The sequence below is a fragment of the Carica papaya genome, chromosome 4 (genome assembly GCF_054855325.1).
Source record: "Carica papaya isolate Zhongbai chromosome 4, ASM5485532v1, whole genome shotgun sequence".
Taxonomy (NCBI): domain Eukaryota; kingdom Viridiplantae; phylum Streptophyta; class Magnoliopsida; order Brassicales; family Caricaceae; genus Carica; species Carica papaya.
In genome coordinates this window covers 27,398,522-27,459,469 of record NC_142312.1, presented here as the reverse complement: position 1 = coordinate 27,459,469, position 60,948 = coordinate 27,398,522, and the positions used below count along the sequence as shown (strand labels likewise).

Below are 60,948 nucleotides of genomic sequence, written 5' to 3'. Positions count from 1 at the left end.
CACATACTATACACGAATGAAAACAATCTAGGACGAACTCAAAACTTATCAACCAGCTCCAACCTGTCACTGCGGAAACATGAAGGTGTGGAATGATTATCAGGAACAAGAGTTTGTCATGACTTTCTTAATGGGATTAAATCCCTCCTATGCTGCTGTTAGAGCCCAAATTTTGATGATGGAATGCTCTCCGTCCATTTTGAAAGTCTTCTCGCTGGTGGTGCAGGAAGAGCGGCACCGTGCAATCAGCTTCGACACACACGCAGAAACGGGTCAGGGGTCTGGATCTTCTGTTGCCCTAACTCAAGGAAGGAGAAGACCCACCTGTTCACACTGTGGACTTGTGGGTCACACTGTGGACAGGTGTTACCGCCTGCATGGCTACCCACCAGGCCTCAAGCCCAAGCCCAAGCCCAAAATACATTTTAATGATGGACCTGTCCAAATCCAAAACCAAACCCGCAATGCTTCAACTATTTTTAATGAGGGGCAAGTCTAAACACAAGCCCAAGCCCGCAACCCCTCAGCTATCTCTCGGCCCACTCCTGGAACCAGGTCTTTCAACCCGACTAGCCCCCAATCTAGGCTCGGGTTCTTCTCTGCCCACCAAGCCTTGGCCCATGAAGTTTTTTTTTCCAGAACACACTTCTTCCTCTTCCTCGGGCACGCACCCGATTGCACGACCAGTGCAGAATTTCACCTCCTCCGTCGACGCCTGCTTACCGGCATCTAATTCCGCTACTTCCGTCGATGACTTAAGCACATCGCAAATTCAGAACATTATTACTCACCTAAGTGCACGTCTCCACCAACCGAACTCCGTCATCTCACCGGATAGTCTATCTCTCTCCACAAATCACGCCACCCCTGATCCTCACACGACAAGTATATCCTACACACCCTTTTGCCTTTCCAACTTCACACACACATTTACCTCTAAATGCTAAATCATTGACTCTGGAGCCACACATCACATTTGTTGCACACCCACCCTTTTCACAAATCTTAAATATATGAAACCCATCCCAGTCACTTTACCAAATGGTAGTTCAGTGTTAGTCAATCAAGTTGGAAGTACACTCCTCACCGACACCCTAAATCTACATGATGCTCTCTTTGTCCCTCATTTTTCCTTTAACATTGTCAGTGTCAGCATATTGACCACTACCCACAACTGCACAATTAATTTTTCTCTTCATTCTTGTGTCATCCAGGACTGCACTTGGGACTTGTTGATTGGGAAGGGTAGATGCATTGGCAACCTCTACTACTTAACTACTACATATTTTCTTTTTCCTGCTGTTCATTATGTTTCCACTAACTCTAAAAGTAGCTTATGGAACTTTAGAATGGGTCATCCTTCCCATGTAAAACTTCAGTATATTAATGAAGACTTACAAACTTTGAATATTTCTCATTGTAAAATTTGTCATTTTGCTAAACAACGTAAATTGTCTTTTGTTTCTAATAATAAATTATCTGACCATCCATTTGATCTAATCCACATCAATATTTGGGGTCCCTTCTCTCCACCCACTATCGAAGGATACAAATATTTTCTTACAATTGTTGATGATTGTACTCGGACTACTTGGGTATATCTCATTCATCAAAAGTCCGACGTTCTTACCATTTTTTCTGAATTTTATACTCTCATGCTTACACAATATAATATTTTTATTAAATCTGTGCGATCTAACAATGCACACGAGTTGAATTTTCATTCATTTTTCAAGTCAAAAGGTATTATTTCTTATCATCTTGTGTTGAGACTCCCCAACAAAACTCTGTTGTCGAACGAAAACATCAACACATTTTAAATGTGGCATGTGCTTTACTGTTTTAATCCCATGTTCCCTTTGTGTATTGGGGCGATTGCATCTTGACTGCTATTTACCTAATCAACCGTATACCTTCCCCCTTGTTATCTAATAAAACTCCATTTGAACTATTAACTAAAAAAAAAACCTTCCTATGATCACTTGCGTACCTTTGGTTGTCTATGCTACTACTCAACTCTTGATAGTCATCGCCATAAATTTTCACATCGTTCTAGGGCTTGTGTCTTCCTTGGTTACCCTTCGGGTTACAAAGGATATAAACTTCTCAACATCGAGAGCAACCAAATTATCATCTCACGTAACGTCATTTTTCATGAACATATCTTTCCATTTCTTTCATCTCACTCACCTGATCCCATTCACAGTGATTTTTTTCATGATCGTGTTTTACCTCTTCCTCTCCATACGTCTACACACTCCTCAGGTTCTCTTGATACACATGTCCACTCACAACATAAGTCTTCCCAAACACTATCATCTCGCCCACTACGTATAATACGACCACTTTCTTATTTGTCTAACTATCACTGCTACCATACAGATACACATGCACTTTATCCCATTTCTTTGTTCCTTACTCATACCAAACTTACACTCTAATATCACAACTTTATTTGTGCCATTTCCTCCCACACTGAGCCTACCAACTTTTATGAGCCTAACCAGTCCGATGTTGGATGAATGCTATGAACGTGGAGCTACGTGCCTTAGAGAACAATAACACTTGGTCCATTATTTCCCTCCCTCCTAGGAAGAAACCCGTTGATTGCAAGTGGGTTTACAAAGTTAAATATCAAGCTGATGGGACCGTAGAAAAACACAAAGTGCGTCTGGTTGCTAAGGGTTACACACAACAATTTGGCAGAGATTTCCTTGATACCTTCTCTCCTGTTGCCAAATTGGTTTTTGTCAAGATTTTGCTTTCACTAGCTGCTATCCATGGTTGGCGCCTGACTCAGTTGGATGTCACCAACGCTTTCCTTCATGGTGACCTTCACGAAAAAGTTTATATGACTATTCCTCTAGGCTATTCTCCTCGAGAGGGGGAGACTCTTCCACATCAATCTGTTTGCCGCCTACACAAGTCAATCTATGGGTTGAGACAGGCTTTCCAACAGTGGTTTCATAAGTTATCACAAGTATTACTTCAAGAAGGCTTCCATCAGTCACAATGTGACCACTCCCTATTTGTCAGGCAACAAGGTAAAGCCTTCCTAGCATTGTTGGTGTATGTCGATAATATTGTTATTGCTAGTAATGACGATCAGATTGTCGAAGAGCTCAAAGCTACACTCAGACAAAAATTCAAAATGAAAGATTTGGGGACTCTCCGATATTTTCTTGAACTTGAAATTACAAGAAATGACACAGGAATCATCTTATGCCAAAGAAAATATGCGTTGGATCTGTTAACTAAAACTGGATATCTTAGTTGTAAACCCTCATCTATTCCCATGGATCCTAATATCAAGATGTCTAAAGATGATGGCGAACTTCTGAGTGATATCACCAGCTATCGGCGACTGATTGGAAAACTGTTGTACTTAACCATTTCTCGCCCTGACATATGTTACTCTGTCAATAAATTGAGTCAGTGCCTGGCTGCTCCTAGGACCAGTCACCTTCAAGCCGCTTTACAGATTCTCCAGTATATCAAGAGGACACCTGGACAAGGTCTTTTCTTTCCTTCATCATTTGCTATTCAGATTAAGGCATTTTCTGATGCTGATTGGAGCACATGTCCTGACACTAAAAAATCTCTCACTGGTTATTATGTTTTTCTTGGGTCTTCATTAGTCTCATGGAAATCAAAGAAACAACAAGTCGTTTCTCGGTCATCTGCTGAAGCCGAGTATCGCTCCATGGCCAACACTACTTGCGTAATCGTTTGGATTCTGAAATTGTTACGAGATTTAAAGGTGCAACACCAAGGTCTTGCATTACTTTACTGTGATAATCAGGCAGCTCTACACATTACTTCAAATCCAATGTATCATGAGGGAACAAAACACATTGAGCTTGACTGTCATTTTATTCGTGAGAAGATTCAAGATAGTACCTTGAAGACGATGCACATATTCACTTGAAATCAACTGGTAGATTTAATAACAAAGGCACTTCATCCTACGCAGTTCGACAATTTGTTGAGCAAGATGGGTACAATAAATTTGTACTCTCCATCTTGAGGGGGAGTATTAAGATTAATTAATAGATATTAAGTATAGTTTGTGTTAAACTCAAAATAAATTAGTTAATTGCATTGTAACCGTTTTTGCTTTCTTCTGCTACAGTACAACACAAAGTGGCAATATATGTATTCCTGTAAGCAGCAAAACAGAATTCAGAAGGAAAATTTTCTTTGTCTTTCTACTCTCTCTTTGTTCCATTTTTGCTCTTCCTTCTTTTTCTATTATTTTCAATCTCTATCTAGTCTGTCCAACCGGTCCGGTCCGAGCTTGAACCCACGCACACCCGAAATACAGTGGATCAACTTACCGAAATGGGGAGCCGAAGTCTTGGACGAATGTTGAGCTCTTGAGATAAACGACGCCGTTTAGAGTCTTCCGGTCCCTAACTGCCTGCCTGCCTGCCTGCCTTTGGTCTTAAAGCCGTCACATTCACTCATACAAATACAGCAGTCCTTGTCTCTTCGTTACAGGGGAAGCTATTGTTGCTGAAGGACCTGCAACAATGGAGGCGGCGCCATTTCCTGCTGCGTCGTCAAACTTATCGCTCAAACGAATGCAATCTCCCTCGTTTTACTCATCATCGTCGTCTCTCTTATCTCTGGGCAAAAACCCTCGAGGAAATTACCTTAAATTCAAGTCACGAAGAAACCTCTCTGTCCGTTCCTCTTCTGCTTCTGATTCCGGTACTCTTTGTTCTACTCACATGTATTTTTTTCATTTCATATCATTTTGACGTATCTCGTTTCTGAATACTTTTGTTTTAATTGCGTCATACACAATTCAGTTGTGACTTTGCTTGATTACGGAGCTGGAAATGTTCGTAGCTTGAGAAACGCGGTTCGACATCTCGGCTTCAACATCAAAGACGTGAGTTTTTTAACCGCCATTATTGTTTTCACCTATTTCTTCTTCGTCATATTCAAATTTATAGAACTGGTTATTGGGTGATACTGGAATTTATAGCTCGTCTAATTACCATTAGTGTCAATAAACTTCCCAGAACTTCTTCAGTTCTTTTTTGTTTTTATGCTAGACTTCAATTCACGTGTCAAAAGATGTCACCTTTTCTGATTCACCAATTATCTTTTTTTTTCACCCTTCTAATTTAATGTGCTCAATGATTATATTTTCTCCTGCAGTTCTGTTAACCTCTTTTCCGCTAGTTCAGTATTCATATATACCACTTCTCCTGAAAAATGGCGTTTCAGTGATCTTTTTCTTTTTCCCTTCTAAATTAATGTGTTCGCTAATTCTATTTTGTCCTGCATGTGCGTCAATTTCTATTAGTTCTGTTTTCAGTTAGCTATCATGTTTGTTTCCATCAGTTCTATTGATGAAAAATGGTGTTTCAAGTATCTAGCTTAGCACATGCTTAGTTAGTAAGTTGATTGATGCAATGAAAATTTAACATGTAGGTCCAAAGACCAGAAGACATACTGAATGCTGATCGCCTTATTTTTCCTGGTGTTGGGGCTTTTGCTCCTGCGATGGATGTGCTTAACAAGACTGGGTATATGTTCTTTCTTCTGTCATATGATATTATTCACAGGTTCATTCTTTTGTTAGCTGTTTCAATGGGAATAATGGTGAAGATTGTAACCATATAGTTGAAATAACATCACCAATGTTTGTTTTACAGGTATTATTTTTGTTCAGGTAAATATTTGTGTCACAGATTTGTTGTTTTATACATGTTCATGATTGTTTATATCCATTAGCAAATGGGTTTTTGTAGAGAGGATGATAAAGTTGGATCTAAGTTGATTGATTTCTTCTAGGGTAGTGGGCCAATTAGACTCAAGGGAGTCAGTTAATTATATTTCATTATTTTCCATATTGTTTACGGTTTCACTGGTTGCAGGATGGCAGAAGCACTATGTACCTATATTGAAAATGATCGTCCTTTTTTAGGCATATGCCTTGGGCTGCAACTACTTTTTGAGTACAGTGAGGAGAATGGACCAGGTGAGCTGTTTTTTCCTCTTGTTGCCAGTAAATACTTTTAGCATTGTTAAGCTTATCACCCTCATTCTGCTGGCTATCATTTGCATAAGCTGGATGGCAAGGAACGAGAGGGTTTCTCTTGGTACTGTGTCTCTTTTTGCTAGCATCGCAGATAAATGGTTCTAGAACTTGAGTATTTTGTTTAATGATTATCCTCTTAATATTGGGGATGATCTAGAGAACCTTATAGATATTTTGTTTTCTTTTTGCAATTTATATTGGCCCTTGGTGCCTTGTTAATAGTATTCCTCTTTTTTCTCTAAAAGAAAGTACATTTATCATTATGTGTTATCTAGTTCCTCTTAATTTTGTTTGTTGAGATCCAAAGCTTATGTTTTTGTTGTATTCTTCTTTTTTTTTTCCATTTCCATGTCTCAGTGGATGGGCTTGGCTTAATACCGGGTATAGTTGGGCGTTTCGACTCATTAAATGGTTTTAGAGTACCCCATATTGGCTGGAATGCATTGCAAATCGTAAAAGAATCTGAAATATTGGATGATGTTGGAGATCGCCATGTCTATTTTGTTCATTCATATCGTGCCATGCCTGTATGTTTCCTTTTACACCCTTCCCTCTTGTTTAGTTTGTGTGTGTGTGGGACTTTTCCACCACATTTGGTCTTTGTTTGCCGGAAATTTCATCCTTTTATGCTTTTGTAGTCAAATGAAAACAAAGATTGGGTCGCATCTACCTGCACTTATGGTGATGAATTTATAGCTTCTATTAGAAGGGGAAATGTGCACGCAGTCCAGTTCCATCCAGAAAAAAGCGGAGGCAGGATAGCTTCCCCTTAGATGTTCTGCTTTATTTTGTTTTATGCAGCTATTCAGGTTTAAGACTTCAGACTTCCTTTGCCTGTACTAAATCATTAAATGAATTTTTCAGATGTTGGTCTTTCTGTGTTGAGAAGGTTCTTGTATAAAAACTCACATGTAACAAAGGTAGATTTTCATCATTTATGTACATGCTATTTGTTTGTTTCATGGTTTTGAGACTTATCTGTCTAATGATCTTCACGTTTCACTTGAAGACAGAAGCCAACGGTGAGGAAGGCTTCAAAACTTGCTAAGCGGGTAATAATTTCTGGCCGACATTATTACACCTGTTGGTTCTTTTTACCATTCATTCTTTTGTGAGCTTGTAGATTTCGTGATTGGCCAACTTGTTATCACTTTTTAATTAAGAGTCATTTTGCATTCAAGAAATCCCTTTGCTTAGTGATATGTAATATATATTATATTACATATTCATAGTTTTGCTTTTTCAGGTCATCGCTTGTCTTGATGTGAGGGCAAATGACAAAGGGGATCTTGTTGTTACTAAAGGTGATCAATATGATGTGAGAGAGCATACAAAAGATAACGAGGTTAGGCAGATAGTACATTTATGCTTAGTCATGTAATTCTATGAGCTTCAGTTAAACATAAGTTAGGATTTCATTTTATCGGGTAGTGCTTGTTTTTGCATTAATGAATTGCTGTCTCAACTAGGAGAGAAATGTATTTTACATTTTGTATCTCCCAATTCATTCTGCTGGCTGGTTTTGTATCAGTCAACGTCTGCATTTTACAGCCATCAGGGAAGTTCCATCTTACTTTGGTGATAACTTGAAATACCTTTTGCAGGTGAGGAACCTTGGCAAGCCTGTGGAGCTTGCTGGGACGTACTACAATGATGGGGCTGATGAGGTATGCTTCCGTTGAGTATTTTCACCTGGACTATGTCATATGATGCTTCGATTTTCGGTTTGATTCTTAAATATGTTATTCACCTCTCTACTTGTTCATTTCAGGTCAGTTTTTTGAATATAACAGGATTCCGCGACTTTCCTTTAGGTGACTTGCCAATGTTGCAGGTTTGTTAGGTTGTAGTTGCAAGAAGTTCCTCAGAGAAAGTTTTTTTTTTTGCAGCACGTATTAATCCCTTTTATTTCCTTATGCATTTTGTCTAATTTAAATGCTTTCTATGCTTCTCAGGTTCTACGATATGCTTCAGAAAATGTTTTTGTCCCATTAACAGTTGGTGGTGGGATAAGAGATTTTACTGATGCAAATGGCAGGTATATTCTAATCTTCAAAGTGGTTCAGTCTCTATATATCCATTTGTTATATTTCAACTTCATTTATAAGGAAGATCAATGGTTCTATAGTTTCACAACTTCTGAGTGATCAAGTGAATGACTAAAATGTATTTAATTTGCTCCATCTTAGGCACTATTCTAGCTTGGAAGTTGCTTCAGAATATTTCAGATCTGGGGCTGATAAGATTTCTATTGGAAGTGATGCAGTCTATGCTGCAGAAGAATACTTGAAAACAGGAGTATGTTTGGCTTCTCTCATCTACTTTCTTTAAGTTCTGAAGCTAATGTTGTTGTGTGTGCATGCAAGTAGGCCCTTAGTGGTAATTCTAAAATTATGCTTGTGTAGGTAAAGACTGGAAAGAGCAGCTTGGAACAAATATCTAGAGTTTATGGAAACCAGGTAATTTTTTGTCTGATATGCGCGTCCCTGCTTCTTGTTTTACATGCATTCTTGTTTATTGGTAACATGCATGCTTTAACTTGTCAATATTCCTTCTACGCTAGTATGTTAAGTGTACTTTTAAGACAAAATAGGGAGAAGTAATTTTATGTTGGCATTTAGTGGGCCCCATTTGAGCGAGTTTCATGACTCATAACATTCACTGATTATCAGTTGGGCTTCTGCATGTATTAGAGTTTTTAACATTTCCTCAGAGTTTGTAGCTTCTATATGTACATTATTACATTATTCTTTTGTCATAACATGCTAATCGGAAAGTGATGATTACAACAGAAACTTTATAATTGTAAAATTTTTAAGTCATCCATTCCTGTAAAATTTTGCGATGGTACTTGTAAAAGTTAATTTACTGGGTAGTTCGTTTATTTAGTTACAACTTTTGGGTAAACTTGATCTTGGACATGTACTGAGCTGATTTTTTATGTACCTGACAGGCAGTGGTTGTAAGCATTGATCCACGGAGGGTTTATATCAGTAGCCCTAATGATGTGGAGTTCAAGTCCATAAGGATGACAAACCCAGGTAAAGAAGCAATGCCCTAACAATGGGATCTTTTATGAAGGAAGCTTAGTTATCCGAGTTTCAAGAACTTGTTTACATAGTTCCCCATGATTGTTGATCGTTGTGTTTCTGTTGGTGATCTCAGGTCCAAATGGGGAAGAATATGTGTGGTATCAGTGTACGGTAGGCATGACTTGCTTTTTTCATTTTTGCATTAATCATAGTTCATTAAACTGGCATAGATTAATATTTGGCTCAGTAACGTTTTCTCGTAGTATTTATCCTTTATTTTTATGTTGTTATGGCCATTGCCAATTTGCCGTAAGGATGTTGTATTCTGCATTATGATTGGCCTTGTTCTTATATATCTTTCCTTCAAAGTTTGTATTTCAAAAGCTCTAATTTATTGCATTTAAATTGAATCTGTTTTGTTGGTTTTATAGGTTAATGGTGGGCGAGAAGGTCGGCCCATTGGAGCTTATGAGCTTGCTAGAGCTGTTGAAGAGCTAGGAGCTGGAGAAATACTCTTAAACTGCATTGATTGTGATGGTATGAAACGTTCAGCCTTCAGGATTTTTTGTAATCCCCACTCATGTTTTTAGTTGAGGCCTGTGGTGAAAATGGTATTGAAATTTGTAATCGTTGTCCATTGGAAATAGTGGTCAAAACTTGACCCAAGGATTTAATATTGTAGTTTTAATTTGCAACATCTAAACAGTCTCTTACAGTAGTGATTATTAAAAATCTTTAAACTCATATTGCATTGAAGGATACTGACGTCTTTTGAGATGCATGCCTCGAGTCATTTTTGGTTCATTCTTTTACTGGTTAATTTACATATTTTTCCATCTTTGTGGTCACAATACCTGCTTGTTTCCTTTTCAGGTCAAGGGAAAGGATTTGATATAGATTTAATAAAGTTGATCTCAGATGCAGTTAGCATCCCTGTAATTGCAAGTAGTGGGGCAGGTGCTGCAGAGCACTTCTCTGAGGTGTTTACAAAAACAAATGCATCTGCAGCCCTTGCTGCTGGTATTTTCCATCGAAAGGAGGTAAATATAGACAATCTTGTCCAAACTTCTGATTGTATCTGAAATGGACATATTTTAAGTATTTCTGGATGCTTAATCTGCACTGCAATACTATATTGTAGGGTTTTCCTAGGCCATTAAATTTCCATGCAGTATTTTTGTTGATTGGCTCTTATCCCATTAGCTCATCTAAAGTGAACGAAACTAGTGCTGATTTTTGTTTTTGACAGATAAATTGAAAATTTTGTAGGATATGATATTCTTCCTCCTAAATTATTTAAATCAAATAGAACGACACCAAATTAAGAACCATTAAAATTATAAGTTCAAGGATTCACCAGATTCTCACTATCCCCGGACTTTGGCTTCAGTAACATAGACTCCTAGGACTCTTGTGTGTAACCCCTGCCAGATATTTACAGCAAGAATGCTTTACTTTAACCTTTTAGACAACATAAAACGGAAGAGATATGCTCGTGATTTGAGATCAAATCTTGCTGATTTTTTAACAATTATAGTTACTCATGCCAGCTATATTACTCATGCCAGCTATCTTAACTTCAACTGTAGTTAGATCAGAATATTGAACTTGCTTACACATGCTTTATTTTGTTAGAAAATACTCTCAAAATTTATTCCAAGTGCTATTACTTAAACTTTTAGATTTTAATATAAAAAAATTTTAATTTTGACGGTTCATCAAACTTATAATAGTACTGTCCCACTTTGTCAAGGCATAGAGAAGATCGGAGTTCATGGTTACCATAATGGAGCTTTCATTTTTCTGAGAGTTAAATGCATATTTGAAACACTCTCTCTTGAATATTCTAAGGGCTGTTTGGTTTTAAACAGCTTAAATTTATACTTGATTTTGTGTGTTGCAGGTCCCTGTTCAATCAGTAAAAGAGCACTTGTTGAAGGAAGGCATAGAAGTCAGGATCTAATAATACAGCCAGTGGCATAGAACTCCGACAATGTTGGCCACACCAATCTGAAATTCATCCTCTTGGAGTTGAGAATTGGATTGGAGCTGTACATCTTTTTCTTTGCAGCTTTCAGAATTATTGGATTTAACTTAAACAGTGTATCAATAATTTATTTTCGGCATGACTAAAATTCTTGCTGCATTTTGTTTGATATGGGTAACTGTTTTACCACTGCGTTGCAGCACAGTGCGGTGCAGGCCCCTTTTCAACCCAAAAAAAGGACTTTCTGGTATTTATTTTTTTAATGAATGAAAAATTAACTGTTATCGAATACTTGTTTTACCACTGCGTTGCAGCACAGTGCGGTGCAGGCCCCTTGCGTGCGTGCCTATCTCCCTGTGTGCCCCCAGCAGCACAGTGAGTGCTGACACGCCCCATGCCACCAGGCCTCGCACACACCCCCTCTGTGCTGCGCACGCGCACTTGGCTGCTTCGTGCTACCAGGCCTCGCACACACCCCCCTCTGGGCTGCGCACGCAGCCATACCCAACCGGCAGTGTGGGCTGCCACACGCGCTGTAGGCTACCATGCTTGCGCTGGACTGCCCCTGCCTGGGCTGCTGCTGTGTGCAACCACTTTCTTATGCTAAAAATGTGATATTTTTGTTAAATAAGGTTCTTTATCATTATGCCTTTTGTCTGGAAACCGCCCTTTGAGATGAGACCTTTTCACCCTTTATGGGGCCATGAGTGTGTGTGCCCATGGGCTACATATGGTAGTACAGACTTCATGGCCTTCTGAAAAATGTGTATGAAGTTTTGAATATTGAAAATTATTTATTATAACAACATATTTTGACATTTTAGCGGTTCTCAAATGATTTTTATTATTAAAAAATTTATTTTTTATTATCAAAATATTTTTTAATAAATTTATCAAAATTTAATTCAATTTAATTACTATAATATAATTAAAATATTAATAAATTAAAATATTTATTTTATTAAATCAAATATTACAAATTAATCCTAATCAACTATATGCTAACTTTTACCTTCATCATCTGATTTAAAATAAAAATTATTCTCGTCATTCTAATGTGCTTGTATATATATATATATATATATATATATAGATACGTAAAAACATACTTGTCCGTGTTAGTATACGTATACGCATGCATACATACATATATATATATATTTAATTTATAGAAATTACATTTTTATTCAATAAAAGGCTTAATAAAAAACAATAAATTTGGAATTGTCAATACTATTTCCAGCACTCTACGTATGACTTAACTATTCAATCTTTTTAATATTTACTTCCATGCGAACTTTACCTCTTACATAACACTATTTGTTTGATTGGACGCATATACCCTAATATATTTCATGTATATATCAATATCTATACATTTATATATACTATAATGCAATCTACAGTATTAATACACACACACACACACACACACATATATATATATATGCACATTCATATATTACTTCTAACGTCCGTCCACGGTCCAATCTTAATTAATTTTGTTTTCCATCACATGATCAGCACAAGATACCAACTAAAACAAAAATTAACACACACAATTTCTTTTTTAATTAAATATAACTGGTAAAAAACACCGTACTTAATTAATTATACCCCATGATACATTTTTCAGAAATGATCATATAAATATAAGTTTCAATACTTTATATTATCATTATAATCTTCAAGGCAGTCCACCACCAAAGCCACCGCCGCCACCAGCTCCACCACCGAACCCACCACCAGCTCCGCCACCAGCTCCACCGCCAAACCCACCACCACCACCAAACCCACCACCACCACCGGCTCCACCACCAAACCCTCCACCTGCACCACCTCCTGCACCACCACCGAACCCTCCTCCTGCACCACCTCCTGCACCACCTCCTGCACCACCACCGAGTCCGCCACCACCTCCGGCACCCCCACCAAACCCAGATCCAGCTCCACCACCTAACCCTCCCCCACCACCTAATCCTCCCCCACCACCACCTCCAAGACCACCACCACCGCGGTGAAATAAATTCTTCTGATCCTCAAATAAACCCTTCTGATATTCATCATTCCCCACCAGCTTCCTGCAATCAATGCAGGTCACAACAAGGCCAAGAAGCAAAATGAGAAGAAGCTTCTTCATTGTGTTGGTTATGTGAGTGGTGTAGTACTGGAAAGAGATGATGAGCAGTGAGTAGTGGGGAGTGAAGAAAGGGGTTTATATAGATGGAGAACAGAGAAGGGATTAATGGCGGGGAAGAAAGGTTAATTAAATTTGGATCATCTTCTCATCTAAAAACCGTGTTGGGAGAGTTAATGCACCCAACTGTCGCTTTTGAAAAAGGAAACACCTTCACCATGCCTCGCCCCTGACCATTCCCAAGTTGGCCTGAAAGACTTTTCTGTAGTTATACATATATGTACAGTATCTATATGTATATAATATGTTTGAATCTGTGGGGTTTCTGTTCATCTTCGTTCCTCAGTAGTTTTTGCATGGATTCTTTATACGGGCCCCACATTCATGTACGTACATTCCCTCTGCGTAAATAATGAGGCATTGTAGTTTCACCGTAAGTCACAAATATATATATATATATATATATATTAAAACTCAAACCACGTCTCTAATTTTTAAAATTAATTATACAATATATAAATTATAGTTAATTAAAAAATAAATTTTATTTTTATATTTGAAAATATTAGATAAATGACTATTATATATTTTATCAAAATTATTGTAATATTTATAAATTATGGAAAATATGATATATAATTAATTCAAAATTGCATTTTATCTTTATATTATAAAATTTTATTGAAATGTAATTCTTGTGAATCAAAAATTAAAATATATTTCTATATTTATAAATTTTAAATAAATAACTATTATATATATATTATTAAAATTGTTTTTATATTTAGAAATTATAAAGTTAAGATTTGTAGTCAATTAAAAAAAATAGTGTTTTTATATTTCAAATTTTAATAAATAATTATTATATATATTATCAAATTAATTTTATTTGAAGCAGATAATATTTAAAATATCTTCTCTCTATATATAACTATAATTATTATATTAATTTTATTTTTATATTTTAAAATTTGAGTGAATAATACTAAAACTTTATCTTTGTATAGTATATATATTTATAATTAATATATCTAACATCTTATTTCAATTAATGGAAAATTCCATGTCGCCTCCGGTATTCCTTATATATACATATATATATATATATTGATTCTATAGATGTTTGAGTGGGTTTTTAAATCGTGGGTGTGGGTGTGGGTGTGGGTGTGGGTGTGGGTAATTTTAACTACAGATGAAAGTTGTTTTAATGGAATTACTTGAGAAATTAAGTGATTGGTCCCGTTTAGGAAAGTAAACAGAAAGAAAATTGATCACGTAGTCGACAATGAATTAAATCAAGACCCTGCAAATGCAAATACATTTAAAAGATTTCTGAATCTGATCATCCGAGAAATTTTCCACCAGCTCCATTAATACCTTCAATACATATATATGTATATATATATGTACATATATGCAAAATGTTATTATCAAGCAGCTGCAAAGCATTTACTACGCCGTCGTTTACAATCTAATTATTTTTAATAGATTGTTGTCCAAAGTCAAGATTGTAGGGCTCACTAGAATAATGAGTAGGTGAGTTGACCCAAAAAGTCTTCATACTTCATTAATGAAGATCCATGATTGTATCTACTCTCTCAATAAAACTACTTGTCAATATATATTATCTCCAACATTTTTAGATAACTACGAATTGACAAACAGGCATTCCACAGGGATTGGGCCCAATAAAATTTGAAGAATTTGAATCTATTATGGGCACCCAGAAAACATAACAAGAATTTGAATCCTCTTTCTGCATATTTAGCATGAATTCTCAAATAGACGAGAAATTTAGAAGGTTGAACTTTAGAGATCATGTAGAATGCAATCCACATGATTCTTGTTTGAAGGACAGTGAATCAAGATTCTAGACCTTGATCACATGGTAGATGTATGTTCTTTGAATCTTTTTGTTATTGGTAAGTTTGATAGACTTTTTATTTAAAATTTGGCCGGTAAAATAGTCTGCTCCTATTTTGGATTTTCAACTTTCATAATAATTTCTAGTTGAATGAAGATTTTTTGAAGGCATTCCCTTCCTTCACTGCATTATGGTTTGTCTCGTAGGCAAATCTAACAGTGTATTGACCTTTACACACTCAGGAAGTCATGCCTTATACTTGTAGAGAGCTTTTTTTAAGGATCTTTTAAATTGTTATCGAGTCAAATTGGCTTGTGATTTTGTTTGGATCCGAATTCATTGTTCGTTGGCAGATGAGCTAGCTAACAAACAAGTAACTGTAATCTTTTTGTCATGACTAGGATTAGAATCCCTTCAGTATGGGAATCCAAGATATGTGAATTATGTTGTCATCCCTTACCATTCTGCAGGTCCCTTCAGCAATTAAAAATCTAGTTTTTAGAACTCCTTTCTGAAATGGAGAGTCTTTCTTCTTAGGTTGCTATGGAATATCAGTTCATAACTGTTCTTCTGTTTGAGTTTCAGGGGAATTGCCCCATTGTCCCTTTGAATTTGTTTCAATCTGTTTTCATACATTAACGTTGCCTCATCGAGAAATTGCTACAAGTTGGTCACTTGGTTTGATACTCATGTTGATTTTGTTAGAGTAGAATTATAATTGAATATCCATGACATGCATATGGGCATTCATTCCATTCATCAAGTTCATGTATATGAGCTGAGATTCTGATGGTAACCTTTTTTTTCTTCGGTTAAGTTTCTTTCCTATGCTTGAAATGGAGGCTACTGATAGGTGTTACTGATCGGTATATATGCAACATCTTAAAATTTGGCTAGTTATATTATTTCCTATGCTCCAACACTAATAAAAACTACAGAGTTCAACATTAATTTCTGGTCTTTTTTGCAATTCAAATTCTAAGTTGCAAACTAAAATGATCTCGGCCAAACAAAACTTAGTAATCATAGACAAGGATCCACACCAGCATGACTGGAATAAAGTATGCCATGAGAACTAACCCCAGATAATTCCACAGGCTTCCTTAAGCATTATCCGACTTCTCCAAGGCTGCAAAAGAAATTGAGTCAACGCAAAGATACGGGAAGGAAAATTGGAGATGAAAGGTTATAAAAGGAGGAACAAAAGTACTGTTGTAGTTCAGAAGCTTCTCAATGAGATCCACATGAGTCATGAGCATTCGCCTACAGCAATAGCGGACCAATCCCAGTGCATCAAGCGCATCTCTGCATGCCAAACAACCATAAGTAATTGTTTGTATCATACTGCCTAATTTAAAACTAATCCACAAAGTAGGTTATGCTTAAGTGATCAGTGCAATATTATGGATATAGAAGCTATCTACCCCTTACTCAGGCTAAAGATTGAAAGAATGCATTTTGCAAATAGCAGCTGAAAATAAGGGTACATGGATGACAGTGTATTAAATTTTATAACATAATGAAAATCACTAGGATGTTAAGGGTTAGAATCCATTGTTCAATGTATTTTTTCACCAGAAACATTAATTGCTGCTAGTCCCATACCTCAAAGGCATGGTGACTACATATTTCCAGCCCTTAGACAACAACAGAGAAAAGAAACTTCAAGGATAAAAGCAATGCAATTAATTAATAAATTATACCTCAGATAACATGTGGAGACACAATGCAAGGCATGGTAGAATTTCCAAACATCAATTTCCCATTACATACATGACACAGAATGAACAGAAAACAAGATAGAAACTCATACCAAAAACTAACATGGCAGATTTAATACATGCTAAATCATGAAACTAGGTTCCCTAGGTAACTGAAAGCTGCTTAAACCTTCTTCAGACAGGAACAAACTTTAGAAATATCTGACAGAGATTCGCCAACATAGTACGTGCCCATGATGATTAATAATTTCAGGGCCTAAATGAGGAGATTTAAGGTCAGTACTATGTAATTCAATTAAGAACTGCAAGTACTACATAACTCAATTAAGAACTGCAAGGTTATTACTACATTTTTTTTATAAAAAAAGTCAGCACCGTATCATAATTCAATTAAGAACTGCAATGTCAAAGACTTCATGCAGTTTGATCCCTAATCTATCATATATTATTTTTGCAATTTAAGAACTGAGCAGCAGTCCATTTATGCCATTATTCCCCATCAGTCAATCATATAGCAAAGTGAATTCTGCAAGGTCCAAACACAACTCACCCTTCGCTGTAGTCAGCCTGGAGAAGGTCAAGATAAGTATCCCACTTGTTACCAATTACCTAGAAAAACAAACAACAATATTCATACCCAAAATCAATGTAATTTAAAAAACAGCAAAACTGTTTTAAATACTTACCTTGCCGCAGGTAAAGCAACGAACTGGAATGATCATCTTTGCTTTTTCCGGACTCTGGTCACTCTTCCTCTTCCTCTCTCGGGTCTTTTCCTGTTATGGAACTCTTTCCCCTTGTAGCTCTGAAAGCATAACATGTGCATTCAGTCCAAATATTTTCTTTTTCCATAATTTTACACATCAGTATCAATAACCAACAAGATCATGTGACAACCAACCGTAACATCTGTCCAATTTCCGAAAAGCATGCATTTCAAGGAAAAGAACTTAAAAAGAAAAAAGAAAAAAGAAAAAACGTTAAATGAATATCTCAACTCACTACACCCAAATAATTCTTCCATATACATGCAGTGACTATCCAGTTAGTTGATAGAACTCGAACAAAGAGTCAAGATGAGAATCAAACATACTGATCATTCTTGCAATTTTTATAAGATATAAAATTAATCTAACACAGGCCTAGCCCACCAAACAACAGATATGGAGAACCAGATGAATTGAAATTCATAGATATAACCATTTAACCACAAAATTCCAAATAAACAAAAAGAAAAAGAAAAAAAGAAACGAGAATCCTATTCACTCAACCAATACACTGCTTAATTAATTAGATTCCAAAATATTCAGAGGAGAATCAAACAAACTCAAAACTCATCTAAGAATCAACAAGCACGGGTTAGAACTACGTTACCCTAAGTGTTGGTTTCGCACAGCTCGTGCGGCGCCTGGATTACGGTTCAGTGCGCCAAGACTGAAAAGCGGAACCGCGACAGGAGCAATTTTCCGTGCTCCTCGGAATCCGGGCAGTGAGTCTGAGATGGACGATGGAGAATGGCAGAGGAAGCCGCTCAAAGATTCCGGAAAGAGACGAAAGCTGAAGTAATTGGAGAGGGAAAGAAGAAAACTTATGGCGGGGTATTTATAGCACAGAATTTCATTGGGCTTATTTAATTATGTTTAATAATATATTTTTACACACAAAAACACCCTGATTTAATTAAATATTCGCATATAAATTATTATTTTTTTGTTTGAATTAATTAAATATTTTTCATTATTTTTTTAAAAGATTAAATTATTGTTTTATGTGTAATCGTGAATTAATTAACAAAAAATATTAATTTTTATTAATTTTATTTGAATATTATCGTTTTACTAAATAATTTAAAATTTTGTCTACACTCAAAAAAAATTATTTTCATAATTTTAAAATGGCACATCAATAATTAAATTAATTAACTAAAATTAAATCATCCATTGCAAAAATTTTATTTGGTTGGGACTTATATTTTTTTAATTTTTCGTTCACTAAAATTATATATGTATATAAATACATAATTTTTTTGTAAAGAGTATTGCTAATTTAACACGACTAACAATGAATGGACACTAAAAATTAAATTAAAGTAAAATAATATAATAAAATAAATGAAATTTTATTTTATATAATAATTAATAAAGTTATGAAGTTATTTATGAATTTATCAAAAAAGAAATAACAATAATATTAAATTAGCATTTATTTAATAGGCCAATGACGTACATATTGTGGCTGTCTTATTTTCTAGGCATCCAAACACTACATAAGAAAGAAGAAAATCATCATGCAAAGTAAGACAATGTATACCAAAACTGCGTTAGCAGTAAGCACGGCATAAAACGGTGCGCTATCTGGGTCAGCTTTCTCTCTTTCACTTTGGTCTTTCCCGGCAACGCGACTCGCTTCAGCTTTTTCCTTTCTTCTTCTTCTTCTCTGATTTTGCAGTTCCTCTCTTCTCTCTGTCTGGTCATCCTCGGTCTGGATCGGGCATCGGCTCCTTGGCATTCGATCAGAGGTTCACGTCGCAACCTCTCTTAGTTTCGTTGTCTGGTAGGGTCCTGTCAAACTCTTGAACATCTTTTGGAGGATCGTCTATCCTACTCTTCAATTTTGTGTAGCGTTTTCTTTCGTATTTTCTGGTTAAATGAAATAGATATTTCAATGGAATTTCAGTTCATTACTGTTCTTCTGTTTGAGTTTCAGGGGAATTGCCCCGTTGTCCATTTGAATTTGTTTCAGTCTATTTCATAGATTAACGTTACTTCTTTGAGAAATTGCAACAAGTTGCTCGTTTCGATTGATGTTTAAGTGATTTTGTTCGAGTAGAATTATAATTGAATATCCATAACATGCATATGGGCATTCGTCTAGTAAGGGGATGCGCATTCATCCAGTTCATGTATATGCTGAGCTGAGATTGTGATGGTAAACTATTTTTTCCGGTTTAGTTTCTTTCCTATGCTTGAAATGGAGGATATTGATAGGTGTTACTGATCGGTATATATGCAAGATCTTAAACTTTAGCTAGTTATTGCTACGGTATGTTATGTGTAAAACTTTTGCCAAAGGACTTACTGAATTAGGAGAAACTTATGGTAATGACTTGGAAATGTTTATGTTGGGTGCTTATCATGAATTAGGATAAACTTTTTTTTTTCTCTGGCTTTTTAAAATTTAGATTCCCTTTCATATATTCAAGAGAGTGACTTCATTTGCTCCGTCAATTTCTTCAGCAGAGGGAAGGAAGTGATCTCTTTCATATTTCTACATGCAGACTTTTCAAGCAACCAGAGTTTATAGCCTTTGAAAGTTTTATCATGATGATTGATATTTCTAGTGAACCAGAATATAATCTTGATACTACACCAACCTAAATTTTTCGGCTTAAGTTTTCATTTTTTATTTGTTGAAAAGGAATTCAGCTTTGGAGTTATTATTTATCTACTTGTTAGAATTGAGACGGCTTTGAAGCTCATGCTTGTCTTTGCCGATCCCAATTGTTTTGAAGTTCTTACTGACAAAAAGAGGATTACAAGTTCAAATAAGTGGAGCCATTTGGTTCAATATTTTTCTTTTAGCATGATATGTACATTCTGTTTTTTTCTCTGGGATTCGTTTAATGTGATACCACTTCGTAATATTGCTGCATTTTTGTGCTTCCTTTTGACAGGAGTTGGATTGCTTCAATTGATTCTGAAGTTGAATCATAAGGTTAGGATGGATAGAGAAGATAGTTTCACATTTTGTCAGGTGGGTTTAAATTAAATTTCACTGGGTGAGTCCCGTCAGTGTGAATTCTAGGTGTTAAAATTTTTGGTTTTCTGTTTAAGGTTAGTGCCCCCGAAAATCAAGACATTATTGAGGTGAAGAATCTTACATCAGGTGTAGATGATATTACTATTAAGGATGAGCTCTCAAATGGTTTTGGTAGCGATCAGAATGGTGGTTTTTTGTGGAAACCTAATTTCCTTATTGATGCCAACTCCAAGAAGCAGGAGACTGTAGGTTCTTTAAATTTCAATGTGATTTCGGCATCATCTTCAAGACAATCTAATGAATCTTCAAGACAAGCAGGCTCTAGCACCCTTGGAACTTCAGTTAAGAATCCAGAAGAACCTAAGGCTTCAGTTAAGAAACGTGAAGCCCGGGCCAAGGTTCCTTTTGAGAAGGGTTATAGCCAAATGGACTGGCTTAAGCTTACTCGGACACATCCTGATCTTGCAGGTACTTCTATGGGCCTTTCAGTAGTGTCTTAGAAGTCTGGGTATGTTTATAGACTCCTAATATTCTAGTGCCAATAGTGATAACAATTACACAGTGATATCACTTGTTCAATCTAGAAAAGTTCAAGGATGCTTTCCAGTTTCATTTGTGCTGTTTAAGAAATGTGAGCTTACACCCCACTTCTTTCTCAAAAATAATAGTTAAATGAATGGTAATGGACCCTTTTTTATTTAAAAGCCAATGGCTCTGTTCACCGCTCATCTAGTTGATACTATGTTTTGGTTTTGGGTTTTGATGTATGCTAATGTGTTTGTCTAAGCAGTGGAGACACTTGCCTTATTTGATTAAACTTCCTCCACTGTGAAAAATTATATAGATTTTGCTGAGTCATCCTTTGTTCAGTATATTGGAGTACAATATTGATGTGAACCTGTGCCTTGCGACCCTTTTAGGGAATAAAAAAAACTTAAAAATTTAGTTTTTGATGATGGTAGTTATTGTTCACCCTGATTTTGTGAATTTGTGCTTTAGGATTGAATGGACAGTCAAATAGAAGACTTATATCTATGAATGAGGTCAAGCAACACAAATCTGAAGGTTCCATGTGGACTGTTCTAAAAGGCCGTGTATATAATATATCTCCATACATGAAGTTTCACCCTGGAGGTATGGGCACGTTTTTCATGCTCTCTTCTCATTGGAGCAACTCCCGTGTGTTGTAGAGATATAGATAATTATATTGGCAAACATATCTTTCTAGACAAAGATCGATGTTGGCATACATGCATTTATATGGACAGACACTTGTTTAAGATGTGTTTCAAATGATTTTGTTTTATTTTTTATCAGTTTCAGCATGTTGAATAGGTGTTTTTTTTTAAAAAAATTCTAAAGGACAAATTAGGGGATCTGATACAAAGGCTTTTTGTTGATTTTGTCTCTCAGGATTTCATAGTCCATGTTATTTCAATGCACTTGCTTTAAATATTTTCCTAAGTTACATAAGCTATCACTATTTGATTGCTTGATGATTTCGTACTGTTATCGAACTTCAATCTGTCATCAGATATTATGTACTGACGGATAATATAGTTTAATAACGATGTGTCATGTAATAAGCTCATGTGCCAATAGCTCATGCCACCCAATTAGAACTATTGATTATGCACTTGAAGGAAGCAGCTGCACTGCAGCATTTTCTTTTTCGTATTCTTCTACCATTTTGAAGTTCTAATTTATTTCTTCTGTGACTCGTGCTATTTTATTTTAGTTCTAGAATCCCACAGGTTTGGAGTCATAGAAAACTTAGCTTGCTTAAATTTCTTCTTATCGGAAGACAGGCATTCTTGGCAAGAAGAAATATTTGTCTGCAATCTCAGCAGTGAACGAATGTTCTTAGTCTTTCTTACATGCAATTCATATTTATGGGTTTGTCCAGTACTTTACATGCAATTCATATTTGTGGATAACTTTCTAGGCTTAATTTGTACCTGGTTGTTAACTTGTGATCTCTATGTTGATTAACATTCTGACTTTCACCATGGACTTCACTATATCATGTTTCTAACTTCGTCATGGATTTCATTATGTCATGTTGGTTAAGTGGCTGGTTTTGTTTCTTCTCATACATGATTTTTACATAATTCAAGTGGAATCTGTCAGTTCGCTCCATCTTTGTTACTGTTTACATGGTCATGGAACTTCCACTCCTTGCTTGGAGACAAAACTAGTTAGTATCTTTTGAATGGTCTATGGGAACTATAGTCTCCTTGTTTATTAGTCTTGATAGTGCATCTAGCGAGCTTGTTCCTTTACCCTTACGTAAAATTTCTGTCTGATGAGTTTGGTGCTTTATTTTCAAAGCTTTACACATTTCCTGGATTTTGCTTAATAGTAAGAGAAGCATTACTTTGTGTTTAGTCACTGGATGTTCATGAATATTAAGTTCCAAATTCTTGATGTTTCTGAAACTTCCTAGTTGCGGTCTTGCATCTTGAGCTTTTTGGATTTGTTTGTTTGTTCTCCCTAATTGTGCATGTGATACATTAAAATATATCATCTAAACCCAAAAGTGTGGTACACATCCTATGTGCTTTGTGTTTCTGCTTAATGGCTTCTTTTTGACAAAATATCTTTATCAGGGGATGAAATACTGATGAAGGCAGTGGGTAAAGACTGTACATCATTGTTCAGTATCCTTTCATCGATTCAATTTATGTTTAATGGTTTGCCGGGTAAAGACAGAATCTTTTATGTTTCTTGGACCCTAACCCATGTGAAACTTCTTAAATGGTTTAGTTCAATTTATTTTGGCTTCTTATGGGAACTTCTCATGTTTGCCCTCTTCGTAGGGAATGCTTTCCCACTCATGTTTGGAATGAGAAACCATAATATGCCACTCTGATTGGAATTTGTTAATTTAGGCGTCAAAATTCTCATTTGGCATTTGGGATGTTATAAAAAATAGCTGGTAAAAAATTATGGCATCTGTTTGTTTAAGAAAGCTTGGAAGCCAGGCCATTGCCTGGGGGTTCCACTATGGTGTTTTGCAGGTATCTTGTGTCTTTTATGAATTTTTAATATTTTATAGTAATTCAGTATTTTTGTGCAGTAACCACTTAATATATATAGTCACTAATTACTATGGTGTTAAATAATTACTGCAAAGGATTGCTAAATTATTTTGAATTGTTATAAAATTACCATAGAGTCATTATGAATCTTAGACACCGGAAAACTTCCTTCAACCTGAAGAGCAGTTTTAAGAAAAGTAATAGAATGATAGTTAATCTGTTTGTTTCTAATTTTCTTCAAGCTAATGAAACTGTTCAGTTTAAGTCCTTAAATTTAACTTTAGACAAATACCATGCTTGCGATAATGCTGAATTCTTATTGGAGAATCTGTTTGTTTCTAATTTTCTTCAAGCTAATGAATCTGTTCAGTTTAAGTCCTTAAATTCAACTTTAGACAAATACCATGCTTGGGTTAATGCTGAGTTCTTATTGGAGAAGTGTCTCGTGGGAATGCTGGATGATAGTCGGTGAAGACCTGTGGTTCATGGCTGTCAAATACAGGGCTCAGCTGTTCTATTTTGCAGGCAGTATGGTATAAAGTCATTTCATGTTGTGATAGTCGTGTTGTATTCTTCATTTGAACTTTGGTAGTTGCAATAACCATCCATTCCATCCTTTAAATGCCTACTGAGACAACTAAAAAGAATTAAGTAATATTCCTTATATAAACCTAAAAGGAGAAAGAAGAAAATTTATAATCTGGATGGCAAAGTAGAAACTAGTAAGTCCATCCTTATTGTTGTAATTTTTGTCAATGACACTTCTGAATAATTATTTATTTTGGGAATGTACTGGTTCCTTTCTTCTATTGGATCATCGAGTCTGATCATAAAAAGATTCTATTCAAGCAAACCAATCTATCTTTTGTATGGGTTGGAACAAATACACATTTGATTGGAAATTCTAATGGAGTAAATAAAAGCATATTTCTGTGTAGTCCGATAAATAGTTACAGTCAACCGCTCCCATAGTTCATTTTCTTTTCGTAGAATTCTCTTTTAATTATTTTATAACAAATAAATAATGCAATATTGTGGAGTTAGAAGAGAAATGTTGAAACACATATGGGGTAAAATGAGAAGAAATTACCTTGTAAAATAGATAAATGTCGATGAGATATGTTCTTAAATCATTTTTTGTCGTAACAAAATTGAACGGCGAAGTGACCATAATTTGAGTATTCGGACAAAATAAACTAAAGTTTTTAGATAAAATTGTATAATCTTATCTCTCAATAGTGTCACACTGGAAATATTTCAAATAAAATTTTGTTGTAAATTAAGATTTCCATTATTAAACTAAGAACCTTAGATGGTTATTGACCCTATATATACATATACAGGTATACTACATACATATATCTATAAAGGAAAAAGTTGTTCCCGTAGCACCAAACCTTATCCGCGCACACAGAAAATTGAAGTGTGAATCCGATGACGAGGTGCATCCATTGGAATCCTTCACTTTTGGGCCTGCAACAGACTAGAATTCTGAACCCAAATCCCTGTTTTCAAACAAGGATTCCTTTGCAGTGCAGCATAATTCGATGCAAAAACTCACTGCTGACTCGCAGGTCGAATCCCCGTGCCCTCAACACTTTTCTTTTTGCTCTCAATACCCCGCCCCAAAAAGGAGATATTACTCAATTTCTTCAAACAAGGTTTGCTTGCTTTTCTCTATTTGCTTCTCCATTTTTATAAAATTTATTTAAAAGAATTATGTTAACTAAAGATTTCGGTCAAAATAATGAAAATTTTGAACTCTTTAACGAGAATGTTGACTGAAATTCAACTATTTTACCTTCAAAATTTTATGAAAAGTGTTAAATTTTGAAATAGATTGTTTAAATTTTGCTTCAAATTCATTCATTTGCAGTGTACAGCAATTTAAGATGTAACTCGATAATTCACGAATGGCTTATTCGTCTGATTTTTCAGTGCGGGACTTTTGTTTTTGTACTGGTTTGCAAATTTCTTGGTTCCAGATATAGTCTCCAAGTATTTCCATTTCGACAAGTTTAATGAAGATCAGAAGTCTACTGACGACTGAGGATATGAAGAAGCAATGGTGGACGTACACTTTTGAGCAGCACCAATTATTTTATTTTCATTCATCTAAAAAAAGAGAGAGAGAGAAAAAAAAAAAAAAAAAAAAACCCTCTTTTTACTCTGATGTAATTGTTGAGTTTAATTGATTCCTGATGTAAACATTTTATATTCAGTTAGCAGTACCTAATGCTGTTTTTATTTGGTGCATAAAAGTTACTGTTAAATTTACTTCGTTTAAAAAAAAAAGTTATTTTTTATAATTTATTTAGATATATATATATATATATATTTAATTCAAAATTTGAGATATGAAAATTTTAAATAAAAATGAAATCACATATTTTAAATTATATAATGAAATCATCTTATTAATTTGAGATTAATCTTTATATATAATATATTAAAATTTCATAGATAATAATTTTACATTTATTTATCAATAATAGGAAGAGACCTTAATGAAACCAAAGAACCAGAGATCGAAATCAAAATCAAAAGTAAAATCAGAATTTTTCAATCACCTGTAGAAGGATGATAATTTAAAAAATATTTATGTGCATCTGAATTTTTAAATACAAATATATAAAAGTTTAGAATTAAAGAAATTAAATATTAAAAATAATTTTACAAGAACAAACTAATAACACAAATTTCAAACTTAAAAGACCAAGGATTCTATATAAAATTATAAAAGCACAAATAACCTTCACAAAAAATATCATAAGGGTTTTAATTGTAATAAAATTGAACTACAAGTGTAACTGTAACTTACACTTTTTTCAATCATCTGTAAAAGGATAATTTACAATTACCAGAAGAATGATAACCTAACTAACCTAAAGGAGAGGAAGAAGTGAAAAAGAAGAATATCAGACAATTGTCCAATCACTTTCATCTGGTTTTTCAGATGGGGTTGCATTTTCAGGCTTAGGAGGCTTCTTTGAAAATAAAGATGACTTGCCATCAAAAAAATTGGCGAATGGCTGGCGGGTTGGCGTCTCATCAGATTTCTTTTGCGGTTCCAATGGTAGCTTTTTCTGCCCTTTATCCTTGCCACCAAAAATTAAACTGAGCCGCTTAAATCTACTTTTTGGTTCACCACAAGGGGTGGCAGGTTCTTCGGGTTTTAAGATTTCCTCAGGGCGAAGTAACATAGTCTCCACTGTTTCATAAACCTGATTCAACATGAAGATTGATGTCGTGAACTAGATCAGTAAAGTTTTGTGATTTACACATGGAGACAAGAAAGAAGCAAGACTAAATTTCATGCAGGTCTTAGATATTATTTTGGTAGATTTAGTTTTCTATAGTTCCAAGGATAGGTTCTCTGCTTTGGTTTTTGGGGGGTGATAGTGGAAAAGTTAACAGATAGAGTTTCAATAGTAGTTCCATGAACAATCCTTTTTTGAGCACGAATCAAGATCTGAAATAGGAAAAAAAACTGCAGGTTTTTCTTTTTCTGTTAGATGTAAAACGAGGTTAATCCAGACAGTTGGGGAGTTACCAGGCAGTTTGGAAGTTATTTATTCCTTACAAGTTAGTTTAAGAGTTTACTTTGTCTCTAACTTTGTATAAATTTTTTGCAGCTACAAATAAAGTTTGGAAGTTACCTATTTCTTAGGAGGTAGTTCTAGTGTTTTGTCTAGTCCTTGAACTTCTATAAAAATTTACAGTAACTATAAATGAAAAAAACAGGCAGAATTTGTCAAAGGAAAGTGTGATTTCTTGTTTAAACTCAGAGATCGAAGTTTTTTCTTCTTAACGAGCCCTTAACAAAGAGATCCAGGATCTTCTCATGACAAACCCTTATTGTTAGAAATCAAAAGGTTTTTTTTTTTGAAACAAGAAAGATTATCTCTTTCTGAGCTGTTACTCTCTTCCACAAAAAACCCATAACTATATTGAATTTAGGGTTAGCACAATTCCACATAAGCACTGCAGCGGAAATAGGAAACAGGAAAAGGAAAAAAAATTATATTTACAGGATAAATATCACAGCAACTCATAAGCTGCATGCATGTATTCCATTTTAACTTCTCCTATCGTTTGAAATAAGGAATCCAGGCCATCATAATGATATTTACTATTTTGGATAATCAGTGGTTACTGGTTCACCAAAGCATAGGTCAAATACATGAACATTCAGTCTGCCAAAGTTAAACAGAACCTACCTGGCAAAGATCATCAACTTTCTCATTCCATGTATCTCCCTGGTAAATGGCAACTGCATAGTCTTTGCATTCATTGAACAGCTTCGACAAATCTTCGTTTGTGGAGAATCTAGGTTCACTCAATATGAATCCCAAACCAAACTGAAATTTCAGAAAAGATGACCATTACTTCTTCAAAATTGGAACTATTAATCAAATCATCTCATAAAAATGATTTTTAAAAAGAAAAAAGATAATTATAGAAATAATAAATTGTGGGCCACAAGTTTTCTGTCAACAGAATTCACAGAAGTCGCTAAAGGCCAATAGAGAAGGAAGAGCTTTATTATAGTGCGTGTGGGCCTGAGACATCTTCCAGCCTCAAAAAAGCCCATGACACGTCACAGAGACTTAATTTATTCCCAAAGAATTGCTTAAAACCAATTTAAGTTAGAGAATACAGTTGACTGGGACACATTTTAAATTGATAATGGAATTTACAGGAATAATGGAAAGGTTGAAGCAACTGTAACACATCACTATGTTTTACCATTATCCTACACAACTAAGAGAGTTATGTTCACAAATTTGTGAACATGGCCAAATACACCAAAGAAGCAAATCTTACTAAAGCTGAACCTACAGCAAAGAAGATCAGGCATTCTCCACTCAAATTGGCTAAAGTTGACTAAAGTTGAACCTACATCACTATGTTTTATACGCATCCCTTAAATTGGGGGGTCGGTGTGTCAAATTTTGTCCTAAGACTTCCCACTCTCTTAAGCTTTCATTTTTTAGAAAAATGATACCAGAAATAGAACGCAAAGAGACGATTAAATGCATTGCCTACATGATATACCATCTAATATTCAAATAGAGCCACATTTGAAGAGAAATTTCCCCATTTCTGCTATGGCATGAAGCGAAAAAGATAAATGAATAATGGATGTTGACTTATGGGAAACTTAAACCAGAAATTTGAAAAGAAAACAGACTTTATTCAATTAGATAACTTACTAAAGAAACAAAGAGTTGCTCAAAAAGTTCCAAAGGGGAGATGTCCTCTAAAGCATTCAGAATACTTTCACTACAAAATTGACAATACCATTGCACTTCTGGTAAGCATAATCCTTAAATTTAAAATTTGTAGGTAGTGTCATCAACAATGATCCTTCCAGCTTACACTGTCAAATCCTCATCAAGCAGAGGTGTTTGTTTAACTGCTGGCACTGGTTTGGCAGTTTCCCAGAGTTCACGCCACAAATTACCTAACATCAACACATCCTTATTTGTTAAAACAGTGACATAATACAATTTCCAACCAAGTGAAAGTGATGGCTAGTACTCAAAATTCCTAGTATATGTCAGCTTTCTACCCCACATGTTACAGAATCCATGCAACAAATTATCATTTATTTTTGTGCAGCAGAATAAACTCATGTTCTTCCCACACTCTCTTAAATATACATGGACTGTTTACTTGCACATCTTGAAACCATCCCAAGACATTCTCAGGCATCATGCAAATCCAAATTCATGAAACCAGCTGAGAAGCTAGCCTAAAGACTAACAGAACAGAACTTTTGTTAAATCCTTTAAAACTCAATCATTATTTCCAGAATACAATACATGGATATTTTTTAGATATTAGTGCCAGAAATCCTCCCACTAATATTCCCAGGACACTTGCACTTTACCCTGAAAACTCTGCGTCTTTTATAACACAACCAAGCCATTGGTAAGGACCACATGTACCATATGTCTATCTGATGCATCTGCTAATTTAATGAGATCCTCCACTGGGGTTTCAAGGGCAAGGACTCATGGTTTTCAATAAACCCAGATCATTAAGATAACAGCTCTAGACCATGTACCAGAAGCATAGACAAACCACCAGCCAAAAGTTCTGTTCCATTTCAAAATGAAAATCAAGCAGAAAACAAGGATCCCCTCTTGGAAAAACTAAAAATGAGGATCAACCATGTCACTTCACCAGAAGACTTTTTAAGTGACTTTGTCCAATTGCAAATACTCATTAGCTAAATGGAGAGTACTCAACAATAATAGAGATTTTCTTTCTAGATGGAAATTGAGCATCAAAAATAGCATTCCCTTTATTTTGCATCAGCATACCAGTGTTTACTATGTCACTTGCACTTAGTATTGACTATCAACATTTTGGAACACTAATAAAAGACTTCAAATGCAGAAAATTAGTCAAAGAGAAAAAGATCAAGGTATACCTTCTTTTTGCATTCTACTACTTAGTTGACCTCTTGTACTCAAAGAATCACCATCTTCACAGGATTTTACCTCATCATTACAGAGCTCACTTTCAGTCCAATCTGGTGGGGAGTGCCATCTCACAAAATCTTCTAAAATACAACCAGGATTTGCAGCCTAATACAGTTAGAAGCAATATTTAGTTAAGTACATCTTAAAAACTGTCCTAATATTTTTTAAGCCTATTGTCTATCTGTTAGATAGAAAAACTTTCATTCCATAAATCACCTTGAAAGCCTGCATGTCAGAGAGGAGTTGAGAACACCCAGCACCCATGCTGACCATCAAAGAGAAGGAAATTGTCAAAAGAAAGCTACAATAATGTGACAGAAATGTTTAGCTAAATAAGAGCATTTTCTTCATGTTAGTCGTAAGATGCTAACATCAGCAAAACAAAGGGTGCCAAACATCATTGACAGGTTGAATGCAACCAATTTTACACAATCACCAATACATACAAATGCATAGTCATCAAAATATTGAATATGTAAAAAGAAACAGATAAAAAACTAAGCAAATATTGGATATAAAAGTAGACTGAAAATCATTTTCCATGTCAAGAACATGCTGCAGACCCAAACTAATCACAGCAAAGATAACTGTTATCATTCTTGGCCAGGGAAACGAAGAAATGAGATTGGAAATATCCTGCAGAAAATGGAAAGGTTCAAAAACTGAAGATTTCCCTGTCTGTTAACCAGAAATTTTGCCAAGCTCCTATCAAAGTTCTCTCTCTCTCTCTCTCTCTCTCTCTCTCTCTCTCTCTCTCTCTCTCTCTCTCTCTCTCTCAAACTCTCACCAATTGAAGAACATAACCTGAAACTTTTCAGTACTCTTGACAGGAAGCAAATACAATATACCCTAAATAAATTATACTTCACCATGACCATTTATTTAATCAGGTTCTAAAATTTTTTTTCATTATAATTTGGTCCTTCAACTTACAAAATTATTTTAATTCTGATTTTTCTATGGAATTGTTAGAATTTTGATAGAATACAACAGAAACTATTTCTATTTTACTCATATTTTGTTTTCTATGAATAAGAAAGTTGTAACAACTGAGTACTGATCTTAATAAACTTAAAAAGAATGATTAATTTGTTTTGTTAAACCATGCAGATTATAATAGACATCAAGGAAGAAAATGAAGGCTGCAATGACTACTTTTTGGATATTTTTTTTCAATTCCTAATCCTATATAGAAGAATTATATATTCAAGTCATTTTAATGTAACTCAAGCAACACATGAAAAAGCTTTTCCATTTCTGTAAAAAATTTAATTAAAAAGATTATGTTTAAAATATATTTTATAAGTCCAATGACCTAATTGGTATGAAAAAGTTTTGGACTGAATTGTAACACAACCCATTGTTCGGATACTAAATTGATAATTTACCATTAATTTTATGTTAGAATTATGATCTACATCCCTAGCATAAAAAAATTTAAATAATCAAGGATAAAGCACGCATTGGCTCCCAACATTAGTGGATAATTCCCAAAAAAACCATTCAAATATGTTATATAAACTAATTAGTGATCTCAAATTAATAACTAAAAGTTTTAGTCAAATATCATTAACATATCTTTCAGCACCCAAAAGAACATGAAAGATAATAAAAGTTTAAAAAGGTAACAATCTTACTGGAGCATTTAGCAAAAGGATGTCTGCGAGAAAAATGTTTATTTAAGAGGATCATTAGAAAAATATTAAGAGGTACTGCCTTGAAATCATTATTACAAGGTCAAGCATCCTCACCTCCCTGTTCGGAGCACAAACTCCTCCGTTTCTCTGATGACATCTTCTGTAAGCAAAGGTCCTTCCTATATTGGGATAGATCAATATAGGTCTAAGTCATGGCAGTATTCTTTTTCTTTTGGAAATAAATCAAGCCAGTAGTATTGAAAAGGTGTTAATCATTCAAGATATTATTGATCTAACCTGTGTAACAGGAGCATATACAGGCTCACCAGTTTCCAACAATTTAAATTTTTCGACTTGATGATCAGCTCCTAATCGGAGAACAAGCTCTCCACTGCTAGTCCTAGCGTACAGTAGAGCGCTTGAAGAAACCGTGCCTGTAGAAACAGCTGATTCATCAATACTTGAACTGGCTTGCCTCATTACAGAATCTAATGATTCAGTGGCGATGGTGCGTCGTCTTTTCCTGGAAAGACAACAATTCATAACCTGCAATTGCTGATGCAAAAGACAGGAATTTAAATCTGGAATCTCATCCAGAGGAATGCCTGGCACGTGTTGTTCTTCAGACCAAAGTCTTCTCAACTGCATGTTTAAAGGATTCCAAACGAGTTTTCAGGAGAGAAATACCAATAAGTGTCAAGCAGCATATTCCGCTACAATGTATCAAAATATTAAATATGTATGGTTTACTAAATTGGGTGAAAAAAAAAGCTTAGAATAAGAAATATTAATTGTCAGGAAAAAAAGAAGTCAGGCATATGGAAGATATAGTTGCCCGCATAAGATGACAAAATATGTGCTCCCTGTAATCTGATGTAAAGACGACATTAGAAGCTCATATCATAACAGTTCTCATGTAAAAAAAAAAAAAAAAGATTCTCAGTTCTTCAAGATCAAGGAGACATCTAAACAACCAAGGTTCTCATTGAACATCAACAATTCAAATTAGTTCAGACAATAGGAGCTCAAAGCAGCCACTTACTTCGGTAACAACCTTGCACCAAAACAAAGCCATTCTCCGCATTGTTTTAAAACTTCCAATTACTTCAGCCAGCTTAACAACTAAGCTCTCAGGAGGAGCACCATGAATATCTCTAGGAAAAGATGTCAAGTCGTAAAGTGCCTCTGAATCAGAGCCAGTCTTCCTTCTGAGGAAGTTCCCCTCTGTGAACATCTTGCATATATTACAATCAAAATGAAAGATCATCAAAGGATATTGACAAAATGTTAAAGATGAAAATTATGCTCATACGAGAAGGTGCTGTCCCGCAGGCTCATAGCATATGAACATACCTCCATCAAACAACAAACTTATCAATGACAAGACTTTATCCTCATCACCCGAATCAAATCCAACTTTATCCTCTTTGTCACGAAGAACTAATGACTTCACTGCAGACAGGGTCAAAGCTGCCCTCTCCCTGACAGGTGATGAATCTCCAGTTGATGCCAAAAAGTCTTTAATTGATTTAGACCTCTTTCCAGCCCTGGAAATTAGTTCAGAAGGAATGAAAATAAAACAAAGATATGATTAATACAGTAAACAGGAAATAGCACTTAGTGGGGGTAAATCACAGATTTAAAAAAAATCAGCATGTTCTCTGAGGATAGTCAATTTTAGAAGTGCTCTTTTTTTTTCTTCTTGAGAAAGTTCAATAATAATTTAATATATCCCAAAACTCACTCAACAGCTATAGCCAGTTGCTTCATGACAGATGTTGGAGGAATACTATTTGCATCTATCGAATTTAAGCGCTCTACTAAGGCAGCAACTTCTGACCCCTATAAAACAACCAAATCATCATAAAAAGGAAATAATCCATTTACTAAAAACGATATTAAACGAGGCAAGCAGCAAATAATTCACATCAATCAACACTAACAATTGTTCAATCTGATGAGAATAACAAGCATTGAAATCTCTATAAAAAATGGGAAAATGAAGAAAATAGCATGGACAAAGGCAAAAAGGCAAAGGAACTGAATATGTAAAAAGTCTCCTACCTTTGACTCAAGATCATTTTTCATTTTAAGCAGGTATACATTCTCATCATAAAAAGGCACAGCCATGGCAGAATTGTCCACTTTCTCAGGATTTTCGACTACTTTTCTCCCTATTCTAATGTTCTTAAATCTGTCTTGCCAGTCCTGTTTTGTGCCAATATGAGCAGGCCTCCACCTTGGAGGCTTCACTTCATGCTGTTCCTGTTTCAAAAAATACAACTGAGGAACCAGATAACAGTATTGATTTTAGGTAAGAAACTTTTAAACAGCTAAGTCATCAGTATGCAAAATGTGTTATCGCATGAAGACCACATGAATAACAATTCTGTTGAAAATTTTGCAGGATAAAATATAATTCAAATTCCTTAATTCTACACTGAACTAAGTGAATCATAAACTGATTCGATTCCATCAATAGGAAAAAGAGTTCCGCTCTATTCTATCTCATTGATATCAGCTTGCCTAGCGTGATTTTTTTTTTCTTGAAATAAAGCCTGCCCAGCGTGATAGCAGTTCAACATTTAAAAAAAAATATTTAGAATAACCTTAAATATTTTCTTCCATTTTCTCGTCAACCAAACTGAAACGACTTGACATCTTTACAAATTTAAATTACAAAAGCGCAAAAAACAAAAGAAAAGAAAACAACTGAACAGCTTCAATCAACATAAACCAAAAGGAGAAAATTCGATTCAAATCAAAATTCAGTTTCACCGAGAAAAGCGATTCCAAATTCCAGAAAACGAAAAGTAAATTCGAGCGAAAATGTACGTTTACCTTTGATTCATCGTCTTCCTTCGGTGACCGCTTATCAGAATCTTCGCCGATTAATCAAGAAGATAACTCGGTGATCAATTTTTCATTATAACAGCAAAAATCCAATCCAGTACGATAAATAAAAAAGTAAAATATAAAAAGACGAATAAATTCAGAGAAACGTAATGAGAGGATTATCTGTTAACAGTCAAAATTAGTAAATATAAACTAAAAACAAAAAACCTGCGATAGATATTAAAAGGAATTCATTAAGATTTTTTTAAAATAAGGAAAACTTAGATACCTAGATCAGATTTCAAATCAGTGAAAACACGCTCCGCTTTAGCAGCCGCAGAATGGAAGGCAGTCCTGGCTTTGGAGACAAATGAGGAGTGCGCCTCCATAGTGGGCGCACCCGCTAGATGCGCAGGTTAAGATGTGTTGGAGATGTATCAATGAAACGACACGAGGAAAACGAGAAACGGCACCGTTTTGAAGGAGAGAAGGAGACAGATTACATCAGGGAAAGGGAGAGAGAAGAGTACTTTGCAATGGGGATGAAGGAGATTGGGAGAAGAGTAGACTTCTAATTTTGTGGGACCCGCCAGTGATTTTAATACTCATTCATGTGCGCTCTTTTAGTGAGTATAAATTTATTTATTTTTATGAAGCATTAAATTAAGCTGCGTCGTTTTTGGTACTGACAGAAGACGTGCAATATGATTCTATTAACCAATATTTAAGTGATTTTGATTTTTATTCTGTATAAATTTGTTATATATTATGTTATAATTAAAAATAAATTATGTAACATAATATAATTAAAATTAATTTTATAAAATTTTAATTTTAAATTTATAATTCTTGTTTAAGAAATAAAATTTAATTTAATTGAATGTATATATCAATTTTTAAAATCACATCATGATATATACTAAAATTTATTAAAAAAAATATATTATTTTCTACCTTGTTAACTAAATTTTTATCGTACTAAAAATAAGATCTTTTAAGATTTATATATTAAAATTTTTTAACAAAAAAAGACACAATATTTATTTTGATAATTATGAGTAATTATTTCACATTAGAATTTTGAATGAATCAAGAAAATATAACTTTATTATTTGAAAAGAAAGTAAAAATCAATCTGCAAAATTTAATTTAAGAATATTTTAAATATTAAAAACACTATATTATATTAAAATAATAATTACTCTTAGTTAATTAAAATCATATTTTTGGCAAAGGGATAAGGGAAATGATGTGAAGTAGATAAAATATTTTGATGAATAGGCAATGGATAATGTTGTCTTTTCTTATTGGATAATTAACCCTTATATTATTCAAATGTCAATTTTACTATTATTTAACTGGGATATTTTCTTAGAAATCTCCAATATCAATTTTACTTTTACTTTTACTTTTACTTTCTTTTGTCTTTACTTCGTATGAAGCTGATCAAAGAGGTAGGTAGCTATTTTTCAAACCCAAAAAAAAAAAAAGAGTAGTTAATTTTGTTCTTTTAACCTTTCTAAATTTAATAATCAATGGAGTACAATTTACTCCATCTCTTCATTATTTGCAAAGATTTATTGAATGTCTTTCTTAGCTACCATAATCTATATGGGATTAGAAGATTTCAAACAAAGTAAGAATGATTATCTGATTAAGAAGAAAAAAAAAAGTTATCCTTCAAAAAACAAGAGTATAACATTCAATTTACGATTTTTAAAATTTAATTATTAAAATGTAAAAGTTTTAAAATATAAATATTTTTTCCATATTAATATTTTTGCTCTTCGTAAAAATAATATGTTAATAAAAAAATTATTTTATATGAAATTTTAATTTTGAATCATAATGTATACCAGTAAAATAGTTTTGAGAAAATATTTAATGTCTTCACTTATTTGTAAATAATTTTATATAAAAAACGACACTCTCTTGATGTTATATATATAATATATATATTTTTATTTGAAATTTTTTTTAATAAAAAAATCATGTTATATAACATATATACATTAAGGTTAGTTCATATTTTTTCTAATAGTATAATAAATATCTTACTTTAAACATTATAAGTCAATTTAATTTTTTTGTAAGTTACTAATAGAAATGTAATATGTAACACTACATTAGTATTTATACATTGCACAAAATAATTTTTTTACGTTAGTAAATTTTTCAATAATCGATACACTTTTGTCATCACTAATAATAATAACATTACCGATATTCATAAAATATGAGTATACTTTAATTATGTTAGTATTTTACTATTTTATCATTAATTGTACTATATTATTATTATTATTAACAATATGGTACTAACATACTAAAATACTAACATTTTTATGCATTAAGGCTGTAAATAATATTTTAAAAGTTTTTACAATTTTGATAATTAAACTTCAAAAATATCAAAATTTGACATTAAACACTCAAGAGTTTGACTTTCTCACATAGTATTTACTTGTACTTAATTTAAATTATAATCATACTAATGACGTTGTTTATATTTAAAAATAATTTCCTCATATTACTTATTGACTAAGGTTGTATTTATTTATTAGATTTTTCAAATTCAAAAGACTATGTTGACAAACAAAGGTTTTGCTATTATATGGGGGAATGTGGATTTGGTTTGAAGAAATCTATTTCTTATTTCTAAACTTGTGCTACTTCTAATAGACAAAATTTAATGAAACAGTTGTTCATGGGAGATAAAATTCTAAAACGATCAAACATGTAAGTGGTAAGTTTGTGGGTACATATCATTTTTCTCCATTTTGGCATATTAAAGTAGACAAACATCTGGGAACTGCATGTGAGTTGATCCAAACTCCAACCTAATAAAATGGCAACTTGAGTGGCACATGAAGTGGTATTAGCTATTATTTGATCTATTATTCCTGCCACATGAGAAATGTTCTTCACCACCCTGCCTAACCTATATACAGCTTTTGATTTTCTCACCACGAAAATCCTATCGCAGTAAAGTAATTAATGATCAAACACACTGAAACCAAAAGATAAGCTAAAGCATATATCTTCAGTAAGAAGTAAAAAAATAATTATCTAAAAAATATATATAAAAAGAAGATAACAAAATTGGGTGAAGGAAGACCTCAAAAGTACCAATCAGATGCACAAGAATTCTCAGAAGATTCATGAAATAGTTAAAACTCAATAGAGTTATGAGAATTAGAAGAGGGCAATTTGGTAAGGCACATTTTTGATGCTTCAAGAAAAGGATTTACAGCGAAATATCGTAAGGGTTTAGCGAAATATGTCTTGCAGGAAGAGTTTGAGATCTCCGTTGAGAATATCAAAAGCCATCATCTTGTCCACTGCATTCTACATTCAGTTCATGAATTAAACTTAGCCTCTCTACAGTAAAAAAAATTTGCCTAAAAAAAATTTGCCAAATTTTTTTCTTAAAGAAAGTAGAATGTATGGTAAATTGTCTTTGATATAGCATTATATGCCTTTGGTTAAAATGCATACAAACATAAGGTTAGTAAGATTGTATTGCAATGTATTTAAAAAAATTTTTGTTCTTGAAATAAATTTTTTAAATTCAATATATTTTTTTTTGAAAAATATTTATGTTAGTGATGCCAGATAGTATTAGAGAAAATTAATGGAGATTGAGTATTTTATCTCCTTTTCAAAAGTTCAGGGGAACGTTGAACAAAAGAATAAAAAACCAGCTTAAAAGCCACAATCAAGAGCAGATATTATTTTAGAATGTAGCTTCTTAAGATATAGATGCATACTTTGTATTGTTGATCTTGTAATGATATATTCTCATTACATGATCGCTCAACATAGTTGTCACTCCCAAAAGCATCCAATACGATTGCTGCCCTCTTGATCACTTCCTCCGGGATACCTGCATGAACGATGAAAGTCATTTAGTCAGAAAATTGAACAGTTAAAGATCCTTCCAAGGTTTGGACTCAAATAATACCAAAATCATAGTATGAGAACACATAATGCAAGTTTTGAACCTACACCAGCAACCAAGATCCGCAAACCATATCAAAGCAACCGTTCAGGATCTCAGGAAGAGTCAATCATAAGTCAATATCACGTTGGAAAAAAATGAGGCATATAGAGGAGCAAGAATTACTGAGGTACACAATTATTCTACACTTGCTACCCATGCATAAACCTACAACAGATGCCTGTTACTAATGAATGCAAAGGGGTAGAAAAGGACTACAGACTGTTGGCTGATCACAAACTTCTCTCTCTGATATAATTCCCATTGATCTATTGTAAATGGACCAGAAGCACCTTGATCTATAATTTTCAGATTACAACTGAAAAATGTGGTCCTTCGTAACTATTTATGAAGCAAAACATATTTAAGAAGAAAATGATATAATTACTTATAACTGCACCAAGAAATTTTATTGTCATTTCTTGTTCTGTTATTTGAGCTACTCTTTCACTGAATTTAAATAACCATAAGAATTTTGCTTGATATCAGGGAGATTTCGAGTGTACCAGCTAGTAATGCACAGTGCAGACCTGCAGAACATGAAAGAATACGCATGATTCTCAAGAACTTCCAAAACAGATTTCTGCATATACAAAAGGAAAAACATACTCACCATAACTAAGAGGTGCGTATCCAGGAACTAAGCTGCAAAGAGGGTGAAACACTGTATAAATATATTTTTTAAGCGCTGACATATAGACATATATTCAAGGATTGCAACTACCCTCTTGCATTGTTATTAAACATTGACCAAATATAGCATTCACGTGGAAGTCACAAATAAAATCTAACGGTGCATCTTCTTTAGAGGAACGGATTAAAAATATCTGTAGAGTGCATTGTAGATGTATTTTCTGAAAACATGCAGTGGAAGTTTTTCTCGAGGAATATGAGCTCATTTGATACTGTTCCGGGCTTTGTATCTAATTAGAGGACCCACTAGAGTCAAATCCTAGAGCAAGCAAGTTGCTTGCTTCTCATTTTTTCAACCTTATAATTGATGATGAGGTTTATCTAAGAGAATCTCCAATCTTTTAGAGATAAACTCTTTGGATTAATAGCTTGATTATTTTAGTTATAATAATATATGTATTTATAAAGAAACTAATTAAGTTGGATATCTATTACAATTCTAGGAATGATAATCCTAGTTTTATTTAAGTCCTATCTAAATCTAATTATAGTTCTAGGAATCCTAATCCTACTTTATTCTAATTTTCTAATCTAATTAATATAAATTTTTAAATACTTCTAACTCTCATTAGTGCTTCAATGAAACTAACTTCCACTAGACTCAAACTTCTTTCTTTTTGCTATTTCTGTGGGTCCCAAGTCCTACTATTTTCTATACTGTGACATTTCTTGCCTCCTTGAACTGAAGCTTGTTGCGAGCACCAAAGTGGAATATTTTCTCGTCCCTCGCTTCATCCTCAGCTCTTACCTCATCATTCTCAAATTCCAACCAAAAAAACCTTTTTACACAAACATACTGTAACAAAAGATTCATTATAGTTGAAGTGTAGGCCCTTCTTCCTGTCTTCCATCTCGTTCTTACTCAATTTCTTGAAAATGGTAGGTTGGTGTTGCTTTTATCCTTGATTTCCATTGATCACCCCTTCTCTCATAGAGTCTTGCCAAACTCATAACAGTACTGATATCAGGTGGCTATTGTAGCTCGACTTCAACAGTCATATATTCTTGGAGACCACTGACAAAGATCTCAACTTCTTGCTCAAAGATGAGGGCAGATGCAAACAGTGAAAGCTGCTCGAAACGTCGCCACTACTTGGCAACTGTTCCATCCTACTTCAATTTAACCAATTCTCCCAATTTATATATGTGTATCAGGAGGTCAAATCTAAGGTTATGGTAAGATTTAAATTCTTCTCAAGAAGGCTCTGATTGGTCTCCTTCCAACTTTAGGGACTATAGCTGTGCATTATATTCAAGGTTGAAAGAAGCTAAGCCCACCTTGTCTTCTTCAGCAGTCCTTCGGTGTTGAAACAAGTGCTTGGACCTATTAATCCACTGCAACATATCAACTAAGCCATCATATCTAGGAAAGTTTAGCTTTGCGAATCACAGCACCATACTTCCACATTTTATATTGTTGTTGGAGACACTAGCTTCTTTTCTCTTCTTTTTGTTGAACTAGTGGTGTTGGCAATCTCCCTCCTTGTAGCTGACAATTCCTGGTATAAGCTTTCAACCTAAGTAGCAAGCTCATACTGCCTCTCTCTTGAGCAGACATGATCCTCCTGGTATTGCTTCATGAATGTCTCTAACTGTTGTCGAAAACTCTCCTCCATAACCACCGGCTCTAATACCAATTTGATAGGTCCCAGGCTTCAGATTTGGTCATGGAGCCTGTTAGTGTGAAATCTTGGAGCCAGCAAGTTGCTTGCTTCCTAGATTTCCTTGACCTATGTGAGGTTCGTCTAAGAGAACCTCCGATCTTTTATAAATAAACTCTTTAAAAGAATAGCTTGATGATTTTATTTATGATAATAGATATATTTAGAAGGAAACTAATTGAATTAGATCTCTATTACAATTCTAGGAAGTGTGTCCCAATTTTATCCCAAATCCTAATTTACATCTAATTATAGTTCTAAGAATCCTAATCCTAGTTTATTCCAATTTGTTAATCTAAATCTAAATCAAAATCTAAATAATTAATATAAATATTTAAATAATTTTAATTCGTATTAGTTCCTTAAAGATCCTACTTGACTTAAAATCCATTCTTTTACTGCTTCCCTGGGTCCCACATCCTACTATTTTATGTATTATAACTTCGCTTAATTACCAATAATGAACACAATGAAGCAATCTATCAGCATCCTAAACGTCATGTAGAGGCAACAAATCATATACCGATATAAGAAAACAATATCTTCAACATCTGTAGAATTGGTGTCAGGCCTCAGCACACTCATGGTGTAAAAATTGACCTTCTTGGACTGAAATTAATCAGAAACACTGCTTCAGTTTTTCAATACAAGAGATTTGGAAGTGGTGAGAGCTTAAGCAGAAATAAGACAATACTTTTGGCAAGAAACTCTCATTAAATAATTCAGTCAAGTGAGTGCACATGAGAACCTGAAAAGCAGTAAAGATTAAGGTCCTCAATACATAAAATTAGTGGAAAACAATATTAACATAAGAGCAAGAAGTGTCAACAGTCAAGGACCACGCTGAAAGATCTCTTGAAGGATTTGACTGGAAAATCAAGGGAAATTGAATGGTATACTCAGCAGCCAGACTAAACTTCACTAATAGCAGGAGGCCTTACCTTCGGAGGATCATCATTTGTAGCGAACTGATTAATAATCCCACCAAGCAGGCCAACGCCATCTGATTCAAACATTGACAACATCTAGCAATGAACATAAATGCAAAAGCATACCCAAATATAGAAAGCTATATTCAGCATACCTTCTGTAAGAGTTCCTTTACCAAATTCATCCAAGAGGCATAAAGATCTTGAAGTTGCCTGCCTGTGAGATTTACCAACATTAATAACTTCAAAATAAGGAAATAAAATTATATGAATAATAGGTCAAATGCATCCATTGTGAAAGTGTAAAATAATCAAACAATCAAGAGCAGAAAAAAAAACAATACAAAATAAGTGGTCCAATCAACATGACCCTCCACAGGAAAGATTGTTCACATAGTGAAGAAAATTAAGTTTAACATCGTAAGGGTTTCTCTCACACTCAAACTCTCAATTGAATAAACTCAATACTTAATCTCATAAAATATTGAACTGAACTATTTTTGAGCAAGCACACACATCCAGCAAATGCAAAATGCCTAGTACTCCACAGTGTACACCTAGAGAAGACACTTGTCCATTCTGTTATATTGAAAGTCTGTTTTACTAGTACCCATTCTAGATACACATCATAACAATATTGAAATAGCTCCAACTTGAGTGCTCCAAATTGCATGCACAACTTTATAAGTGTCTGGGCTATGCAAAAAGAAAGGTTTATCCCACTGAAAAACAAAAGGAATCGTATGAGATAGGTATCTCAAACTATGACTTGTTAACGTATTTCAATGAAACCACTTTCTTCAGACTTGTTTTGATATACCTTAGCATCATCCCCACTTGATGTAGATCTATCATAAATGTCGATTGCTCTGCAGTCATAGACTTGCTTCCTACTGCGCAGAATATCCTGCAAAAAGAACTGCATACCTGTCATCCAGATAGAAATATATAGTTCTAAAATATTTCACGAGCATGATGAATGATACCTGTCAGTCAATCCAACTGTTGCAGAATCTGCAGGTACAAAACTTCCAATGTGCGAAAGGAAGACAATTAAAGCCACCTGAAAATGGAGGCTAATCCTTTAAGCATCAATCAATCTACACTCAAGTTCTAAAGTAAAAGGAAGGAGAATAAATGGCCAATTCTTATGCCATATTACTTAAAATTGGATAAGTTACACATATTGAACTGAAGATAAAATGTCAATGCAGGCACTAAAACAAATTTTACCCCCTTTGTTCTTTCTATAATAGAAAAATGATCAAAACAATTTGATACATGCTTAACCAGGGATGCTTTGAAAGATTTAACATAAGAAACAATTTAACAGACCTGGAAGACTCAGAAAAATACGTACAAAGATTGCAAGGAGGGGAGAGCAAGAGAGAGAGAGAGAGAGAAAGAGAGCGCAATCCTAGAAGAGTGAAACTACCTGCTTTATGTAAATACTTTTCCCTGAATAGTTTGGACCTGTAATGATACTAATCCTACCTGAAATATGACAACCCTGAAGACCATCAGTATGCCCAAATTAAATAGGTCTTTCTATCAGTTAATTCCAGACCTTTATACACTGCAATTTCATGACTTAATTGATGATTCCATTTACCTTCATCAAAAAATTTTGTATCATTGGGAATAAATGTGTCTACGGCCATTTCCTGCAAAACATGTCTGGAAAAGTTGCATCAACAGCTTGTTAATCCTTTTGTTTGTAAATGATATGATCTTTACCCCAAAAGGGCCAATCAAAATGGATAATGCAGGTAAAGCAATCAGTTATGACCTTCCACTTTGTATATCAAGCAGTGCTTCCATGGTTAAGATAGGCCTCACATATTTGTTCTGATGAGCAACCAGTGCAAGTGATAAAAGGCTAAATCAACATAAAAACATCATCATTTGTAATTAACTTTGGACAATGAGATAGAGACTTAATAAGGAGTACTGTGAGATGTAGAGAGATCGTTACCAGTCAAGTTCAGCAGTAAATTTTACAGCCTTGAGCAAATGCTCTGAGAATAAAAGTACATGGGATACCAAGTCCCTAGCAATTGCCCTTTCCATATCTTTAACAATGAACACAAGGATATAAAGCAATTTTAAATGACTACACAGATGGCATTGTATTAAAAGTATTACGCTTAAACTCAACTGACATGCTTGCATTCTAAGTCTCACAGTCGAAGAAACATGAAACTATCTTGTAAAGCTTACCCAGAATTTTATGATAAATATCTCCAAGAACGTTATCCAATTCTCTTGTCTTTGGCGTACGATAAAAAAATCGTTTTGTCTCTCCATCCACATCAGAGAACTACAATTCAGAACAGTTTTCTCAAGTAGGTATAAAGTGTACCTTAACTACATCATGTATCTATTTTGATTATATTGTAAAAAGATACCTACTGCAAATTCAAAGTCTTGGAGTTTCTCTATTGTGGTTTCATCAAGGTTTTCTTCAAATATACACATCAAGTACCCTACAAATGAAAAGGTAGGCAAAATGATTTGATGATCTTGGATCTTGTGGAGCTTATTGATGAAAAACAAGATGATCCTATAGCAACGTATTTCAATGCTAAGAGATACTTATATTATTGTTATTTTGATATATTATTAAGATATTAAGCTTGTTTAGAAATTAGTATCTATAAACTAATTAGTAATATGAGTTTATTATGTTCTCTTTAGTTAGGATGCTATTTAGTTATTCTTTATAATAGGTTACTCAATTAATTAGTTTATTTTCCTATTTAGTAGAATTTTAGATAGATTTAAAAATTTCCAGTTAGATTGTGTTTTTTGACCTGTAAATAGGCTACTCTATTTTAATTATTTGATAGACTATTCGTGTGATTGTTATACAAATATTGAGTCACTGATTTAATTATTAAGATTAAAAATCTCTAATCTTGGTTCTTAACATATTTTTTTGAAGATTATACTCAATCTCTCTTTGCTTACATCTATTGCTATCAAGCTACCATAATTTTTGTTCAAACATTCACGACTACCACCAATACAGTAGCATCACGAACACTAAAGCAGCACTAAGGCAAAACAGTAATTTTAATTCATCATGCAACAGTACACAAATGTTCAAGAGTCAAAACAAAGAATGCCAGCCACACATTCGCTAGTTGCCACCCCAACCATTAATAGCAGAAGACACAAACCAGCCTACCCATCAGGTCTCAGCCCTTAACTTCACTAGGACCTGCTGCACATGCTGCTTGAAGTTGCTCTTGCTGCTTCCTTGCAGAGATCCATCAGTTAAGGTAACACCAACAAATAACGGACACCAGATCTGAAACCAGGGCCTCTAGATGACTTCCTAGCCAGACTGATGATAAAGGACCACAGGAAGCAGGTGTGACTCTCACCCGCTGACCAATATACGTTGGTTTCAGAATTTTGAAGCCTACGTTGACTGTTTTAGAGCGGTTTGACTTTATCTGGTTTGACTTTTCATGTGTAAGGCAACTTCAGGTCAATTCTCAATGTTGTCAGCCAGGTTTGTAAGATTTTTTGGGTGTGTTTTTCCATTTTTTGAGATTAATTTGGTCGAGTTCGTGTTCTATACTCAGTTTTTTGGAAGACTGAAAAATTGGGCAAGTGAGCTAATGTTTATTCAAAGCTATTTGATTTAAAATATATGTTAAGCCTTCTGATTAGATTGGTGGAAGAGAATGAACACAGTGCTAGTAGCGTTATGACGTCATGCATCAAAGGGCTTGAACAATGGCTTATGGACATTAGTTATATTCCTACTAATCGCTCCTCATTCAACTGGTAAACTTCTTTATCTTTAAACCAAGTATTGTCCCTTAAAATTATAGCAAGATCTATCTAAGTCATTTGAAGATGCACTTTGTCCATTATTAGAGCCTTAGTCAGTAATCAACTTCTCAAGTACCCAAATACCAACGTGAAAATTTTAAGTTGCTTATTTTATATATAAGCTAACTAGAATAGCTGCACCTAATGTTCTTTATGATGATCCACAGATGGAAAAAGAATTTGAGCTAATTGTTTCTATATTTAAAATATTAAGTGGCAGAACAAGGAAATCACATGTTGGAGAGATTTTAACTTATGCAATGGTTGCAAAAATTAAAGTACATCTGGTGATACTGAATCTTGATTATAAAGAATTAAATATAGAAATGTTTAAGCACTTTCTAAAGCCTTTTGACCTCAATGGAAGAATGTTTTCTCATACATGAAAGCATTATGAGCATTCTTTTACAAGAAAGTGATAACATCTCAGTAGATTATAAAAATTAAATATAGAAATAATCAAGCACTTTCTAAAGCCTTTGGACCTGAAGGGAAGAACGTTTTCTGATACATGAAAGCACTATGAACATTCTTTTACAACGAAGTGAAAACATCTCAATAGATTTGTCCTCTCCACTCCTACATAGTGTTCAGAGAGTAGCAAAAAGATTTTGCCAATTGCTCATATGTTAGTAAAGAGAGTTCTTGAAACATGTACCCCCAGAAAACTTAAAATATCTCTTATCCACACAATAAAATCTTTAAGTATTCCCATGCAGGATTACACTGATGCAGTGACCACCATCTGCCACAACCTATCTCTTTCTAGAAGTAAGATGATGTCGCTACTATTGATGATCTAACTCATGAGGATAAATGAGGTAATCGAGGACATCATCATTGACCATCCAATTAATGATAACAACTCAAGGGAAGAAGTATTCAAAAAATTGGGAAAGACATTCTGACTTCTACTTAACAAATTGAGTCAACCCTAGTGATATTTTTTCTTTTGAAAGAAGTCACCTAGTGACAAACCTCTCGATTTAGTTATAAACATTAATGTTGTTAAGGTTGAAGCTTATTACATTCCTATTAAATGGAAGAAAGAAACCCCACCTCAAGATACTGTCCTAAAAATTTCTTTGGCTCCTACGAGTAATAAAGGAAACTTGGTGATTCGTATTCTTATAGATCATATCATTTCTAATAGGTTCACTGCTTTTTGGAATCCTTAATATTGAAAGTATTCTTATTTTCTCATGACAATTGCCAGTTTTGCAGGCTTTAATTGTCAGGAAAATAAATTTTAAATTTAATATTCTTTCTACTTGAACATTTTAAAGCTTGATATTGAGGTTTCACTGAGTGGAGTATAATGATGCAGAACGAGAAAATCCTAAAATTTACATATTTCAGTAGTAAGAGATACTTATATAATTATATTGTGGACTTATCAGTAATATGAGTTTATTATTTCCTGTTTAGTTAATCTATAGTATCCTCTTTTTATTTGACAGAATTACGAGATAGAGCTAAAAAATTTTATTTTGTTTGTATTATGATACCTATAAATAAATTATGTTAGTTCAGTTATTTGGTGACTATTTATATGATTATTATCCAAATATAAAGGTATTAATTTAGTTATTAAAATCCGAGATATCCAACTTTTCCAAGTATTGTGCTCAATCTCTATTTTTCCTACACTATTGGCACTATAGAAAAAGTTATCAGATATTGAAATGAGCAAAACAGAATTTTTTTTTTTCTTATAGGAGCAAAACAGTATTTGCTATACCATTTTCTTCCATTTCTCATATGATATGAATACCAGGAACTGTTAACACTCATGTTGAACAATATACTAAGAAACCTCATTGAAAAATTATATTTTAAAATAAATTTATAAATTTAGAGACCACACTGTGACAAGAAAATTTTAGGACTAAATCGCAATATAACTTCTAGTTCAGGGATTAAATTGGTAATTTACCATAAAATTTTCCATATATATGGCAGAAGACTAACCTATTTGATGTATATAAAAGATACAGGGATCAAGCTTTGATTTAAAGAAATGAGGAAATTCTGCTACCTGCACTGATGAAACCTGCAAAGAACTATTACAATCAAAAGAGATCTAAAGGTAGCTTAAGTTTGATGTATGAGAGATTTGCATAATAAGCACCTCTTGCAGGAAATCTGGCAATTCCTCATATATTTGCCTCAGCTCATCCAACTATATATGCCAATGAACAGGAATTGAGGACAATGTACAATTGAAATTTTGGGCTTTAAGTTTCTCAAAAAAAAAAAAAAAAAAAAAGATTTCAGGCTTTAACAGCAGCAAAAATTCAAGAAACCTAATGCTACGAAGCCTTAAAGATTTAAGCAAAAACACCCCATCATCTCTGTACTAAATTCAATGGTAAGTTTCCGTGGAACTAAATCATAGCATTAGGTTTCCATGGAACTAAAAAGGGAAAGAAATGATGAAACATACCAAAAGAAAACTTGTCACTAATGTCTAACCTCATCACAGAATCCGTCTTTCACAATTGTCCCGTAACCCTTCTCTTTACTTCTATTCACATCAATGACACCAATTACCTACAATATACATAGGAAAAATTGGAAAAATAAAAGACAAACTTAAGAATATGACTTATACAAGGAAGAACAAATAGCTGAATAGGCTAGGTTATCACAAGAGAAAACCAGATGCTTCCATTCTTTCAAAACTTCAAGGACACAAAGGAGAAGGTAAAAGAATTGCAAGAGATTTAGAAAAACGAAAACAGCTATTAGAATGAGGAGATAAAAGATATATAATGGGGATTCAAACAGCCAAATGCAATCACATTGTTAACAAGATCTTCTCACATAATGCGAATGGCTCTTAGGTAGCCACCGAGGTTTTTTATAACGTACTGCAAGCTTTGTTTTGCCTTTCTGATAAGAAACAATTTTTCTCAAGTCATATTAGCCATTCCCAAGACCTCATCCAAACTCAGATCACGAATTATTGGATAAACTCTTCCATTCAGTATATATAGCCTAAATTTTTATATTCAAAATTTTTTAAATAAAATAAAGCAGAAACAATAGTTCCAAAGCCCAGGATCTAGTTATAGGTCTGTTAAGACCAAAATAAACAAGATTGCTTCTGGTTTCTTCTTCCTTTTCTACCTATGATGTCTACTTGCTAGGGTCATTTAAAAAGCCTACAATCTCTTTAGGTTAGAGTATTTAAAAAACTTATTAAACTTTCCATATATCTTCTATTAACAATCTTGCAAGGCATAGGAATTACAGAATAACTGCCTCCTTAAGGCAACTTCCTCCCTTAGAATAGCATACAACATAAGTGTGATACACTAAATTATTTAATACATAAAACTAACCTAGGACACTTGGCAATTCATACACACTTACTATATAAGATATCTTCCTTACAACAATAAAATTACTAGAAAGTAGAAATACTTAGAAAATCACTAAGTTATCTTCTTATGCTTCCCATGTAAAAACCTCTTGTACACTTGAAGTTTGAAATCTGTTTTAGTCTCGTGATGAGCCATAACAAAATGATTGCTTGCATATGCCACTATGTAGAAGTACATGTGTAAGCGTCATGTCAGAAAATAATTGTCACTTTACAGTATTTACTTTTTCACCAAAAGAAAAGGATGGAACACGTGAAACAGGTATCTTTGGAAAAGCAATAACTTTGTTCTCATTGTCCATTAGAACAGCATAGTATGATAAGAAGGACTTTATTCCAGTGAATTGCCATGGATGTTAGATCAACTAACCAATTCATAAATGTAAGCTAGCTCCGTTGTGATGCATAAACTGGCCTGCAAAATGGTTAGGACCTTTTGAAACAATCACATATAGAAACACATGAAAAACTTGGGAGGTGCACAATAGTATGTAAATGCAGTTGGAAAGATAGTAGGACACCTTTTCAACAATATCTAAATTCAAGTGATTCACATGCTCCTGAAGACGTTCCGAAATGCCAATCTCAAATATTTTGCGGATATGCAAGAGAGAACCAATACTCTACACACAATGAAATTCTGTATGTTACATGGGCCAAAATTCTCCTCGTCCTTCTGAAACTCCAGATTGGTTCAATTAAACTATGTGAACATACTTTCTGCTGCGATTAGAATGTAATTCATTTTAGCTAATAGACTAATGTGTGAAACACCATGAAATTTTGTCACTTCAGAAATTAGGGAATTGAAGAACATCAAGTTCTGCAAAAGTTGTTCAAATGAAAACAACACTCAACCTGCTCCAATATATTTCATGACTAAAATGTAGAATTGATTTTATTGTTTCAACTAATTCTGTGGTTATCAGAGAGGACTCCATCACCTTTGCATGCATGTGTTAGAATTGAAGTAATAAAACTAGATCTAATCTACCTTCAAAAAGGCTGTCCAGTCACCACTTGTACAGACGGAACTTGGAGAATTGAATTTCTTGCATCACCAAAAGAAATGCTTTTCAAACTTCAGAAAGATGAAGACAATACGAAACAGAAGTATCACAATAAACAGCCATCTCCAGGTAAAAAGACATGACAACTTGACTGATAATCAATGCAAACCACACATGGGATATATTCTTCTGATAAAAGCTACACACTACAGTAACAGTAACATGTTCTGATGCTAGATACCTTGAGTATGTGGGGAATATCCTTTACAGACTTCAATGTTTCACGCAATGAAACCATTAGTTCTTCAGAACAAAGGAAGAAGGATATCTTAACTTTGTTAAAGATGATGAGCTTTTGTTACAAGATTAATAATACAGGTAACTAATGGTTACATGTAACAAACCATCTGCACTCCATGATATGAAATTTTTTCATTTTGCCAATTATCTATTTGCACAATAGAAAGAGAAAATATAAAGGAAACTGCAGAATGGTATGTGCACACACACATTGTTGCCAATTACTTGTAATGTGACAAAGTACATATATATGGAAGTTTGCTAATATTTCTCATGCACCCTTGGTCTTCAGGCGGATCATCTACTAGCAAACTCCTCATAGAGGTGATGTCAATACCTTTTCTATTCTCTCCTAACTTGTGGCATGAATGGCCTCTGATTTAGGTTAACTGAGAGCAGTCATTACACAATTCAAAATGAAAGGATACTGCATTAAGACGAGCATTTACATTTTCAATCTCTAGAATAGGCCTGAGGAACCAGTTTCTGAAGCAGAAAAACTGAGGTGAGAGGTAAATGCAAGGAGTTATACCAGACCAGATTCCTAATTGAATTTACCTCAAAAGCCGTCTACCCATTGGTGTCACACACTGAATAGAAAGAATAAATTAGATCAGGGTAGGAATAATGACCACAAAAAAGGCTTACTTTGTGTGCTTACTTCCACAAACCTTATTCATCATCCCAAACACAGAGAACCTGCATACCCGCGAATCAATTTAGATCATATTTAGGGAAAAAATGAAGTACATTAAGTACAGTATTACCCTTCTTTTGCTCTGCCAATGCCCATATGACTTGGATGTTTGTCCATTTGAAATATCTGCAATGCTTCATGAGCAGCAGCATCAAGTTTAAGAAACTTGTTTCTATTATTTGTTGTAAGGAAATAAATGTAATTTGTATTCATGTTTTTCCAATTATAATTTGACGAGAAATGGGAAAAGGAAAACCAAACTACTGAACTACATAATTTTTTAACTATTATAGAGAAGAACATTAAAGGATACAATGAAATTTCTAGTATAGAATCAATTGTTATTGATGGATTCCCGGATTCCTTCTGCTCAAGAGTATCAACAATCCTTTCATTCTCTAAAATGGCAAGGAGGCCCCCGCTAGCACGAACTTGCACGTCACTCCCCATGTCCATCATAGAACTCAGCTTTTGTTCACAAATAAAAAGAACCAGATGTAAATAATGAGAAGAGCAAATCAATAAAGCTCAAGTTAGTAATTTTTAGTGCAAGGCTTGCAAAGAAATCTTACATTAAGGAAAGTTAACAATTAGCTGTCAAACTATTGCTATGCTGCAAATAGGACCCAAAATTTTTTTCACTACAATTTAGTTCCTAAATTTACAAAATTATTTCAAACATGCTTTTCTAATGAATTATTTTCGACAATGATAAACATTTTTTATGTCTTACTTGAGGGACATAAAAATGACTTAAAAAGTATAAAACTTCTACTTAGTGTGAATTAGAACTAGAAATTAGAAAGAAAATCCAAAAAAGATTATTGCAACCGTCTTCTTCTTTCCTAACATTTGTTATAATCTGCATAATTTAAATAAGAAATTAATTTTTCTCTTAAAGTGTCTTAAAGTTGATTCCAGTTGTTACAACTTTCAAAGCTAAATAGAAAACAAAATATGAGCAAGACAAAAATTATGTCATTTGTGTCAAAACTTTCACATTTGTATTTAAAAAAAAAAACGAAAAAAGCTTAGAAATGAAATTTTGTAAGTTTAAGAACTAAACTGATTGAAAATAACAACTGGCACCTAATTATAACATCACTGATAGTGTAGAAACTAAGAATCATAGTCTGTCCTACACAAAATGTTTAAGGGGCATCACAAATAACATTGAAAAATATAGATACTATTCACTAAAAAAGAAAAATATAGCATTATGGCAAAGTTAGAAGGTAAAAATCCAGCTGTTTACCATGCATTAGCCCATAACCAACTCATAATGATAGTACCAAAAACATTTATGATTGTCATGTTTATCTGCAATACAGGTAAAGTATGTGCAATCCCATAGGATAAAAATTTTATTGCGAATATGAAAATTTGTGAAGTCGCAACTTACATGAAAAATCCTCTCTTTGACGGTTAAACCATCTTCCATCCCTATTACTCGAAGATATGTCAATCTACAAAATACAAATAAACAATGAGGACGAGAGAGGGAAAAGGAAACCGATTATCAAACTGGGAAGTACCCTCCAGATATCAAACACATAAAATTTAAACAATCATGCTGCCTGGGCAACTAGCATATGAAAGCAGCTGCAGGACAAAATAATTAAATGAAAATCATAATTGGTTGATCGCTGCATGGTTTGAGTGGTTCAGCAGAAAGAATAGTAGAAAAACAGAAAAGGCAAATCAATTCTAGTAACTGACAGCCCCATGTTTCCATTAGCTGGTGGAATTGGCACGTAAGTTGCCCAAAAGTAAACACATTTCGTGGGAATTCTATTACATTTTAATGTGGAAGCCCTGTGAAAGAACTAAGTTGCACCTTATGTGGACATTAGACTTTGGGATGTTGTGGTATAGATTCGAAGTTCGGACCCTAATCTAAAAGAGGAGCTCATTAAACTCTTCAACCTTAGCATATACCTCAACTTTTGAACTTTTCCCATTTTATTTACTTAATATATCAAACAAAAGCCAGTATATTTATCAGATATGTAAGTAAGTACCTGTGCCATGCTTGCTCATAGCTGAATATTGTGCTCTTTACAAGCTTCACATTTGGAGCCTCAATTGTTCCATCTGCATAACTTTATAGAGTAAGCAGAGAACAGGCTGGTACTCAACATGCAACAGCATATAAGCAGCATACCATTTCGTTCTATAGCAGACAAAAAGGATTCTTCACTTTTAGTGCTTGTGTATATGATCAAGGGCTTGGCTTGATATTTTACTAAACCAGCACAAGGCAAAGATACATGAAAAACATAAATAAATTTAAACAAGAAACGTAAGAGAAAATCAACTAGAGAAGCAAAAAACAGTGCAAAAAGTAACCTGTATTAAACTAAAAAAAAGAGAGAACAAATACAAATTTCCAGAAAGCAATGTCACCGATATTAGTAATAGGATGGATGAAAGATAAATGAAACAGCATTCCTGAAGAAACATGAAACTCATACCCAGATCAATAAGGGGAAAGTCTGAGCTACTATCCTCCCAAACTTCCAGCACATGAAGTTGGCGAATACTTGTATCGTAATAAGCGACTCCAACTCTGGGTAGAAAGTTCCAATTTAGGACACTACCGATCAATATTTAAAATAAATGTGCAAAACAAGCATTGTGAGTGATTCCTCTGTTTAGATGCGCACTTCCATATTATCAACTTCGTAGCATTCTATTTTATTGGTTCTGATTTCTGATTCGCATATTTGTCACACATTCTTTTGCATTTCACTACCTCAACCACAAAGATTGATATATATCACTAAAGCTTCTTTACATTGCCCAGTCTCTCACGTAGAGACTTATATTTTTCATGACATGCCACAGATTATTTGTGAAGCTCATCAAGATACAAAAATGGAAATCAAAGCTCACCGATGACCCTGTAGTATGCATGCCATATAGACCTGCATAATTTAGATACAGGAAAGTAAATGGCTCGCCCTGGACAGAGAAAATCAACCATAAAGTCAATATGAACATAATAAACAATTATCCAACTGTTCAGAACACATTTCTTTGAAGCAGCAGCGGAAACCAGTACAGCGTGTAAGAAATAACATAAGAACATCTGCAAGGTATTCATCTAATAGCTTCCAAATCTATGAGACAATTCTATAACCAAAAAAAAGGTAGTCATTAAATGACCAAGGCCATCAATGGCGTGACCTCGATCATGCTTCGCATAAAGTAGAGATCACATGGTTAATTAACTAACAGAACAGTCACTTGGATACAAACTACACTGAAAAAAATTCTCTCGAATAGAAGGAATACACTCAAAGAATTGTCTGCATTTATTTGAACCAAAACAATCAGAAGTATATTCTCATTAGACATTATAAATTAAGATACGGTACAAGAGTATAAACGATACTGAGGAGCCAAAACCAGAGTCATAGATCAGAAGAGGCAATGCGAATCGCTTAAAAAACTGCAGGTCCCTCTCGATTCCTTTTTGCAATTATTCTATTTGAGAATGAAGCGTCAATATTAAACTTGAATTAAGTCAATCGGATTTCGTCATCATTTTTTTGAAAATGATAGAAATGCAGAATAAAACGAGTTCCGCTATTTTGTTCTTTCCGCTTCCCTGGCAACCAAACAGACGAAAAGCAAACGTGAAGAGAAAATGAAAAAACGGAGAATCGACCTGCGGCACAGCTTCGGTTTCGTCCATTTCCTCCATTTTTACTGCTCCAAATGAAAGAGAGAGACAGAGAGAGCAACGAAAAGCAATTTGAAGCAAGAAACAATCAGCGCGTGGTAGTATTTTGGAACTTCATTTTTTTGGGGGGTTGCATTTAAAGAGGTCTTTTCGCGCGCTGTACTATATTTTGGTCAACCACTCGTCTTCCATTGACCGTTTATATACCAGCCAGTTGACTACAATCATACAAGACGAATAAACGGAATAAACGGAAGAAGAAAAGGCTACGCATACCCGCACATCCCATAAACGCACCGGCTCCTCCAGGGACACCTATGGCCACATCTCCCGCAGTTAAACCGACTAAACATGACATTAACACAGAATCTCCTGCAGCATTGCCATCCAAAAGGACATCTGATTATGCAGAAACCGCAGTGATTAACATCCGATGAAACGTCGACGCATTGGTTCCGGCAGCACCGCACCCGAGCTCCCGGCGGGTGCTCTCCCCGCCTGCAAATCCACGGCCTCCATCTGCACCCTAGCTGCCTCTGATTAGAACGATGAAGACGATGACGACTTATCACTTGCTCAAACCACCGGGATGAACTGGTGGTGGTTGTCGGGTTTTGAGCCGGATCGCTTTTTGCTATCACGGCGAGTGATAGTACGAACAGTATAAGATGGAGACGAAAGGGTTGAGTAGTAATATCGCCATTTGAAGAAGAAGAAGTTGAAAAACAAGAAGGGGATCATCGTTGATGAATGTATATATATAAATATGAAACTAACTGGGTTAGATTATCTTTCTGAAATGTCTGGTATCCTGGGTGGAAACTTGAGACTGTTGAGGTGGGTTCATGTTTTTCCCGCTGCGGTAACAAAGAACAACTGAATCGTTGGCTTGTGGTTGCGGATGGCGGTGGCTGTTTTTGCCGATTGTGTGAGAAGACGGTTTTGCGTGACTTCGGTGCACCTAGGACTCTCGCGGTTTATTAACTGTTAGATTTCTATAAATGTGACAAAAAAAAAACATTAAATTAATTCTTAAAATTTTATATCTTTTACCATTTAGTTAATGATTTTTTTATTTACAGCTCTGAATTTTTTCAATTAATTATCTTCTATTTTTTAATAAAAATATTTATAAAATAAATAATTTTAGTTAATTAATTAAAAATTTATCGACAAAAATTTAAAATGAATTAATATGACAGTATATAGTAACAAAAAAATTTTATTAGGTAACAAGACTGTAAATTGCTTTAATTGTATTTAATGTACAAATTACGACCCTCATAATTGTATAATCTCTGCCAACCAAAATATACACAAATTATTTCAGTTATCTATATATATTTTAAAATCATACATATATAAATATCTATATATAAATCATGTACAATTATTAAAGATATAATTTTTTTTCTCAACAATCATTTCTTTTATTGTTATAATTAAAAATATAAATAACCAAAATAATTTTTTACAAATAAGCATGGTCTAAAATTTTGAATTTGATCCGATAATAATGGAAATTAAAAAAAGTATTGGAAAATAACTATTTAATGCTGTCAATGTTGATTTTTTTTTTTTGGGGAAGTGCGATTTTTAAATTCATGATATAATTATTAAAAAAATATTATTATAAACTGAAACTTATACCTTTAATTGCTCTTTTAGTTTGATGACCATTAGATCCACATATTGCTGTCGGGTATTCTTCTTGCGCAGATCGGACGATCCAAAGTAATCGAAGATGTCATTGCTACCAATCACAATGATGAAGAGCGATTTAGAAAGGTGCGCTGCGTAGCAGGGGATCCTACCCGCTCAACCAAGGCGCCATAAATATACGTATAGTAGCAGTGGTATCGTTTAACTTTCATAATATAAAAACAGATTCGGATCAAAAGCTCACAAGCGGGGATAGCTCAGTTGGGAGAGCGTCAGACTGAAGATCTGAAGGTCGCGTGTTCGATCCACGCTCACCGCATTTTTAAAATAACCATTTTTGATTGAATTGAAATCTGGGCTTTCTACTTCGTGGGCTTTTTTCTTTTTTTTTTTTTTTTTAAAGCAGTTTGTTTAAAGAGAAGCAAATTACTAATTTCAAATTTTCAATCAAGAAATTGCTTTACTAATGAACCGACAAAGTAATTTAAAAAATAGATAATAAATTTGTTACATAAATTTAAATTATTAAAAAATAATTAAACGGGTTATATTATTATCCTATATTTTGTATATGGTCATACATACGAGTTTGGCGCTCAGGCAGCCGCCCTATTCTCAACCCACTACTTCCAACAAAAGATTATCTGAGAAAAACAAAAAAGTTTATTCTAAAAGTTAATAATTGAATTCGCTCTTTTGTTAGTTTATATTAATTTTGTAATAGTCAGGTATGTAAGGGAGTAGGATAGACGGTTGGGATGAGTATAATCAACGGTTAGGATGTGAAGTTGGGTGGAGTATAAAATGGCATCGGGCAGAGAGAGGAAGAAAAGAGAGGGGAAAAAAAGGAAAAGAGGAAAACCATAAGAGTGCGGGAGAGAGAGAGAGAGAGAGAATTGCGAGAGAGAGTGATTGGAGGCGAGTGCGGGAGGCGATTGATCGGAAGTTCTGAAAGAGGTGAGGTCCCGGTAGATTTGGTGAGAGAAGAGTATGAAAGCAAGAGGTAAGAAGAATTTGGAGTTTTAAAACTGATTTATGGCAATATGTATTGAATTTCTGTATTTCAAGTTAACCTATGGTTACAGGTGTAGGGAATATGGAGAAAGGAAATGCTTTGAGGCGGAATTGTATTCGGGAGTAGTAAACGGGGAAGAAGGTGATACATTCGTGAGCTATAGGGGAGAGAGGGGAGTTCTAGTAGGCCGATATTTAGGGATTTCATTGAGTACATAAGGAGGAGGATTAGAGAAGGTTAGAGGTGGAGTCGGCTAGGCTGTGGGGAGAGAGGACTGCTAGGAATGAGGGGAACTGAGCAAACCGAGAGATGAGGGAGACGGACAGGGATGAGGGCATCGGTTGGCCGACACTTACTGGTTCAGGTGTGTGTGTTTGGGAGGCCTTTGGCCGATACTTAGGGATTTTGGGGTGCCGATGTGGTGAGAAGGCACGTCTGTGTGTGTGTGTCCGTGGCCATTCAGTGGTCGATAGGTGCCTTGGCGTTTGCTGGTGCTCAAGGTGCCGATAGGGTGAATGAGGCACGTCATGTGTGTGTGGCCACTCAGTGGTCGAGATGTGGTTGTAGGGAAGCAGATGCTAGTGTGTGGAGGTGCCAGTAGAGTGAAGAGGCACGGTTGTGTGAGTGTGGCCCTTAAAGGGTCGATAGGTGTTTGGGAGCGTCTACTATTGTGGTGAGACAGTGGATGCGGCACAGGTGTGCGTGGGTGGCCTTTCAAGGGTTGTTACTTGCACAAGAGGTGCAGTGGAAAGTGGGTGGTGTGAATGTGGGAAAAAGAAATATACGGTTGAGTCTGGTGATGTCGAGTGGTGGTATTTGTGGGGGTTATTAGTTGTTTGGGTTGTTATGGTATTTGGTGTGGCAATGCTGTCGAACGGTTTGGGTGGGTTTGTGTTCTGTATAGGGCCATAATGGAATATTAGGTTAGAGTAAGAGGGGTGTCAGACTATGTCGACCAGTTGCAGGGGGCGAGGTTAGAGACAGTAGGTAGCAGATGGGAATGAGTGTGAGTGTGAGAGAAGCATGGGTGGAGATGAGGTGAAGTTAGCAGGAAGGAATGAGCAACGAGTGTAGAATAAAATGTTGGGAAGGGAGTCTAACAAATTGTCATATTTTAGTTTTAAATTCTAAATTATTCTTATTGGGATATGTATATTAATTACTTTCATTTTAAGATGCAGTGTAATAGAAATTGAAATCGAAATATTTAGTACGGGACTCCATACTTAAGAAGATAGAATAGTAGAATTAAAATTGATATGAAATGTTATAATTACCTGTGCTAAAACGATAGTTAATTCTCATGTGTTCTTTTGTATTCATTAGGTTAATTTTAGTTAAATATTGTATATTTTGTAAAAAATTGTGTTTACTTTATTGCAAGAGTTTTTACGGCATTGGTTGAGTTTTTTTCGATATAATATGTTAATATAGAATTAAAATATATTCTTCTCATTCCGCATGACTGGAAAGTAGTTTGGCACAAATTTATTATTAATATTTTTATTTACTCTTAAATTTTATTTTAAGTTTATAAAATGGAAAGTCCCCATCTCGTTTTATTTGACATAATTTAATATGATTCCTAAAAAAAGCAGAAATAAATTAATATGTTTATTTGGTTAAACTAAGTGCTATTCAATCAACCTGACAATTTAATATATATGACTTTGTTTTTTTTTTTTCTGTCATTCTGCGTAAAATTCTTATAACATTTATACAAAATGTTTTTAACTTTTTAAGTAAAACATGAAAAAAATCTAAAGGACAGTTTTTTTAAAAAAAAAAATAAAGATAATAGCCTAAAAAACTAGTAAATTTATACAAAATGATAAAAATCAAATCACGCTGACTAAATTGTCCAAAAACAGTTTAATAATTTGACTTACAATAAGATCAAACAGCCAAACTGTAACTTAACCTTGTTGTTAATAACATCTTCTACATAAAAAGAATAAGAATGACAATAATTTATTATATAGGCAGAAAAGGAAGACCAAAAATTACTGTGTGTACTTCTTTACTTTTTTCTGAAATATTTTAAAAATAAAATTAATATGATATATGTTTTAAAATAGAACTTTATTTTTAATTAATTATAAATAATCTAAGCTAGTTATGTAATTTTATCATAATTTAATAAAAAAAAATTATCCTATTTTAATTGAAAAAAATCTTAATTAGTTATTACTGTTCATATATCTTAACTCAAATATATATAATAGATAATAATATATCTTAATAGATAAAATAGAATTAATGTGATAATATTAATAATAGTTTTTAATTTAAAAATAAAATATAATTTTTAATTAAATATAAATATATATAATAATTATCTATTAAAAATTTTCATTAATTACTAATTTTAAAATTATGCACTATATACCGGAGATTGAAAATCTAGTTAATATCTACTACCATTTCTCAAGTTACATGACTTCTGAATCTTTTGAGCTCTCAAATTAAATGTCTATGATTGCGGGGGAGAACAGAGAATTTTTAGTTACTGGTTAATTTAATGTTATTCCTTAAACTTTGAACCAAGGAAAAGGAAGGATTGACGAAATATCAATCCAAGACAATTTGCAAGCACCCAAAACCACGGAAATTAAGATGTCTACAAGTTAAGGAGGCAGTCGAAGAGAAAAAAAAGTATCAATGTCCTAACTTCTAAAGAAAGCTATTTACAATTTACGACAGTGCATTCTGGTACTATCATAAGAAGAGAGACACCGTATTAACTAGAAGAAACTGCATATCAATTACCTAAGGGCTTGCACAAAAGTCATCAATGAGCCAACGTCTCTATCCTCCGAAGGATACTTGATGGGCTTCGATGAGTGTTTTGGGAAAAACAAAATTGTAGGAAAGCTGCCGAGCTGCAGTTCTTGTTGGGGCAAATGCCTTCTGATCACCATCAGCCCTGAATTTCCCCACCTTCACTCCAGTCCCAGCCAACTTTTCAGCAAGTTCTAAGTAGGATTCTTCCATTGCCTGGACAGAAGTGCAAATCAATTGTTTTAGATACTTCAAAATTGATGACGGTAATTTAACAATAAAACTATGAGAAAGAACAGAATACTCCATGCAAAACTACAGGCGACGTTCAATTTTTCATCCAGCTGCTCCGTGTTTGCAAAGGCAATTTACCTGGCAGAAGCGGCACCAGGGCGCATATAGAACTACAAGCCACGATTCTCTCCGATTATCCAGTCTAGCCAAGTTCTCTATTCCAGTTCTACTCAATGCCACCAAGTTCTGACTATTAAAAAGGTCAGCGCGTGTGGAATTTCCATTTCTCTGGACAACATTTGATTCATTTTCAGTGCCACTAAGTTCAGGCACCTCTATCTGCTTGATGTTCCCCTTGTGAAGGCCACACTCTTTAGCTTCGGAATCCTCCCACCACCACCTACCTTCCCTTTCATGTTGTCCTGGCAGAACTGGCCTTGTGCATGGCTCACATCCAATTGAAATATAACCTTGTGCATGCA

At 34.2% G+C, this 60,948-nt stretch overlaps 6 protein-coding genes, 1 long non-coding RNA gene, 1 other non-coding gene and 1 pseudogene across 31 annotated transcripts in view; 4 read left to right on the top strand and 5 right to left on the bottom strand.

The window, feature by feature from the left end:
• Positions 1 to 4,348: 4,348 nt before the first annotated feature.
• On the top strand, positions 4,349 to 11,324 carry AT-HF (HIS HF). The gene is made up of 19 exons (XM_088218620.1): positions 4,349 to 4,713; positions 4,815 to 4,897; positions 5,446 to 5,540; positions 5,892 to 5,995; positions 6,413 to 6,582; positions 6,694 to 6,808; positions 6,920 to 6,975; positions 7,069 to 7,107; positions 7,302 to 7,400; positions 7,660 to 7,722; positions 7,827 to 7,889; positions 8,011 to 8,093; positions 8,245 to 8,353; positions 8,461 to 8,514; positions 9,009 to 9,096; positions 9,221 to 9,258; positions 9,519 to 9,624; positions 9,961 to 10,127; positions 10,991 to 11,324. Exons 1-19 carry the CDS (start codon positions 4,533 to 4,535, stop codon positions 11,048 to 11,050), a joined length of 1,773 nt encoding a protein of 590 aa, XP_088074746.1. The 5' UTR covers positions 4,349 to 4,532; the 3' UTR covers positions 11,051 to 11,324.
• A 1,210-nt stretch (positions 11,325 to 12,534) lies between these two features.
• Positions 12,535 to 13,448, bottom strand: GRP5 (glycine-rich protein 5). The gene has a single exon (XM_022050398.2). It carries the CDS (start codon positions 13,212 to 13,214, stop codon positions 12,762 to 12,764), a length of 453 nt encoding a protein of 150 aa, XP_021906090.1. The 5' UTR covers positions 13,215 to 13,448; the 3' UTR covers positions 12,535 to 12,761.
• A 2,500-nt stretch (positions 13,449 to 15,948) lies between these two features.
• Positions 15,949 to 18,313, bottom strand: LOC110820688 (DNA-directed RNA polymerase subunit 10-like protein). The gene is made up of 5 exons (XM_022050264.2): positions 18,171 to 18,313; positions 17,483 to 17,601; positions 17,347 to 17,405; positions 16,286 to 16,380; positions 15,949 to 16,204 (listed from the first exon to the last, which is right to left on the bottom strand). Exons 2-5 carry the CDS (start codon positions 17,516 to 17,518, stop codon positions 16,179 to 16,181), a joined length of 216 nt encoding a protein of 71 aa, XP_021905956.1. The 5' UTR covers positions 17,519 to 17,601; positions 18,171 to 18,313; the 3' UTR covers positions 15,949 to 16,178.
• Positions 18,314 to 18,988: 675 nt separating this feature from the next.
• On the top strand, positions 18,989 to 24,405 carry RLF (reduced lateral root formation). 6 transcript variants are annotated; one of them, XM_022050339.2, is made up of 7 exons: positions 18,989 to 19,141; positions 19,245 to 19,314; positions 20,470 to 20,549; positions 20,630 to 21,023; positions 21,555 to 21,689; positions 23,165 to 23,215; positions 23,881 to 24,405. In XM_022050339.2, exons 3-7 carry the CDS (start codon positions 20,517 to 20,519, stop codon positions 24,066 to 24,068), a joined length of 801 nt encoding a protein of 266 aa, XP_021906031.1. In that variant the 5' UTR covers positions 18,989 to 19,141; positions 19,245 to 19,314; positions 20,470 to 20,516; the 3' UTR covers positions 24,069 to 24,405. The 6 variants fall into 6 exon arrangements, with proteins under 6 accessions (XP_021906031.1, XP_021906029.1, XP_021906034.1 ...); XM_022050337.2 differs by having other exon boundaries at positions 19,245 to 19,349; XM_022050342.2 differs by having other exon boundaries at positions 18,991 to 19,141; positions 19,245 to 19,349; positions 23,992 to 24,405.
• A 1,940-nt stretch (positions 24,406 to 26,345) lies between these two features.
• LOC110820652 (Rab3 GTPase-activating protein catalytic subunit) lies at positions 26,346 to 35,108 on the bottom strand. Of its 2 annotated transcripts, none has more exons than XM_022050195.2 (14): positions 34,852 to 35,108; positions 34,569 to 34,609; positions 33,792 to 33,992; positions 33,472 to 33,569; positions 33,081 to 33,274; positions 32,770 to 32,951; positions 32,025 to 32,369; positions 31,842 to 31,906; positions 30,307 to 30,355; positions 30,039 to 30,195; positions 28,979 to 29,063; positions 28,813 to 28,882; positions 27,817 to 27,957; positions 26,346 to 26,820 (listed from the first exon to the last, which is right to left on the bottom strand). In XM_022050195.2, the coding sequence occupies exons 1-14, from the start codon at positions 34,949 to 34,951 to the stop codon at positions 26,515 to 26,517; spliced, it is 2,034 nt and encodes a 677-aa protein (XP_021905887.1). In that variant the 5' UTR covers positions 34,952 to 35,108; the 3' UTR covers positions 26,346 to 26,514. The 2 variants fall into 2 exon arrangements, with proteins under 2 accessions (XP_021905887.1, XP_021905888.1); XM_022050196.2 differs by having other exon boundaries at positions 33,792 to 33,986.
• Positions 35,109 to 37,586: 2,478 nt separating this feature from the next.
• Positions 37,587 to 55,754, bottom strand: MSH5 (MUTS-homolog 5). 17 transcript variants are annotated; one of them, XM_088218608.1, is made up of 34 exons: positions 55,051 to 55,754; positions 53,982 to 54,050; positions 53,561 to 53,655; positions 53,251 to 53,331; positions 53,108 to 53,180; positions 52,489 to 52,552; positions 51,400 to 51,554; positions 51,157 to 51,258; positions 51,061 to 51,088; positions 50,948 to 50,979; positions 50,818 to 50,875; positions 50,331 to 50,417; positions 50,074 to 50,130; positions 49,601 to 49,702; positions 49,450 to 49,512; positions 48,167 to 48,244; positions 47,823 to 47,873; positions 47,663 to 47,744; positions 44,258 to 44,331; positions 44,066 to 44,165; positions 43,821 to 43,917; positions 43,635 to 43,724; positions 43,458 to 43,522; positions 43,281 to 43,339; positions 42,832 to 42,908; positions 42,666 to 42,764; positions 42,001 to 42,062; positions 41,858 to 41,919; positions 41,611 to 41,664; positions 41,440 to 41,525; positions 39,176 to 39,207; positions 39,069 to 39,092; positions 38,333 to 38,448; positions 37,587 to 37,910 (listed from the first exon to the last, which is right to left on the bottom strand). In XM_088218608.1, the coding sequence occupies exons 2-34, from the start codon at positions 54,017 to 54,019 to the stop codon at positions 37,833 to 37,835; spliced, it is 2,421 nt and encodes an 806-aa protein (XP_088074734.1). In that variant the 5' UTR covers positions 54,020 to 54,050; positions 55,051 to 55,754; the 3' UTR covers positions 37,587 to 37,832. The 17 variants fall into 17 exon arrangements, 13 of the variants coding, with proteins under 13 accessions (XP_088074734.1, XP_088074735.1, XP_088074729.1 ...); XM_088218609.1 differs by having other exon boundaries at positions 53,982 to 54,013; XM_088218603.1 differs by lacking the exon at positions 55,051 to 55,754 and adding an exon at positions 54,760 to 55,044 and having other exon boundaries at positions 53,982 to 54,013.
• A 928-nt stretch (positions 55,755 to 56,682) lies between these two features.
• Positions 56,683 to 56,755, top strand: TRNAF-GAA (transfer RNA phenylalanine (anticodon GAA)). The gene has a single exon. It is a non-coding gene; the product is annotated as a tRNA-Phe (tRNA).
• Positions 56,756 to 57,043: 288 nt separating this feature from the next.
• On the top strand, positions 57,044 to 58,848 carry LOC110820851 (uncharacterized). The gene is made up of 2 exons (XR_002540962.2): positions 57,044 to 57,439; positions 57,522 to 58,848. It is a non-coding gene; the product is annotated as an uncharacterized LOC110820851 (long non-coding RNA).
• A 1,102-nt stretch (positions 58,849 to 59,950) lies between these two features.
• Positions 59,951 to 60,948, bottom strand: part of LOC110820839 (5'-adenylylsulfate reductase 3, chloroplastic-like) — a 4,020-nt pseudogene continuing 3,022 nt past the window's right edge. Inside the window, exons 4-5 of the transcript XR_015818644.1 lie at positions 60,605 to 60,948; positions 59,951 to 60,448 (exon numbers count right to left, since the gene is read on the bottom strand). The exon at positions 60,605 to 60,948 is cut by the window's right edge and continues 476 nt beyond it. The product of XR_015818644.1 is annotated as a 5'-adenylylsulfate reductase 3, chloroplastic-like (transcript). The remainder of the gene's footprint in view (positions 60,449 to 60,604) is intronic.

Coding starts and splice junctions, on each gene's coding strand:
- AT-HF (XM_088218620.1), top strand. CDS start 4,533: ATGGAGGCGGCGCCATTTCCTGCTGCGTCGTCAAACTTATCGCTCAAA. Junction 5,996..6,412: donor CAGTGAGGAGAATGGACCAG/GTGAGCTGTTTT, acceptor TCCATGTCTCAG/TGGATGGGCTTGGCTTAATA. Junction 7,890..8,010: donor GTGACTTGCCAATGTTGCAG/GTTTGTTAGGTT, acceptor TATGCTTCTCAG/GTTCTACGATATGCTTCAGA.
- LOC110820688 (XM_022050264.2), bottom strand. CDS start 17,518: ATGATCATTCCAGTTCGTTGCTTTACCTGCGGCAAG. Junction 17,406..17,482: donor GTTGCTTTACCTGCGGCAAG/GTAAGTATTTAA, acceptor TTGTTTTTCTAG/GTAATTGGTAACAAGTGGGA. Junction 16,205..16,285: donor GAAGCTTCTGAACTACAACA/GTACTTTTGTTC, acceptor TTTCTTTTGCAG/CCTTGGAGAAGTCGGATAAT.
- MSH5 (XM_088218603.1), bottom strand. CDS start 54,795: ATGGAGGAAATGGACGAAACCGAAGCTGTGCCGCAG. Junction 50,876..50,947: donor ATGGGTAGACGGCTTTTGAG/GTAAATTCAATT, acceptor TTTCTGCTTCAG/AAACTGGTTCCTCAGGCCTA. Junction 38,449..39,068: donor GCACTGTGCATTACTAGCTG/GTACACTCGAAA, acceptor TCGTTCATGCAG/GTATCCCGGAGGAAGTGATC.
- GRP5 (XM_022050398.2), bottom strand. CDS start 13,214: ATGAAGAAGCTTCTTCTCATTTTGCTTCTTGGCCTTGTTGTGACCTGC.
- LOC110820652 (XM_022050195.2), bottom strand. CDS start 34,951: ATGGAGGCGCACTCCTCATTTGTCTCCAAAGCCAGGACTGCCTTCCAT. Junction 32,952..33,080: donor AAGTTTGTTGTTTGATGGAG/GTATGTTCATAT, acceptor AGATGTTCACAG/AGGGGAACTTCCTCAGAAGG. Junction 27,958..28,812: donor AGCAACTCTTTGTTTCTTTA/GTAAGTTATCTA, acceptor CTGAAATTTCAG/TTTGGTTTGGGATTCATATT.
- RLF (XM_022050339.2), top strand. CDS start 20,517: ATGGATAGAGAAGATAGTTTCACATTTTGTCAG. Junction 20,550..20,629: donor ATAGTTTCACATTTTGTCAG/GTGGGTTTAAAT, acceptor TTTCTGTTTAAG/GTTAGTGCCCCCGAAAATCA. Junction 21,024..21,554: donor GACACATCCTGATCTTGCAG/GTACTTCTATGG, acceptor TTTGTGCTTTAG/GATTGAATGGACAGTCAAAT.